Below are 72,089 nucleotides of genomic sequence, written 5' to 3' on the forward strand. Positions count from 1 at the left end.
TGTCCAGGCTTGTCCTTTGCTATAGAAAGGATTGGGCCATCTTGCTGCACCTTATTTACTTTTATTACTTGTTACCCGTTACAAATTATCTTATCACAAAACTATCTGTTAAGGTTCAAAAAAAACTATCTGTTACCGATAATTTCAGTGCTTGCAGAGAATACCTTACTGAAAACTGCTTATCATTTCCTTCTGCTCCTTGTTGGGTTCGACACTCTTACTTATCGAAAGGACTACGATAGATCCCCTAACTTTTGGGTCATCAAGACTCTTTTCTAGCGCCGTTGCCGACGAGTGAAGCGCCTTTGGTAGGTGGAATTTGGTAAGGAAAAATTTATATAGTGTGCTGAAATTTACTGTCACTTGTTACTATGGAACATAATCCTTTGAGGGGCTTGTTCGGGGTATCTTCACCCCGACCAGTAGAGCCAAGTGTTGCTCCTCCACCTGCTGAACCTACTGAAAATGTTTACTCTGAAATTCCTTCGGGTATGATAGAGAAACTTCTAGCTAATCCTTTTACAGGAGATGGAACATTGCATCCCGATTTACACCTAATCTATGTGGATGAAGTCTGTGGATTATTTAAGCTTGCAGGTATGCCCGATGATGTTATCAAGAAGAAGGTCTTCCCTTTATCTTTGAAGGGAGAGGCATTGACATGGTATAGGCTATGTGATGATATGGGATCATGGAACTACAACCGATTGAAATTGGAATTTCATCAGAAGTTTTATCCTATGCATCTTGTTCATCGTGATTGTAATTATATATATAATTTTTGGCCTCACGAAGGAGAAAGCATCGCTCAAGCTTGGGGGAGGCTTAAGTCAATGTTATATTCATGCCCCAATCATGAGCTCTCAAGAGAAATGATTATTCAAATTTTTTATGCTCAGCTTTCTCTCCATAATCGCTCCATGCTCGATACTTCTTGTACTGGCTCTTTTATGATGAAGACTATTGAATTCAAATGGGATTTATTGGAAAGAATTAAACGTAACTCTGACGATTGGGACCCCGACGAAGGTAAGGAGTCAGGTATAACACCTAAGTTTGATTGTGTTAAATCTTTTATGGATACCGATGCTTTTCGTGAATTTAGCACTAAATATGGACTTGACTCTGAGATAGTAGCTTCTTTCTGTGCAGGGCCGGTTCTGAGTTTTCGGGGGCCCGGGGCGAACCTAGAACCCGGGGCCCTTCATTAGTATAAACAACATAATAATAATCAATGTATATATATATATATATATATATATATGAGATGTCAACTGCATTCAAAAGCAATACTCATATCAAATCACCTATGCATATATCTTAGTAATTTCTTGTTATATTCCCCGTTGTATCATTATAAATCTGACCCAGTAATTTTAGTTGCAGGATGAATGCCTTTTACAAGGTGACATGAGGTGCCAAAATTTAAAGAAATAATTGGTAATTCAAAAACTAGCTGGAATCTACAAAAAATACTAAGTCAATTAATAAAATCTTACCAGTTATAAAGTCAAACTCACAAACTAAAATTGCATGGAGCCAAATAATATGTCACTACTTAACAGCGTCCAATTAGTTGATGATCATCAATGTCCTGTTGCAATAAGGAAGAAACAATCGTGATCTATAAACTAGAAATCGTTAAGGTTGCAGGATACCTTCTCTGTTGGATTCATGCTATGGCCGCGCCGGCAGCGGGAGACTGCCGACTGCCACTGGGCGTCCCTGTGGCCTCCTGGATGTTGTTCGCCTGGCCTGTTGATAGTGGCTGCATCGGCTGTAGGCACTACGAGGCGCGAGGTGATGGCGTCGTGGGTAGGGTAAAGTCGATGCGGTTAGCCAAGGCGATGGCGTCGCGAGGCAATCGAGGGATTAGGGAAAACAGAAGGCAATCACACTAATCACGCGAAAAGGCATCCACATGCCATCTATGAGCGTCATGCACGCATGATTGGGGTGGATTGCTGGAATCCCGGACGTTCAGCTATGGTAACCAGCTGTTATTTCGGCCTGGCCTAACACGGCAGCACACACAACATTTCATTTCCCCCCTCTAAATGTAGGCTTATAATCACATAAGTGCACGTACTTGGGGGCCCCTCTGTTCTGGGGGCCCGGGGCGGCCGCCCCCCTGCCCCCCCATCAGGGCCGGGCCTGTTTCTGTGAATCATTTGGTACTCATGTTGATCTCCCTAAGGAGAAGTGGTTTAAATATAATCCTCCCATTGAAGTAAAAGTAGTTGCACCTATTAAAGTTGAAGAAAAGACTATCACTTATAATGATCCTATTGTTCCTAATGCTTACGTTGAGAAACCACCTTTCCCTGTTAGAATAAAGGATCATGCTAAAGCTTCAATTGTAGTCAACAAAAGTAATATTAGGACACCCAAACCCCCTGAACAAATTAAAGTTGAAGCTAATATTGCTATGGTTAAAGATCTCTTGGCTGATAATATTGATGGGCATGTTATTTACTTCTGTGATGAAGCTGCTAGAATTGCTAAACCTGGTGCTAAGGATAAACATAGACCTGTTGTGGGCATGCCTGTTATTTCTGTTAAAATAGGAGATCATTGTTATCATGGCTTATGTGATATGGGTGCTAGTGCCAGTGCAATACCTCATTCTTTATATGAAGAAATTATGCATGATATTGCACCTGCTGAGATAGAAGAAATTGATGTTACCATTAAGCTTGCTAATAGGGATACTATTTTACCAGTTGGAATTGTTAGAGATGTTGAAGTCTTGTGTGGGAAAGTTAAATATCCTGCTGATTTTCTTGTTCTTGGTTCCCCACAAGATAGCTTTTGTCCCATCATATTTGGTAGACCCTTCTTGAATACTGTTAATGCTAGGATAGACTGCGAAAATGATGTTGTTACTATTGGTTTAGAGGATATGTCCCATGAGTTTAATTTTGCTAAATTCCGTAGACAACACCGTGATGAGGAATTGCCTAGTAAAGATGAAATTATTGGTCTTGCTTCTATTGCCGTGCCTCCTAATGATCCTTTAGAACAATATTTGCTCGACCATGAAAATGATATGTTTATGAATGAAAGAAGGGAAATAGATGAAGTATTCTTTAAACAGGGACCTATTTTGAAACACAACTTGCCTTTTGAAATTCTAGGGGATCCTCCTCCACCCAAGGGTGATCCCGTGTTTGAGCTTAAACCATTACCTGATACTCTTAAATATGCTTATCTTGATGAAAAGAAGATATATCCTGTTATTATTAGTGCTAACCTTTTAGAGAAGGAGGAAGAGAAATTATTGAAAACTCTGAAGAAGCACCGTGCTGCTATTGGATATACTCTTGATGATCTTAAGGGCATTAGTCCCACTCTATGTCAACACAAAATAAATTTGGAGAAAGACGCCAAACCAGTTATTGATCACCAACGACGGCTAAATCCTAAGATGAAAGAAGTGGTAAGAAAGGAAATATTAAAGCTCCTTGAGGCAGGTATAATTTATCCCGTTGCTGATAGTCAGTGGGTAAGTCCTGTCCATTGTGTCCCTAAGAAGGGAGGTATTACTGTCGTTCCTAATGATAAAGATGAATTGATCCCGCAAAGAATTATTACAGTTTATAGGATGGTAATTGATTTCCGCAAATTAAATAAAGCTACTAAAAAGATCATTACCCTTTTCCTTTTATTGATCAAATGCTAGAAAGATTATCCAAACATACACATTTTTGCTTTCTAGATGGTTACTCTGGTTTCTCTCAAATACCTGTGTCAGCTGAGGATCAAGAAAAGACCACTTTTACTTGCCCTTTCGGTACTTTTGCTTATAGACGTATGCCTTTTGGTTTATGTAATGCACCTGCTACCTTTCAAAGATGCATGATGGCTATATTCTCTGACTTTTGTGAAAAGATTTGCGAGGTTTTCATGGATGATTTCTCATTTATGGATCCTCTTTTGATGATTGCTTGAGCAACCTTGATCGAGTTTTGCAGAGATGTGAAGAAACTAATCTTGTCTTGAATTGGGAGAAGTGCCACTTTATGGTTAATGAAGGCATTGTCTTGGGGCATAAAATTTCTGAAAGAGGTATTGAAGTTGATAAAGCTAAAGTTGATGCTATTGAAAAGATGCCGTGTCCTAAGGACATCAAAGGTATAAGAAGTTTTCTTGGTCATGCCGGTTTTTATAGGAGGTTCATTAAGGACTTCTCAAAAAATTTCGGCCTCTGACTAATCTATTACAAAAAGATATACCTTTTGTCTTTGATGATGATTGTGTAGAAGCATTTGAAATACTTAAGAAAGCATTGATTTCTGCACCTATTGTCCAGCCACCTGATTGGAGTTTACCCTTTGAAATTATGTGTGATGCTAGCGATTATGCTGTAGGTGCTGTTCTAGGACAAAGAGTTGATAAGAAGCTAAATGTTACCCAATATGCTAGTAAAACTCTAGATAGTGCCTAGAGAAATTATGCTACTAGTGAAAAAGAATTTTTAGCGGTTGTATTTGCTTGTGATAAGTTCAGACCTTATATTGTTGATTCCAAAGTAACTATTCACACTGATCATGCTGCTATTAAATATCTTATGGAAAAGAAAGATGCTAAACCTAGACTTATTAGATGGGTTCTCTTGCTACAAGAGTTTAATTTGCATATTATTGATAGAAAGGGAGCTGAGAACCCCGTTGCAGACAACTTGTCTAGGTTAGAGAATGTTCTTGATGACCCACTACCTATTGATGATAGCTTTCCTGATGAACAATTAGCTGTCATAAATGCTTCTCGTACTACTCCATGGTATGCTGATGATGCTAATTACATTGTTGCTAAATTTATACCACCTAGTTTCACATACCAGCAAAAGAAAAAGTTTTTCTATGATTTGAGACATTACTTCTGGGATGACCCACATCTTTATAAAGAAGGAGTAGATGGTGTTATTAGACGTTGTGTACCTGAGCATGAACAGGAACAGATCCTACGCAAGTGTCACTCCGAAGCTTATGGAGGAGACCACGCTGGAGACAGAACTGCACATAAGGTATTGCAATCTAGTTTTTATTGGCCTACTCTCTTCAAAGATGCCCGTAAGTTTGTCTTGTCTTGTGATGAATGTCAAAGAATTGGTAATATTAGTAGACGTCAAGAAATGCCTATGAATTATTCACTTGTTATTGAACCATTTCATGTTTGGGGCTTTGATTATATGGGACCGTTTCCTTCCTCTAATGGATATACACATATTTTAGTTGTTGTTGATTACGTTACTAAGTGGGTAGAAGCTATTCCAACTAGTAGTGCTGATCATAAAACCTCTATTAAGATGCTTAAAGAAGTTAATTTTTCCGAGGTTTGGAGTCCCTAGATATTTGATGACTGATGGTGGTTCACATTTTATTCATGGTGCTTTTCGTAAAATGCTTGCTAAGTATGATGTTAATCATAGAATTGCATCTCCGTATCACCCGCAGTCTAGTGGTCAAGTAGAATTGAGTAATAGAGAGATCAAATTAATTTTGCAAAAGACTGTTAATAGATCTAGAAAGAATTGGTCCAAGAAACTTGATGATGCATTATGGGCCTATAGAACTGCATATAAAAATCCTATGGGCATGTCTCCGTATAAAATGGTTTATGGAAAGGCATGTCACTTACCTCTCAAAGTAGGACATAAGGCATATTGGGCTATTAAAGAGCTCAATTATGATTTCAAACTTGCCGGTGAGAAGAGGCTTTTTGACATTAGCTCACTTGATGAATGGAGAACCCAAGCCTATGAGCATGCCAAATTGTTTAAGGAAAAAGTTAAAAGATGGCATGGCAAAAGGATACAAAAGCGTGAGTTTAATGTAGGTGATTATGTGTTGCTATTCAACTCTTGTTTAAGATTTTTTGCAGGAAAACTTCTCTCTAAATGGGAAGGTCCTTATGTTATCGAGGAGGTCTATCGTTCCGGTGCCATGAAAATCAATAACTTCGAAGGCACAAATCCGAAGGTGGTAAACGATCAAAGAATCAAACATTATATCTCAGGTAATCCCATAAATGTTGAAACTAATGTTATTGAAACCGTAACCCCGGAGGAATACATAAGGGACACTTTCCAGACGTTTCAGACTCCGAAAGGAATAGGTAAGTGGTACGGTAAGTAAACCGACTCCAAAACAGTTCTAATGGCAATTTTTCTCCGTTTTGGAATATTTAAGAAAATAGGAAAATAAGAAGTAGTCCGGGAAGGACACGAGGCTTCCACGAGGGTGGGAGGAGCGCCCTACCCCTGGGCGCGCCCCCTGCCTCATGGGCACCTCGTGTGCTCTCCGGACTCCATTTTCTTGCACGATACTTCTTTTGGTCGGTAAACATTCATTATATAATCTCCCGAAGGTTTTGACCACCGTACCACGCAAATATCCTCTGTTCTTGTTTCGAGCTGTTTTCTGACAGATCTAGATCACCATGACGTCTCCAAGTGCCCCCAAGGACAAGTTCTTCGAGAAGGTCATCAACCCCTACCTCGCGGAAGTGCTGCAACATCCTCAAACCATTGAGATGCGTGAGGGGTTGCTGCACATCCGTGATGTTGAGGGACCAAGGAGGACCGGAAGCGTGGAGACAAGGCTCGAGGCAATGGAGCAACCAGTTTTCAAGTGTTAGGAGATGGTGGAGCATGGACTCGACTCCAATCACATAATGATCACGGAGTTCACCAACAACCACAAGCTGGACGCCAAGGACATTGGGGAGGCCATCTTCAAGCTTCATGAGAAAATCGAGCACCTCCAAGCCCAGATCTATGACCTGCAAAACCAAAACTATGAGTATGAATATAGATTCAAGAGGATGAGTTTGGTTGCAGATTTAAGGATCCCGGAGACTCGATCATCCTTCTATGATGGCGAGCCTATGCCTTGGAAGAGAGACGACAAGCCTACATCATCAACAACTCCATCATCACCACCCCCGAGGAAAGAGATATAATCACATGGGTATGGGCACTCCCCTTGGCAACTGCCAAGCTTGGGGGAGTTGCCCCGGTATCGTATCACCATCACACTCCTATCTTTACCGTTTTTCTTAATTCGATCCTTTTGGTAATATCTTGATCTAGTAGAATAAAGTTTAGTATGATCTAGTTTTGAGTTTTGCTTTATGATCTTTCTATGTAATCGAGTCCGTGAGTTATATAATAAAGATTAGTGTTGAGTCAAGGGCTTGATTACTTTGCTTTGATCTTGAGGGAATAAAAGAAAAATAAAGAATAAAAAGAAATAAAGAGATCATATTGATCTTATGAAGAGTAATGACTTCACATATAAAGAGTATGATGCATAAAAGTTGTTGAAAGTTGACAAACATAGCTTTGGTCATCGTTGCAATTAATAGGAAGTAATAAAGAAAGAGAGGTTCCACATATAAATATACTATCTTGGACATCTTTTATGATTGTGAGCACTCATTAAAATATGACATGCTTAAGAGTTGATGTTGGACAAGGAAGACAACGTAATGGGTTATGTTTTCTTATATCCGAAATAAAGTATATTGTCATGGATCATCCAACATGTTGAGCTTGCCTTTCTCCCTCATGCAAGCAAATTCTTTGCACCAAGTAGAGATACTACTTGTGCTTCCAAATATCCCTTAAACTTGTTTTGCCATGAGAGTCCACCGTACCTACCTATGGATTGAGTAAGATCCTTCAAGTAAGTTGTCATCGGTGCATGCAATAAAAATTGCTCTCTAAATATGTATGCTTTATTAGTGTGGAGAAAATAAGTTTTATACGATCTTATGATGTGGAAGAAATAAAAGCGACGGACTGCATAATAAAGGTCCATATCACAAGTGGCAATATAAAGTGACGTTTTTTTGCATTAAGATTTCGTGCATCCAACCAAAAGTGCATGACAACCTCTGCTTCCCTCTGCGAAGGGCCTATCTTTTACTTTTACCTTCTACCCTTATGCAAGAGTCATGGTGATTTTCACCTTTCCTTTTTACATTTTATCCTTTGGCAAGAACATTGTGTTGGAAAGATCCTGATATATATATATATATATATATATATATATATATATATATATATATATCCAATTGGATATAAGTTAGTATGAACCATTATTGTTGACATTACCCTTGAGGTAAAAGGTTGGGAGGCGAAACTGGAAGCCCATATCTTTCTCTGTGTCCGATTAAAACTCCGTAACCACAAGTATTGCATGAGTGTTAGCAATTGTGAAAGACTAAATGATAGTTGAGTATGTGGACTTGCTGAAAAGCTCTTACATAGAATCTTTCCGATGTTATGATAAATTGCAATTGCTCCAGTGATTGAGATTACAGTTTGTTGGTTCTCAATGAAGTCTCTGATTCATACTTGACCTTGTGAATAGATTATTACTTGAGCATAATAAATCATATGACAATATATATATATATATATATATATATATATATATATATATATATTGCTGTTATAAGAATAATCATGATGCCCTCATGTCCGTATTTTATTTTATCGACACCTCTATCTCTAAACATGTGGACATATTTATCGTTATCGGCTTCTGCTCGAGGACAAGCGAGGTCTAAACTTGGGGGAGTTGATACGTCCATTTTGCATCATGCTTTTATATCGGTATTTATTGCATTATGGGCTGTTATTACACGTTTACATGAAGAGGGAGAATGCCGGCAGCTGGAATTCTGGGCTAGAAAAGGAGCAAATATTAGAGACCTATTCTGCACAACTCCAAAAGTCCTGAAACTCCACGGAAGTCATTTTTGGGATTAATAAAAAATACTGAGCGAAGAAAATACCAGAGGGGGCCCACACCCTGGCCACAAGGGTGGGGGGGGGCGCCCTAACCCCTGGGCGCACCCCCTGCCTCGTGGGCCCCCTGGCAGGCCTCCGGTGCCCATTTTCCGCTATATGAAGTCTCTTACCCTGGAAAAAATCATAAGCAAGCTTTCGGGAAGAAACTCCGCCGCCACGAGGCGGAACCTTGGCAGAACCAATCTAGGGCTCCGACGGAGCTGTTCTGCCGGGGAAACTTCCCTCTGGGAGGGGGAAATCATCGCCATCGTCGTCGCCAACGATCCTCTCATCGGGAGGGGGTCAATCTCCATCAACATCTTCACCAGCACCATCTCCTCTAAAACCCTAGTTCATCTCTTGTATCCAATCTTTGTCCCAAAGCCTCAGATTGGTACCTGTGGGTTGCTAGTAGTGTTGATTACTCCTTGTAGTTGATGCTAGTTGGTTTATTTGGTGGAAGATCATATGTTTAGATCCTATATGCATATTAATACCCCTTTGATTATGAACATGAATATGATTTGTGAGTAATTACGTTTGTTCCTGAGGACATGGGAGAAGTCTTGATATAAGTAGTCATGTGAATTTGGTATTCGTTCGATATTTTGATGAGATGTATGTTGTCTCTCCTCTAGTGGTGTTATGTGAACGTCGACTACATGACACTTCACCATTGTTTGGGCCTAGAGGAAGGCATTGAGAAGTAATAAGTAGATGATGGGTTGTTAGAGTGTCAGAAGCTTAAAGCCTAGTTTACGCGTTGCTTCCTAAGGGGCTGATTTGGATCCATATGTTTCATGCTATGGTTAGGTTTACCTTAATACTTCTTTTGTAGTTGCGGATGCTTGCAATAGGAGTTAATCATAAGTGGGATGCTTGTCCAAGTAAGGGAAGCGTCCAAGCACCGGTCCACCCACATATCAAATTATCAAAGTTCCGAACGCGAATCATATGAGCGTGATGAAAATTAGCTTGACGATAATTCCCATGTGTCCTCGGGAGCGTTTTCCTTTATATAAGAGTTTGTCCAGGCTTATCCTTTGCTATAAAAAGGATTGGGCCATCTTGTTGCACCTTATTTACTTTTATTACTTGTTACCCGTTACAAATTATCTTATCACAAAACTATCTGTTACTGATAATTTCAGTGCTTGTAGAGAATACCTTACTGAAAACTGCTTATCATTTCCTTCTGCTCCTTGTTGGGTTCGACACTCTTAGTTATCGAAAGGACTACGATAGATCCCCTACACTTGTGGGTCATCAGTAGGACAAAAAATGTTATGCAGATTCTTATTATAAGGACGTATGACTGCATACGAAATACATGCCTACATTGAGTTGATGAATTGGAACTATTATGTATCGCTCTAGGTTGTGAATTTTATATGATGAATGTCATCCACACTCAATATCCATTGCTGATCCAATGCCTACGTTTTGATCATATTGTCTTTACTAAGTTACTACTATTGCTGCTGCTGTTACGATCACTACAAAACTGTTACGATCACTGTTACTACTATTTTTGTTACTATCAAACTACTGTGCTACTAAATACTTTGCTGCATAGAATTAGTTTTTCATGTGTGGTTGAATTGACAACTCTACTGCTAAGACTCATAAGTATTTTTGGCTTCCCTTGTGTCGAATCAATAAATTTGGGTGAAATACTACCCTCAAAGACTGTTGGGATCCCCTATACTTGTGGGTCATCAGAGCGCCGTCATCGCCCAATCCACATGATCATGATTTTCACACGGAGCGTCTCGGGGGGCAAGGAGCAGCCGTGACGGTGCCTTTAATTCATCAACTTCTTGAAGGTTAAAAGTTACCGTGTTGCAGTTTGTACGAAGTTGTTCATGCTAAAGTTGTCGGGTACATAATTTAAACTCTTTTGTATCATTTCAATTATTTTTTCTAGGTCGGGCATTATCACCCGGTATTGAAAGGGTTACGGGTATTTGTTCATATGCTACCATTAGCATATAGTATGTGGGTTGCCGGTCTACTCATCTGTATCAGTTTCAAAACTAAATCTCGTCACAACTATCCATATAACTACATCACTCTCAGGGAGTACGACCTAGCATGTGATCGAAAGTATATCTATGTTGAGAGAGATGGTGGACTAAACCGAAGATTATGTTTGTCATCAAGTGTGTGAGTGTGACATTGTGAGTTTATAATTTTGTGAGAATCAGTGATGCATATATATGTACCTATAAATAGCAATTTTATTTACTCGTATTATAGCATCAAACGGATACAAAGCATGGTGATCGGCACCTAACCTCTGCAAAGCTAAGCTTAGGATGTACACATTCAAGACAAATAGTCTAACAAATGAAAAAAACTATATGCTATCAACAGTAAAGTCACATGGGATCAAAACTATGTCTTGTTGAGGGAGATGGTGGACCAAACCAGATATTATGTTGCCACCCATGTTGGATAAAAATCTCCCGACCACTCGAACCAACCGCGTACACACCATTTTGAACAAGAGTGGTACTTTGTTCGATGCAGCGTAGACCACATACAAAGGCAATACGTACATCCAACATGAGATCCACTTTCGAAGGTCTCGCCGCAATGAATTTAATGGTGAAAATGGATTTTATATCAGACTGACGGTTTGAGTTACAAAATATTTTGAATTTTAAATTTTGATGAAACTTTAACATCAGCATTTTCATCTCATATGCATCCATGCACACTTAAAATCAGCTGGAGACATCCCATGCAAGCTTGCTCGGCCGTGTCGAAGTAACAGTTCGATAACGTCACTAAAAGTGCAACATTTTTGTGTCCTGCTCAGAGAGGTGAGGCGGTGACGTCTCTCTGAAGACAGAATGTGGGGTGCTGTTCCACATAATGTCCTCCCCACCTAGCCCCGCCTTGGTGGTTTTTCCAGCATCGCTGATGGGCGTGCGAAGGTTTGTCTCCGGCGGATCTCACACAACTCGGTTGTATTTGTCTTCGATGGATCATTCGTCGATTATTACCGTCCATGAAGGAAAGGAAAAGATGCATCGAAAGAACAGAAAACGTACCAGATAAATTACGCCTTCATCACCGTTCTGCGTAAAGCGCGCAAGACGCGAACACAGGGGGGGAGCGATCAGCTTGAAATAGCCATCGGATTAGAGGCCACTTTTCCAAAACGGCCCCTAATCTTTCCCCTCCCTCCCCCAAATCTCCAGCCCCTCCTCCCCTCCTCCCCCTTCGCAAATCCCAGTCCCCTTCTCCACTCTCCCTCCATTTCGCGGGGTCTAAACATAGGCGCGAGCTCGGCGCACGCGTCGCACGCCCGCACGCACACTCCCGTCGGAGAAAATTTCCGCCCCTCGCTCGCGGTCTCCCCCGCCCCCCGCATTGAGATCGCGCCTCGCCCGGATTCGAATCGAGTTCGCCGGCCGGTGGTGGTGATGCGCCGGTGCTGGTAGCCGCAGGCTCGGGTCGGTCGGCCGGACGCGAACGATGAACCTCGTGCGGGGCGTCGCCGATCTGCTCCGCAAGTCGCCGCAGCCAGGGCCGCCCGCGCCCCCCTCCCCCTCCGTCCGCGGCGGCTCCTTCCGCGGCGCCGACATCGACGACGCCCCCGCGCCCCGCGTCGTCTTCAGGTACATCACATCGTCCCGCATTGGGACATGCGGCTTGCTCGCGCGGCGCGATGGCTCGATTCGCGCGCGTGTCCCCGCTTGCCCGTACGTGACCTAGCCTCTAGTGATGGGAGCTGGTGCGTGTCCTGTTCGCAAAAATGTGGGTGCGATTTTCATCTGTCTCTGTTGTCACAGTAATGTCCACGGGTTCATGAACTGTGGGAAATGCATGTTATAGGAGAACGATGCCGACGCGATGGGGGTAACTCAGTGTGGATTCTGAGTAGTGCTGGGGCTTTTGTTTTAGTGTCCAGCTATGAATTTTTCCTAGAGAAGAGCTATGAAATTTATTCACTGAGTTGAGCCTGAACTTGTACTGTAAGCTCATATCCTGAGCTGCACTACTTGCATTTGCTGTTCCAGTTTTGTGCTTTATAAGCCAGGCGAAAGCATTCCGTTCCACCTAAGGAAAACCACATTTATTCACTTGCTGCTGTCTGGTTACTAGTATTAGGGCCTTTTTAACTTGCCTGCATTCCCTGTATAATACATCCACCGCTTCCGAGTTGTTTTAAAATGGTTATACATATGGTTTACATTGAGCGTGCAACCATGGCTACCATGGACCGTGGAGCAGGTGTTCATGTTACAAAAGCATTAAAGACAGTAATGCATTGACTGATTTTAACTCCATGAACTCCTTTCTTATTTAATGATTGGGATATGTTGGTGCAACACAATACCTGCCTTCCATGACATTACGTGGAACAGCACACCATATGCTTGCCAGTTAGGAAATTGTTTAATATTCTGGTACATTTGACACTGTATCATATAGTCTGTAATGGTTCATACAGAAAATATATCATCAAACGACTTGATTGTTATGTGCACATCATCATGATTGGTTCTCATTATTTTTCATCTCGTTCTAGTGATAGCACTGAGGAGGGAGTCTTAAGTACACTTTGGCAGAAGTACGAGAATGCCCATGATAAGGTATTTCCCTGAAGCTTGCTAGTTTGTTGTATTGTCTCTATACTTTGATGTAACGTATGAGGAGGGAGTCTTGAACAACCCTTTTCATAATTAGGAATGTACACCTGACAAAGATGTCCAGTCTACTTTTGTTAGATGTATTGTCTCTATACTTTGATGTAACGTACGAGGATAAAGGACTAGTCATGTTTACTTAATGTTTGTGTTTCGGCTCTTATCCATTTCATTACTGAGTAATTTCCTGTCTTAGTGCAACACGTGAGAAGTATCAAATAGACATAATATCTATAGACAAAACTTATATTTTAAAGCCAAACGTGAAGTTTAATACTTCCATTTGGCTGTGTCTACTTGTTTGTCCATTGGGCTTAGAGTTGGTTTGTGTTGTAACAAGGTTGAATGCTTAACTTTCAAGTCGATTTGCACTTCGAATTAGAACTACTCCCAGTATGATGATAATTGTATTCACACATGTTGTTTGAAGCTACAATGTACAACTTTGTTTTTCAAGAAATATAACATTCAAAGCCTTAAGTGTTGTAACTGTTGAAGTGTATATGTGGATTGCCTAGCCCTTTCCATCAGTTTGGACTTTTGGTTGCATTGGCTAGTGCATGAAGCTTAATATGCTATTGGGGCCTAAGGTCTTGAGTTCAAGTCCTGGCTTTCGCAATTTATTCAAAAATTGTTGCTGTCCCCCATCTGTGTCGGTATATAAGCCTCTTGAGCCATACCTCTGAGTCTATTCACGTGTTGACTTCCGCGTCACACGTGAGAGGGGTGTTAAATGTATATGTGGATTGCCTAGCTCTTTTCATCGGTTCGGACTTTTGGTTGCATTGGCTAGTGCATGAAGCTTAAAATGGTATCAAGGTCCAAGGTCTTGAGTTCAAGTCCTGGCTTCACAATTTATCCAAAATTCTTGTCCCCCCCCTTTGTGTCCATGTATAGGCCTCTCGAGCCAGCGTTGCTTAGTGCATGAAGCTTAGCAGTAACAACAGTGATTGATAAATATGATTCGATTTCTGTTAAGTACTCCCTCCGTCCCAAAATTCTTGTCTTAGATTTGTCTAGATACGGATGTATCTAACACTAAAACGTAACTAGATACATCCGCATTTAGACAAATCTAAGACAAGAATTTTGGGACGGAGGGAGTATTAGACATAGCTGTATGTACTTGTGCTTTATGATAAACTAATTAGTGTATTTATTAGCAATTCAGTCAGTACTATATCTTGTATCTCTTTGCAATAATTTTTACAGGAGGAAAAGGAGAAATCACTGCAAATTTTTGTCTTACAATTCGTACAAACATTCAGAGACTGGGGTCCATACCATATTGAAGAATTGGTTATGCAAGAATTGGGATCTGATGAAACAGTCGTTGGATGCTCTTATGGGCATCCTTCTGAGGTCATTCTTATTCTGATCCAGGAAATTTCTCTAATAACTTCAACTATCACTGAAAGTAAGTGCCTCTACTATATGGCGAGTCTATAGTGGGATACCGCTCCACTTCTCAAGTCGCGCTATACAAGGGCCCACCTACTATTTATGTTCATAGTATATATAAATGTTCTATTATACATGGGACTTGAGAAGTTTGGAATTAGGTGTTGAGAAAAGATCGTAACGGTAACATGCTAGCCCAAATTTCTTAATGCTTACTCCACCTGTAGGGCTGGACCATGTATGCGTAGCACCCCTCTTACACTCTCATCCTGTCTTAATGGAAAAGGCTTAACCCAGAGGTCGTAAGTTTGGAACACAATGACATATATGTTGGTCCAATTGTATCTAAACTCTCCATGTTAGACTAATTCCACCATACAACTATACTTGGACCACATGGGCCTCCACTAATGGGATGGGGTATCACAGTAACTTCTTTGACGCTTTTGCTACAAAGCGCAGCTTTGCTGTTTTTCTAGCCACTAAAAGATGCACTCTTGTGGTTTTATTGTTTTTTCATTATTAGGGCTAGGGCATTTCCAACACCGACCTGCAAATTTCGTCCCGCATCCATCCGCAGACACACATGCCGGAGCCGGCCATCCAATGCTATCCGCGTACATCCGGCCCCATTTTTTTTAAAGTCCGCACGCTGAAATAGCCGCATATAAAATTTCAGTTTAGCTTCAAATGCAGCGGTTGTTCAAATATTACACTCCAACATCATTCTCCCCTTTGACCACCCATAGATGCTCAATCAGATCTTCCTTCAGTTGCTTGTGAGTTGCTTGATGCCGAATTTGTTGATGCATTTGAACAAACTCTTCAAATGTGGTCGGATTCTTGTCTGGAAATTCCATAAGATCACCCATGTTCTCAAATTCAAGACCTGCAGCAGCATGGCCACCCTCATCTTGCACGATCATGTTTATGCAATATCACAAAACATGTCATCACCTCCCACAAGGTCTCTGGATCCCATTGTTTAGCATGTCCACGAACAACTACAAAACGTGCTTGCAGAACTCCAAATGCCCTCTCAACCTCCTTTCTAGGTGCTTCTTGTCTTTGAGCAAAGTGAGACTTCTTCTGACCAACTGAGTTAGAGATGGTGTTCAAAAGGTAGCCCACGAAGGATAGATGTCGTAACCAGATAGTAGCCCATGTTGTACTCATGCCCATTGACAGTATAGTGGCAAGAGAAGCTTCTCCTACAGTCAGCCTAGCAAACAGTGGTGCTAGCCAAATCCAAAGATCATTTAATGCAACTGCATCAAGAATGATGGTGGGCTTCTTAACATGACCCTGATATTGCCCTAGTAAAGCTTTTGGGCAGTTCTTCCATTTCCAATGCATGCAGTCAAGAGATTTGCGGAAACCTGACCACCCTCCTGCTTTCGAAATTGCCAAGAGCCTCTTGGTGTCTGTCACAGTTGGTTATCTAAGGTATTGGGGTCCAAACACCTCGACCACGGCATTGCAAACCTGACCATGACATCTCTGCATGTGCTCTCAGACTTTTGTAGGTATTTGTCCCGCGAATCACCGGTCATGCCATATGCAAGCATCCACAATGCGGCCGTGCACTTCTGGTAACCAGAGAACCCAATCCTTCCCACAGCGTCCTTCAGGATGGTGTAGTCATGAAAGGATCGGACGCAATGGTATAGACGATCGAAGACATTTTTGCGCATCCGGAAGCGCCGGTCATGCCATATGCAAGCATCCACAATGCGGCCGTGCACTTCTGGTAACCAGAGAACCCAATCCTTCCCACAGCGTCCTTCAGGATGGTGTAGTCATCAAAGGATCGGACGCAATGGTAGAGACGATCGAAGACATTTTTGCGCATCCGGAAGCGCCTGTGAAAATTGTCAGCAAAGAGGGCATCGAAGGCAAAGTAGTCGTCCATCAGCGTCAAATGGCCGCGTGCCCTATTGCGGTTGAGCACTCGATGACCCTTGATCGATCCCTTGAAATTGAGAACATGCTCTTCCACACACTCCGTGTCTGCAAGGACCGCCTGCATCATCACCGTTTCATCCTTGTAGTCCTCGTCGGACGAGCCGTCGGATGACTCAACATAGTGCTCGTATATGTACTCCATATCCGAATCCATTGCTTCAAAGAAGAAGGGATAAATTTTTTAGCACGGGCATTTCACTGAACAAATGGCAGGCATGGTGAGTATCGTACAAGCGGATGGTACCTGTGCGGCGGTCGGAGGAGAAGTGTGGAACACGGTAGAGGAGAAGCGGTGTTGAGCCCGGGGTGTACCATCGGAGGTGACGGACCTGTCGACTTCCAGCAGGGGTGTGGTGGGGCGGCCGGGGTGGTGGAGCGGCGGCGATGGCAAGAGAGGAAACGGATGCAGACAAAGAAGGGAGGATGGAGGCGTGGGGTCCGAGAGCGGTTTTGGTGGGGGTTTCGGGCCTACGTGGCTGCCGTCTGGACTCCCACAAAGCCCCCCCCCCCCCCACACGTTTGTCTTGGGTTTGCGGGAAAAAGTGCGTCCGGACCGGTCGGCGGACGGATACAGGACATTGTTGGATGGAAAAACATGTCAGAACCGCGTATGCGGGCGGTTTGAGGATCCGCTTTGGAGATGCCCTTAGGTCACATGTAGTTTGACTCATTTAAGTAAAAGCAAAGCAGTAGAATGGTCTTGCCAGCAATAATGCTAGTAGGCAGGGCTAACTTCTCCTTTTTTGATCTTTAAATTTTCAGAGCAAATGTAAGAGAGGTAGCATGGTCCTTTGATGCCGTTAGTGGACATAATATAGTGACCAAAGAGAAGAGAGTGTGCATTGTCCGACAACAAAAAGTAATCATAGAGCTTCACTTAGAGACAATAACAAAAGTTCCGTAGTTTTAATCCTATTGCTGTAAGTAACCTACTTAAGTTAGGTGTCAGCTAGCAACTAGTGCTTCCGTCAGTCCAACACCTTTTGCTTCTTTTGTTGAGTCAGTGTGCTTAAGGACTACTTTTCTATTGTTGTGCAGTTGGGCTGTGGTGTGTTGTCCTCCGATGTGGAATCTATTTCGGTGTGGAAATCCTGACCAATTTTTATAGGATTTCATTGTTATGTTTGTGTGCAAGATGGTCTTATGTAGCTAGTATATCGAAAAGAGAAAAGTTCTCTTTCCAAATGCCGCTAACATACCAAATTTAGCATTAACCAATGTTACCCCAACATCCATGTCATACCGGATCACCACTCATGCTAAATTATTACTGCAGTATTCAGGCATTTGTCTGCAGGCAGTGCTGTACATGATAAATTCGAGTTCTAGTGAGGTTATACGAGCAAATGCCTTAACCAAAATACATCAATGCTATGGGAGCATGTACTATTACATGGGAATGTGTTGCTGATTTTTTATGATACTGTTTGTGATTTTGGCTCTTACTGTGATAAATGGATTCACATCTGCTCCTGTATTGCATTATTAGGTGGCACCAGTCCAGAATCTTCTCCAAAGCATTCGGACCAACTAGAACCCCTGGAATTAAGCGCTGAAAGATTGCATGTCCTGGAGTGCCTGACTATTCTGACTCGCTCCGTGCATAATTGTAGAGTATTTAGCTATTATGGTGGCGTGCAGAAGGTTACTTCTCTATTAAAAGGTAGCATTTCTCTTCAGATGTTGGTACATTCCGAGAATTATCTCTGGGTGCTGGATATGTGTTCGATTACTTGTTCTATGTTCAACTATAATTTCTTATTTTCGTTACTAAATGTTCCAGTTGTACCATTATTTCTTGTTAGCTTACCTATACTTTCCTGCATCTGATTTTGATGGGTCACTATGCAAAATTTTAAATAACTCTTTCGTCTTTGGTATATTCAGCCGCTGTTGATCAGCTGAAAGCCTTGAACAGTTTGCATGCTGTAGATGACCAATCTTCAGATCAAGCAGTAGAAAATACAAGGATGATGCTAAAGATACTCATATGCATAATCACAATAATTTCAAATTTCATGAAGTTGGAACCAACTGCTACAAGGGACCCCTATTTTGTCGATACTACTAAATATGTCCGATCGAGCAGTTATTTGGCTACGGTTTCTCCAAGTATTCCAGAAAACACCATTCCTGATGCACTTCAACATTGGCAGCAAAAGGCTATTATTCTTGTGCTGGAAGCTGGTTGTGTCAATCGGTTAGTAGGTAAAGTTGCCCTTTAGCTGTTTATCAAAATTGAAATTCTGCAAGTTTTTTCTCAAACATACATTAGTGCAGTAGTATCTGTTGTTTACTTTACTGGATTGTCATATAAAGCCTTCGTTCTTCCTTGACAATAGATTCTAGAAGTTTCAAATGTCGATGATTGAAGGTTTGCTGTTAGGAGCCTTATGTTAAGTACTCCTCATTGATGATTTATACTTGGTATTTTTTAAACTAAGAGAGGACTTAGGGAGAATCCTGATGTGTAAAGGGATACCAATTACAGAAAAGGGCATAGACATTGTCTGCACAGTTCACTGATTAAAGTTAGCTTTTTATTGATAGATGGAAAATCATACTTCTACTTCAATCTTTTGTGTTTAAGAACGAAAGTAGTGAAGAACAAAATAGCACTACTCCCTCCGATCGAAATTAATTGACACTGCTCTAGTATAACTTTAGTACAAAGTTGTAAGCACCATGGACCACAAGCAGTGAATGCCTATAGATGTTTGCCGGTGGATCCATCTGTAATTTACAATGTCATCATATGTCTCTTATTGAATTTCTATCATTTTTATTATTTGATAAAACATAGAAATGTTACTGCAGAACTGTTACGGGTCATTCAGAGGCTGAATTTGAAAGAGCAGTGGACTGATCTCTCACTTCATTTTACCACTTTGTGCACCCTTAGATCAACTATATCTGGTACCCATGCACAGAATCATTTCAGAAGCATTGGTGGGCTGGAAATTCTACTAGATGGATTAGGACTTCCTTCAAATAAATTTTCAGTTTCAAAGCATTCATCTATATCAAGAGATGAAAGGTGTACCTACAATACTTCTGTTTTTCATTTCATATTTCCTTACCTTATGCTCTCGTATTATACCCATAATGGCAAACATTCTGGTTAAGATGCAAACTACATATACCTAAGAGTTTTCTAGTTCCCAGTTAAAATTATATTGCAAAAGTCAAAATGCAACATTGCTTTGCAAAAAATCGTATCAAAATTCACTATTAAGTTAAAGATGCCATTTTATTTAATTTTAGCACATATATAATGTGAATGCGGAATTTCTATATCCATTCCATATTCAAATTGAAACTAAAATTTACTTGAAATCGTTAAGTTTGGCATTTTCGTTTTTGAGTGTCAGTTTCAAAATATAAATGTTATCTATGATATTAGTTTTCAAATTTGATATCTATTTTTTTCCGACAAATTTATGGGGCAGAGTGGTTGACAATGTGGAACATACAGTTGCAGTTCTTTAAATCATATACACTCATACATCAGACTTAGTGTTTAGACTGTTATTTACATCCTCTGTAAAGAAATGTAAGACATTTTAGGTCACTATTTTAGTGACCTAAAACGTCTTACATTTGTTTACTACTTTTTCATTAAATTTTCTCCAATTGCTTGTACAACTTGTAGAAAATTTGCAAGCTCTATTACGGGTGATAACAGGAAAGTTCTGCAATGAACAATTTGTTTCTGAAAAATCTGCTGTGAAATATTAGGATGAGAACCTGCTAGGTTAAGAGTTCAGCTCTACTGTGCTAGCTCACCTTATATATTTCATCCCCACTTTTATGTTCTGACATTACCATGCTTTTATAGGGGTGAAATTCTTCTTCTGCAGCTACTATATCTGGAAATTCTGAGTGAGGCAGTGTATCCTGTGCTCTAAACTACTTTTAATTGGTGATCACAATATTTTCAGAATATTAATACGCTTCTCTAAACATAAAGAACATCAATATGCTGTGCTAATCTTTATCATTGGACAGATTAATGTACGTTTTGACTATGCTCTACCAAGAAAAAAAAGAGTGTTGTTTATGCATTTTCTTGACAAATTCTATTCCTTCTATCAATGCGTCGAGGCGCAAGGCCTGTTGTGTTTTCTTTGAAAGAAAAGACTTACAATAATATTGAAGAATTTAATAGTGCATTTAAACTTCGATATTATACTGTTTTAGTATTTTCCCCATATTTGGTCCTTGACTGCTGTTCAGATTTGGCAATGTCAACAACTTGGAATTTTTATGCGAAAATGGATTGGTGCATAAATTTGCAAATAGCATCAGTTGGCCTGCATTTATGATTCAGGAGTCTCACCGGCAAAAGGATACTACAAAAACTCTTCTTGCATTAAATTCTATCTCTGGTCCAGTTCATTTTCTTAAAATAACAGAATGGAATGACTATTCTCTAAAGTTGAGCATTGCCCTTTGCTCTTTTATTCTCCCCTCAAATGTCGTAAAATGCTGTTCTGATGAAACTGCTATCAACCAAATTTCGGCATCCATCCCATCAGCTTATCAGGAGCAATCTGTTAGATGGATGATAAGGGTTCTCCTAACAGTCTTTCTTTGCATCAAAGCTTGTGCTTGTGAATCGGAATTACCAAGCCATATAAAGTAAGTTTTAAATGTACTGGCATGAATATTCTCTTCAGCTAGAATAGTTAACTACAGTGTTCTGTTACTTCGTTCAATGCTACCTAGCTGCTTCATTTGCTCCATGGAAGATATCTGAAGCTAATGCATTTTAGCAACCATGGAGTTTAGCTGATATTTTCTGAAGCTAAATTCTACTCCCTCCGTCCCATAATGTAAGAGCCTTTTTTACACTAGTGTAGTGTCAAAAACACTCTTATATTATGGGACGGAGGGAGTAACATGCAATGATCAATATGTCAGTCAAACCCGACTTCAATCTATTAGTTATTGGGCAAGTGACTAACAATATTCTGTAGTACACCCCATAAAAACTGTTCTAGTTTATACTGCAACTGTTACCTATGCAGTGGATTAGTTTGACGCTACAGAAACTGCTGTACATTGTAGATTGTTTTTTTTAAGTTGAATTCATTGAAGATCTGTATGTTTGAAGCTTTGAAGATTACCTTTTCCCAACTCATTTAATGACAAAATGCTCCCTGTATGATGTGACTCACACTACAGGATATTAGCCAAAACCATTCAAATTTACACGATCCGTACATTCAGAAGGGTTCTTGTTTCAGCGCCAGCTCTACTCACAGCTTTTCGAGAGGAAGGTGTATGGGACTTGATATTCTCCGAAGACTGTTTCTATGTTGGGTCATCTGTGGAAGACATCCAATTTCATATTGGTACAGAGAACCAAAATGACAATGTCAGAAATAATAGGACAGCAACTGATTCTCAAAGCTCATATCGGACTGATGTTAACATTCTTCAAGTGGAAGCTATTTCCTTTCTGGAATTTGCTGCGACACTTAATGAAAACACATATAATCTGGTACAGTCTTTTCACTTCTGTTACCTTATATTTTATATTATTCTGTAATAATGATATTTCTATTATTTTGAGTTCTTTTTCTTATTATATTATTTTCGTTGTTTGTAGCCAGAATGCTCAGCACTAGTGGATGCACTTGAGCATTGCGTTTCAGATGCGGTGGTGGCCAGCATTCTTCTTAAATGCTTTCGTGTTATTCTACAACTTGCCACAGAACAAACTTTAGATTCATTCATATCCTTGGATGCAATCACTAGAGTCCTTAAGGTCGCATGCCTTCAAGCACAGGGACTACGAAACTCCAGGAATTTGCCTCGTCCTGAAATTACCATCGATAGAGATGGTTCTCGGACAGAAAATATTGAGATGACTTCACCTGAGGACAGAACTGATCACACTCTTACATGCCTAAAATTAGGTGTAAACCTCCTTAAGGATTATGTAACTATATCTAGTGATGGAAGAATTCTAGTTTTGCACAATGCTGAATGTATTGAGTGTTTATTCAACTTATTTGAAGAAGAGAGCCTACGGAAACTAGTACTGGAGCAAGTTCTTGCCTTATTTAGGGTAAAACTGTGTTTTATCTCAAATTTCCCTCTGTTAATATTGTTATAACTTTTGGAGCTAAATTATTCTTATAATTTATTGTAATCAGTTGCCTCCATCCTCAGCACGAGATCATGCTGCAAAGTTGCATCTATGCTCCAAATATTTAGAGAACTTCACACAAGCAAATGAAAATGAAAAGGTCAATTCGGAATTGTTAATTGATCTACTGGTCAGCATGAGAGAGATCATTATGATGGACCGCATGGTAGGTTCTCGTATATTTCTTGGCATATAGCAATTGAAATAGCAGTAGTGTTTGTTTTCTACTATAAGTGACATAATATGTTGACAAATACACTTTTACACTCCATTTTTGCCTAGTACTATCAAAATCTATTTCGCAACGAAGGGTGCTTTCTGCATATTATCTCTTTGTTAAATGGAACTTTCAATGAGGCAACTGGTGAGCGCTTGGTACTTAATGTCCTTGAGACGTTAACCTTACTGCTTGAAGGAAATAATGCCTCAAAGGTAATCATATCGTTGTACGTTGTTTTAAGCTTTTTTTTGTCTGTTGTGCTAATTAGTCTTGGTTTGTCTTGTCAGGCCGCATTCAGAGTGCTAGTTGGTGTGGGTTATCAAACATTACAGAGCTTGCTATTGGATTATTACAAAATGTTGCCAAGTGAGAGGCTCTTGGATGCATTGCTTAATATGCTAGTTGATGGGAAATTTGAGATAAATGAGAAAACAACTATAAAGGCTAGTATCTTTGAACCAATTTAACATGATGTTATCATTGCTGGGCCCAGTTAATTATTGTGCTTCATTCTTGTATCATTCTCATAAATGTTTTCTTAACTTATTTCTCAGAACGAAGACGTTGTTGTATTACTTTTGAACATTTTACAGAAGGTCTGTTCTCTCGCACACAGAGATGTGATTACCATCCTTTGATAAAATTTAATTTATGTTTTACATTTTTTGTAACATCAGCAATTTCTGATTGGCAGAGCAGCACATCACTTCAGCATTATGGGCTTGTTGTATTGCAGCAGTTGCTGAAGCAATCCATTACAAATAGAACTTATAGTTTCAGAGCAGGGTTGCTTAGTATTCTTCTTGATTGGTTTTCAATAGAAGAGAAGGATGATACAGTGAATGTAATTGCAGAGTTGATTCAGATTATTGGCGCACACAGCATATGTGGGAAAGATATTCGGAAAATCTTTGCCCTCTTACGCAGCGAGAAGATTAGTGCCAAGCAGAAGCACACTTCTTTGCTTTTGAGAAGTCTCAGCCACATGCTCAAAGAAAAGGGCCCAGAAGCTTTTTTTGAGTTCAGTGGCCATGATTCTGTGCGTTCTGTCATATTTATTTATCACTTATAATATTTTTGTTTTGTTATCCATGTTAATAGTGACAGGCTGTGAAGTTTTGAACTCTCAGTGTTTCCTGGGTGAAAATTAGTTTTTTTTTTTGCACTGAAAATGGGTTTGTAGAGAGTTTGACACCACTAAGGTGTGGCTATGCAACCACGGTAGCAAGTTGTGTGAGTGTTCCTAATGATTTCCTAGCCTTTTGGGGATGAATTTCTGCCATCTTAGTACTTGTACATGTCTTCTGTTGTATGTTTCTAGACATATGTTACCTTGTGTGGAGTTAATTATGGTTGCATATAACATTTGACCATGATGTTCTGCCACTAACATCAATTTATCTCTTTCATTTTCATGTGTCTTTTGAACATTTTATAAGTCACAGATACTACACGCATACAATACATAATGTGGTGATGGTCTGACATATTCCTTTTCTTTGATAGGGTATAGAAATAAAATCTCCATTTCAATGGCCTTATAATAGAGGACTATCTTTTTCTTGCTGGTTGAGGGTAGAAAACTTCCCAGAAAATGGTATGATGGGCCTTTTCTCCTTTTCCACAGAAGATGGAAGGGGGTGCTCAGCCATGCTTAGCAAAAGTGCTCTAGTATATGAGGTAATTGTGTTTTTCTACCTCATTTTTAGTCAAATCAGGTACTTGAATTGTAGTTATTGTTGTGAAACAGTTTATCAGATTAATGGCTTCTGTTAGCTAGCTAGCATATAGATAGAACCATATCTTTCTTTGCCCTATCAAATAATCAAAAATCACCATTTTGACTACATCACTTGATAATTTTCTCAACACAGTTTATCTAACTTCCAGATTTTAACACAAATACATGGAAACTGGCACAATAACAGCCTCAATGGGGATTCATGGAAATTGGCACGATAATTTCAATGCAATGAAACGAAAAAGTCTTTTGCGTTTTCTCGAAAAAATACAACTTCACTGAACATATTTACTAATTTCATAAAAGTTCAGAGAAAACCCCAGTTCCTTTATGCCATAAATTTTAATACGCGTTGCTAATGTTGGCTAAATTGAGCAATTTTGGTGTGATTACACTGATTCTTCTTGCTTATAACTCCATACGATGTTTATGAGTTGTGACTAGTTATTTATAGAGGTAGATCTGTTGCATCCAAAAAAATTCTTTAACTACATTCTACAATGTGTGGATGCAGAATACCGTTGAGTTTACAAAGGAATTGGTCATATTTACTCTAAACCTGCAGAGATTTCCATACCTCTCCAAAATAGAAAACCAAATATCCCATCCCCCTAAACTAAAAACACCAAATAAATTAACCCTGTAGCATTGGCTCCAGAGCAGTTTTGCCATTGTGGACACTCCCTTCCCCTCTAACTCTATCCCTACTAGTGTAGAATAAGGCAGTGAGAATTTGATATATTGACGGGTTACTGTGATGTGCCCATGCTCGACGTGGGTGGCAGTCTGGCAGAGGAAGAACTTTTTATTCGTGTAACTCATGACATGCCAGCCCATGTGGTAATAATAGATCACATTGCCTTTAACCATGAAAGAACAACATCTAGTTTTGGTCTAAATCTTGGGCCACAGGCATTTCAGATGATGACGGTCTTCATGTTTGCTTCCACCATGGTAGCCGTATGATTGGTTTGTAGGCTATTTATTTTTGTATCCTATGCTAAAGTCTGGTTCTTCTCTGCTTTGGCAGTCTATCAATAAAAAACATCAGTGTGTTTTGTTACAACTCAAGCTCCCACCAAAGGAGTGGAAGTTCCTTTCTGTTACTCATACAATAGGAAGGGCTTTTTCCGGAGGAAGCCAGCTGAGATGCTATGTTGATGGGGAGCTAGTATCGTGTGAGAAGTGTAGGTGAGCAAATCATTCTTCATCCGTAATTTACAATGATGTTGGCATCATCTATTTTGCATTGGGGCCTAATATGTGGCTACATTAATGTATTCTAATCATATTTTCCAATTAAAACTAATTACATAATATTGTTTACAAGTAATTATTTATTCATCTTGTTACATCGATGAAAGATAGGTTTGGGGTTCTTCAACATGTACTTTCATATGTTAAAGTATTCACTCATGTATAGTTCTAATTGGTAGACCCATAGTGTAGTCTGGCTCAAAGCACCCATGTAACATAGGGAACTTCCAAGACTTTGCAATAGGGTGAATTTATCTGGATATCTTCCTAGTTTAGACAATGCCATGTTGCCATGATATTATTATTTTTTCTGGAAAAAAAGAGATACTGTTAGTTTTGTTTCCCCTGATTTTAAGCTTGTAAAATCAGAAGTTATTGTTGCTATTTTTAGGTATGCAAAAGTCAACGAGGTAATGACCCGCTGCACCATCGGTACAGAATTGATGCCTCTTGGCGATGAACCTAATTCTATTGGTTTTGAAAGGACTTTCGCCTTTACTGGTCAAATGGGCCCAGTTTATGTGTTTTCTGATGCTCTCTCCTCAGAGCAAATAAAAGGCATATATAATCTGGGACCAAGTTATATGTACTCCTTCCATGGCGACGATTCATTGTACAGGGGAATTTTGGACGCACGAGACGGCATCTCATCAAAGATTATTTTTGGTCTTAATGCACAGGTTCCAATCTCTTTCTGATAAGCATGACGTTGTACTTATTTCATCAAGTGTAACACTCCAGTCCAGGTAGTGTTTGCCCATGTGTGCAGTAGATAGTGTAACTGGAAATGGGATTGGCCCAGCAAAAGTTTCAGAAAGTTTGGACCGCATATGAAGTTATAAACTTAAGGGAATCAAACATAGCAACTCTGCACAAACTGTAGTTTGGGAAAAAAACATGTAGTTTGCTATATGTGTCCAAATCGCTCCATGTTGGGCAACCTTGAGCAGATTTTGGGCTCTTTGGAGTTACAAAGAATTCAGACTAACTTAATGTTTTTCTTTCCCACATATTCTCAGGCTAGTGACAGCAAGACTTTGTTCAGTGTGTCATCCGCACTTGATAGTGCTGACAAAAGCACAGTTGAAGCAACAATCATCGGCGGGACAAAGTTATGTTCACGACGCTTGCCACAGGATATTATTTATTGTGTTGGAGGAGTCTCTGTATTTTTTCCTCTCTTCACTCAATTTTGTGACGCTGTAACTAATGGTGGGCAATATTGTGATACATCTGTCATCAATGATAAATTGGCAGCTGAAGTTATTGAGCTTGTCGCGTCTGTTCTGGATGGAAATGTATCAAATCAACAACAGATGTATCTTCTTTCTGGGTTATCCATTCTGGGTTTCTTGCTTCAAGCTGCTCCACCTCAGCTGTTAAATATGAAAACACTTCCTGCAGTGAAGTATATGTTCGATGTGTTACGGAACTGCGGTACTCTCTCTCTGTGTGTGTGTGTGTGTGTGTTATAATATATTTTCCTGTGTGTCTGACGAAGCTACATATTATTAATATTTTTTCTGCATATTCAGGTATGTCTAAAGTTCTTCTGAAAGATGCTATTTCACGAGTTTATTTGAATCCAGAAATATGGGTATATTCAAACTATGAAGTGCAGAGAGATCTTTATATCTTACTGATACAATATTTTGAAACGGATGGAAGATTTTTACCACTACTATGTGGACTTCCTAGGATTATTGACATTGTGCGCCAATATTATTGGGAAAAGATAGATTCTAAGTGTGTTATTGGTTCAAAGCTGCTGCATCCAATTACTAAACAAGTTATTGGAGAGAGACCTAAGATAGAAGAAATCCGCAAGCTTCGGCTTCTGCTTCTGAGTTTAGCAGAAATGAGCATAAAGTAAGCACGTCTAACTTTAAAAGAATCCTTTAAAGATGTTTAGATGTTTTCTCCTCTCTACCCCCCCCCCCCCCCCCTCCCCCTTTCCTTTGATTTCTTATGTAGATATCTTATAGTTGTACTTATTTCACAGGCTCAAAATTTCTCCAGCTGATATAGGAGCTCTTATATCATTTGTTGAGAGGAGCCAAGACATAGCATGCATCGAGGACATACTGAACATGATACTTCGCGCTCTTTCACATGATTCACTTTTGTCATCTTTCTTGGAACACGTAAATGTCCTCGGTGGCTGTTGTATTTTCTTAAATCTTCTTAAGAGGTAATATATTTTCATTGATCACTATCCAGAGCTAATTTCTTCATGTACATTAGTTTGTGCTAACTAATACACAACATATAAATCGAGATATTGCTTATCACGCAAATCAGACCCGATGGTACTTCACCATGGTTAAAAATTTAGTTGCTTGCTTGTGTAAAGTAATTGGATGCTTGATAAACTGCAAAACAACACAGAAAATTCCCAGAGATTGTGATTTTCTTTGACTCAGTTATTTGGTTGTGATGATTTCCCTCAAGGAATTTTGTAAACTACAAAAAATGAACAACGAAATGGACCACATGAATATTGGAGCAGATTGAATGGTGAGGATAGTGCACCATTATAAGGCTCTAGAGCTCATTTTCTGCCTATCTCAGCATCTTGAACCATATAGAAGGGCCTAGCTGAACATGGGGTGTCATGACTGTCACTGATGCCCCTGAATTCTTTGTTGTCGATGCTCTGCAAGAGTGCTGTCACTACTGTATTTTGACCTGCTTCTTGCAGTATTGAATGACTCATGTTTCAGAAATGTCTGTCCATTTGGTCAGAAAAAAAGGGAGTTCACTTTACCACAATTTCAGTTCACTGATGTGTAATATATTCAGCGACGCCCACATTTTCCATGTACTAGTTTTTGTAACATAGACATCCATCTCCATTAGGGCGACACCTCTAGGGCGACACGGGGGCGATCTCGCGCCACCGCCGCTAGGCTTCCCCGCGTCCCCTCCATTCCTCGCCGCTGCCAGAGGCTGGCGCCGGGCAAGCCTTGGACGCAGCCAAGGAAGGTGGCGGCAGGGAGCTTCTCGCGCTCGGGCAGGCGCCTGGATCAGATCCGCCTGATCCGTCCGGCTGTTCGGAGGAGCTTGCCTCTGCGTGGTCAGCCGGTGCGGCGATCCGGGCTAAGCCCATGGATCGGACCTGGCTGTTCCGTCTGATCCTTCCGGCCATTCGGGACACCGGCGGTTGGGCTCACCCGGAGATGCCTGATCTGGATCGGGACGCCTTGTAGCCTTCGTCCCCTTCTAGGTGTGCTTCTCCGTACGGATCTGGGTCACAAGACTTGCCGATCCTCGATGCGGACGGAGCCGGAGGTGAGGATTCAGATCGGGAGAAATCCCTAGTCGACCTTTCGGCGGCGGCGGTGACGCCCGAGGGCGCCGCTTTCTTCTCCATGGAGATGCTCGTCAGATCTGCTTCTACTTCCACCGCGTCATTTGTCTCCCGGGTGAAAGCCCTAACTGCGGTGGGTGGCGACGGCGCCTTCGGCGTCGTTCCCTTCTTGAAGGCGCCGCCTTGGGAGCTGTGTGACTATGGACACCGTTGGGTGGGCGGGTGGGCGTTGGCGGCGATCTGTATTAGGAGGTGGAGCGGTGTTTCATCATACGCATCAACGCCGACGGATCTCGGCAGCGTGGCGCAGTGGAGTCCCGGCGTCCGATGTGGGTTGGCGGACTCGTGCAGGAGGACGACACTGTCTGGCATCGATGGCAGAGATGCCTGGCAAGGTCGGTGCATCAGTTCTGCTCTAAGGATGAATAGATGGAAGATGGAGGTGACGGCCCTTGCAGCGTGCGGTGCTCACTGGGAGTGTGCCGGACCGGTGTATGACCCAGTCCAAGTAGTGGCTTGGATGGGGCATCCGGCTTTAGATGTTAGGTTTTGGTGCGATGTCTGTTTGGTATTAGGCCCGGACATTCGGCACACCTTCATCAAGGGGATAGGAGTAGCAACAGGCGTTGCCAAGATGGTGGCTTCAGGCTTATTGATTATCACCTTGTATGGTCTTTGTGAATAATTAATAAAATGGCTGCATGCATCGTCCAGATGCAGAGGCCAGGGGTACATCCTCCTTTTCTAAAAAAAAAGACATCCATCTCCATATTTTAGTCTTCAACCGCGAACTCCAGAAAAGACTGATTTTGAACCCTGAACAAGGAAATTGTTTATTTACAACCCTGAACTAGGAGAACAGTTCAATTTACCTCTCGCTTGGTCTGGCAGGTGGTTTTGGTTGAGATTTGTGCCACACGTGTGTTTTGAATGATGTGGCATCGATGTGAACAATTTTTCTCCCTTGAGCTCTTTGTCATTCTTAAAAATTCTTAATAAGGTGTCCAAGGTTCAGTGACAGAACTCATTAAATGGAACAGGGTGTGATGTTCCCTACATATAGACTGATTCATTTTGGGGAAGAAGAAAGAGAGAGGCAAAGAGGATGTCAATCTCTTCTTGGACCCGCATAGACTTGTCTACTGGGTCCACATCAGATTTAAACCACTTCAAATTAGGTCGAGAGGGTAAAGTAAACTATTTTCATAGTTCATGGTCGTAATATAGATGCTTCCGTAGTTCGTTGTTGTTAATTGGATTTCTGCCAAAGTTCTGGGCTGAAAACTAGAGTTTTGTTTGCAAGAACCTTTTTGTTTCTGCGGTGATCTGTCTACCTTCCATCTTCTGTGCATTGCATCACTGGATTTTGTATGTTACTACAAAAAACATGATTGTGAGAACCCATAATATCTAGGTATGTCATACTTGTTTAACGTAGGTAGTATGTTTCTTTTGGTATATCTGACTTGGTTCATTTCTCAGGGAATTTGAGCCAATCAGATTGTTGGGGCTTCAGCTCCTTGGAAAGCTTTTGGTCGGGATTCCATCAGAGAAAAAAGGAGCAATATTATTTACCTTACCCACAGGAAAATATAGAAAAGAAATGACATCAGCACCTCAGTTGTTTTTCCATGTAATATCTGAAAGGCTCTTGAGATTTCCACCCTCAGATAATTCAAGTGCAACTTTTTTCGATGTTCTTCTTGGTAGAACCAGTCCAAAACAGGTCATAATGACAATTTTGTGTCATGTCACTGTTTCATTTTATTATTTTACCATAACTTTTAGTAATTAACTGAAACTGTAAATGTGGTCTGCTATTTTCCCTGTATAGGTCCTACAAGAACATTCTCAGTCTGATCCATCAAAAGATACAAATTCCAACGCTTCAAGCTTGGATCACTTTTTCCTTCCTCGGATTTTGGTTTGCATCTTCAAATATATGCAGTCTTGTCAAGATTCTTCAGCTCGCACGAGAATCTTAACTAAGCTTCTTGGTTTACTCTGTTCAAACCCTACGAACATCGAGGCATTAATGGTACTGATTATTTTCTTAGCTCTATATAAATTACTCCCTGTGTGTTAATCCTGGGATGATTTTATCAGGAGCATGGTTGGAACTCTTGGCTTGAGACATCGACAGATCTCGATGTAATTAAGGAATACAAACCAGCTCCTAAAGCTGAGCTGGACAATGTGGAGATCAATGAACTAATTCTTGTGAGGAAGTTGTACTCGTTGGTCCTTTCATACTACCTGAGCTCTGTAAAAGGTGGCTGGCACCAGCTTGAAGATACAGTTCATTTTTTCCTTCTGAAATTTGACCAGGTTTGGTGTTATCTCCTTTTATATGAACAGCTTGGTACCATATATCTTTTGTTCGATTCTGATGACATTACTGGGATTAATGAATCTGCAGGGACAACTATCAAGTTCTTATTTGCTGCGGGACATACTCGATGATATAGTTGGGAGCCTGCTTCAGACATCTTCGGAAGAAAATATTTTCCTTTCACAGCCTGGCTGTGATAATGTCTTACATCTTTTGAAGCTTATCCAGGAGTTGCTTGTCAATCAAATAGGAATTAAACTCTTGGTAAACTTCAAAGCATACTTCTATGAAACAGAAAATAATTTATTCTATACACACATTTCAATACTGTTCTTTTTCATTTACAGTTTCCATCTCCTAGCACTACAGACGAATCTTCATCCGATGACAAATGGAAAGAAGATATTAAGCTTACAGTAAATGAAATTTTAGATGCTGAGACCAATGGCCAGTGTAGAAGGTACTAGTTCTTTCCCTATGTTTTCCTGCATAAAATGCTTTGTTAGAGCATCTCCAGCCGTTGGCCCCCCAGGAGGCGCTAAAAATCGCCCCCTGGGGCCGCACCGGCGCAAAACGCGCGCTGGGGATGTGATGCCACCCAGTCGGGGCGCCCACGTTTTTTTTGAAAATTAAAGTGCGGCACAAACACGGCGCAAATTCAACCATTTTCGGCGAGTTCATACATATTTCGGCGAGTTCAAACCAAATTCAACCAAACACGGCACAAACACGCCCACTCATACATATTTAAAATATTTTACAAAAAAGAAAAAAAACACACTACTAGGCCCGCCCGCCGTCTCCCTCGCCTCGCCGCCCGCCGCCCTTGCAGCTCTACATGCCGAGGAGGCTGTAGAACTGCGTGTAGTCGCCGCCGCCGTCATCGTCGTTGTCGTCGCCTCCTCCGCGGCTGCCGTCCCTGCTGCAACCCTCCCCAGGTTGGCGCGGCGGGTTGGATGGTCCAGGGGCGTCGTCGTCCTCGTCGCTGTTGAGGATCACCACGCCGTGCTTGTCCTCGCCCCCACGCTTGCGGGCGGCTATCTCCTCCAGGGCCCGGCGCTGCCAGACCATCTCGTCGCGGAGGTAGTCGTCCCGCGCCCACTGTAGGGCGTCCTCGTCGGAGAAGCCGCGCCGGGCTATCTCCTCGTACTCCGTGGGGAGGCCGGGCTCTGGCTTCGGCCTGACAAGGACGAGGCGGCCAGAGGGAGGGGTGGACTCGTCGATGCGGACGCCGGAGCTGCGGGTGCGCCGGCTGACCGGCGTGTCCTGGGGCTCTGGCTTGACGGGGCGGAGGCAGGGAGAGCCGGACGAGCGGCCGAACGAGGAGGAGGACGCCCCGTGGTCCATGCGCCTCGGCGTCCACGAGCTCCCACGTCGGCGAGAGAAGGACGGGGCGGTGTACTCCAGCCTCGGCGTGTTGCCGCCCTCGATGTACTCGAGGACGGCCTCCAGCGTGCGGCCGGGCACGCCCCACCATTGGCGCCGCCCCTCGGAGTTGAGCCTTCCGGAGGGCACGACGCCGTTGGTGGCCTCGAGCTGCTCGGCATGGCGGCGGCGGAAGTAAGGCTCCCAGAGCGGGCTGTCCGGGACGTACCGTGGCCCTTCCCTCGCCGCCCGCGGCAGGGAGGCGCGGATACGCGCGATCTCCGCATGCCGCGCCGCACCGGTGGGCGGTGGTGGCACCGGGACCCCGCCGGCGCTGATTCTCCACGCCCCCGGTACCCGCATGTCCGGTGGGACTGGGTACTTGGCCTCGAAGAGGAGCCGAGCTTCGTCCTCGTGAAGGTGGCGGCGGCCGAAGCCGTTCGCCGCCGCGCCGTCGCCTGGAAAGCGCTCGGCCATGCTTTGAGCTGGAGACGGCGAGAGGAGAGGGAGGAAAGGGGAGAAATGGCGCGTCGGCGGTGGAGACTCTGTGCGTGTCACCGGCGCGCTGGGGTCGGCTTATATAGGCGGAGGCGCCGCGCGTACGCGTGGCCGCGGCGTGTACGCGTGGCGGGCGAGGGGACGCGCGTCGTCCGGTCTTCACTGCGCCTCCCGTGAGGCATCAATGGAGGAGGCTGACCGGCGCAGCAGCTTTGGCATTGATTCGCCGCAGGAAACGAGGCGACGAGGACGACGAAGCGGCGAGAAGAGAGACGAGTCGCTGACGCGGCGGGCCCGCGGCTCTTTCGCGCCAAAAACGATTCGCCCGGCGCCCCCGAGCGCCCCCCAGCGAGCCGGGTTCGGGTTGGGTCTGCCGGCGCCAATTTCGGCCCGAGCCGGCGAAAAATGGGCCCTTGGGGGCGTGACTGGGCCGATTTTTCTGCGCCGGCGGCCGAAAAGTCGCCTGGGGGGTGGCTTGTTGGGGGCGCGGCTGGAGATGCTCTTACTATTGCTAAATATGCGAGTCTTGTGTAGCTAGATGTGGAGTACTGCTTATACCTGCATTCTCACTCCTTGTATTGTTGTACATGCATTTGCTTTACCTGTCCATTTTACCCCTTTTCATTCCGAGGTGCATATTGCAGTATTGTGCCAGGAGCCCAGGTTATGGTCAGGGGTTACCACCATTTGACCACTGGTTGCCAGCCCCGTTGTGTTTCTACTGTCCCCGCCCTAGGCGACATATCTCCACTCCTTTCCCAGTGCATCCACTCCTTGCACAGATGCCTCAGTCGTACCCTGTTGTGGCTGCACTGCTTCAGGCCTCCACACTACTTGCGGTAAAGCAAGGCACACCGCAGACGGATCACAAGAATGGCCGTCCTCCGAAGGGCTCTGATGGCATACACTAGGTGATCGAACCCAGGTGCTGAGATAGGTGCTAAGGCAGCAAAGGGGAGGGAGCAAAGGACCGAGCATCAAACCCATTTTGCTGAGGTACCATTGCCTGACCTAAACAAGCCATGCATCTTATGTCAGGCAGTCAGATCATCAAGATCACCATGGCATTGTTTCAGGATCGATACACAGGGCTTTCTGTGTCATGTTAGGGTTTCCTCCCGCCTTCAGAATTAACACTGGATTACCTTTTATATCAATGTTTTCTTTGGTGCCCTTGTAAGATATTCTCTTATCCTGTAATGAGTGCCTCTTCAACAGCAAGCATCTTGGTTTCATCAGCCTGTTTAAAGGGCAGCCCGGTGCACGTAGCTCCCGCTTGCAAAGGGTCCGGGGAAGGGTCTGACCACTTTGGGTCTATAGTATGCAGCCTTTCCCTACATTTCTGCAAGAGGCTGTTTCCAGGACTCGAACCCGTGACCTCATGGTCACAAGGCAACAGCTTTACCGCTGCGCCAAGGCTCCCCTTCTTTCATCAGCTTGTTTGGACAAGACAAATCGGAGGCGACAGCTTGTGCTGCTTGCCAACAGCATTTATTCTTTTGGGTGTGTCTAGGGTTTCCTGGTCTTAGGCTTGTATACAGACCCATTGTTTTTTCTATCTATGCATCGAGAGGCCAAGCTTTGGTGTTATCTCCAAGGAAAAATAAAGATGCATTTACATGAATGAGCTCAGACCGGTAGTTAAACAATTTAATATTTATATTCGAGTCATACACAACCTGAAGCTGATATGTTAAACTGCTATTATTCCCAAGCTGAACAATGCCTTTCCATAGATTTTGATTTGTTTCGGATTTCTTAAATTTCTAAACTTGAGGAGCTGCACATCGATATTCTAACGAAGATATCAATTATCAGGTTTCCTTGGAGCTCGTGCCAATTTGCTGCTGGGGATGAAGTAAGTGATGATTGGTGGAGCTTCTTTGACAAGGTATGGAGTATTATATGTAATTTGAATGGGAAAGGACCAAGCAAATTGATCCCGAAGAGTCCCCAAAATGTTGTAGCCCCGTCCCTAGGGCAAAGGGCACGTGGATTGGTCGAGTCTCTGAATGTCCCTGGTGCAGAAATGGCGGCTGTTGTTGTATCCAGTGGTATTGCAAAAATGAATATATTTGCTGACAGAGCAACGATATTGAGGGGAGAGATATTCCCGAGAATTTTCTTTCACCTTGTTATTCTGTACCTCTGCAAAGCTGGATTGGAAAATGCATCCAAGTGTGTTCTGCAGTTCATGTCATTGCTTCCCTTGCTCATTGCAGACGATGACCAAAGCAAAAACAAGCTGCATTTTCTAATATGGTATGCTGAAAACATTGAGCTTTGTTATAAGCTTGTGTAAAATATTATTCTAACTCCTTTCTTGGTACAGGTCTTTACTCGTTGTGCGATCTCAGTATGGGCAACTTGATGATGGTGCACGCTTCCATGTTTTATCACACTTGATTCTCGAAACTATCATATATGGCAAGGCCATGCTTGTTACTAATATCTTGGGCAGAGATGATTCTATTGAAGTCAACAGCAATAAAGAGGCTGGGTTCATTCTTAGTTTTATACAGAAGGATCGTGTTCTTGCCACGGTTTGTTCCTTGGTCCTTATGTTTATATTTGTTCAGAACCTTTTGTTGCCGTCTTAGAAATTTGTAGCAGTTCATTGAGTAGGACATGTTTCAAGCGGCACAACTTCAACTAATGGTGTTGACCGCGTGCTGTATGGCTGTTTGTCTTTTCCTTTTCATTTTATTAGTGTGGTGGGCTGGGAAGGGGGATGAACCGTTCTTTATATGTTTATTCTTTTTTTGGATGTACGAACGATGTTAGAACACATATTTGTTTCTAAGTGGTGACAAAGTCATATTTGTTTTTCAGGCTGCTTATGAGGTTAAGCATATGCATGCTGTTCAGGCTGATCGCTTGAGGAATCTACAAAAACTAAACTCTAAACTTAACGAGCGTTTTACTAAAGAGACACAACTAGTGCAGATCGTTGATGATCAGATACATCTCTCCATCAGTTCTGCACTTTCCTCAGATGACAGTAGAAAAGCAGCTTTTCAACTTGCTTTTGATGAGGATCAGCAAATTGTTGCAGTAAGTGAAATACTGCCAAATTTCCAATGCCTTTTTGAGTTTTGGAAGACATATACTACCTCCGTTCGGAAATAAGTGACGTGGTTTTAGTTCAAATTTGAACTAAAACCACTTATTTCTGAGCGGAGGGAGTAGTTGTTAAGTTTCATGCACAAACCAGTAGAGCCAACTGTCCAAACTGATATGTTTAAAATAAATAAATTCCAAACTGATAGAGAAGGTTGGTCAATCCAAACCCTCTCTCACGTATGGCTCAATTAGGTCTAAACGTGAACAGAAAGAGGGCAAGCAATTTTTTGTTTAAATTGTGAAGCCGAGACTTGAACCCAAGGCCTCTTGACTTTGATACCATCTTATGTTCCATGCACCAACCAGTAGAACTAAAAGTCCGACCTGATGGAGAAGGTTGGGCAATTCATATATACTTCAAAAATAGTCATATAGTAATTATGGTAATATGTAGTTATTTGGAGGACATATAGTCATATACTCCCTCGGTCCCAAAGGGAGTATATGACTATATGTCCTCCAAATAATTATAGTACAAGTCAGCGACACTTATTTTGGGACCGCAGGAGTAGTAATTATTTTTGTGTTCTGGAGGACATAGTTATATAGTAATTATTTGCCTCTTGCATCAGGATAAGTGGATACATATTTTCCGTGCTTTGATTGATGAGAGGGGACCATGGTCTGCAAACCCTTTTCCGAATGATGCTCTGACTCACTGGAAACTTGACAAAACAGAAGATAAATGGCGGCGGAGGTTCAAGCTCAAGCGGAATTACATGTTTGATGAACGTCTTTGCCAACCTTCATCCTCTAGGAATGAAATTACAGAGCCATTTTTTGACCAACCTTCTTTTAGCACCAAAGTTCCTGAGAAAATGAAGCGATTCCTTCTGAAAGGCGTGCGAGGAATCACAGATGATAGTGGTTATGGACTATTTGAGGACACTAATGATACAAGTGAATCTTCCCACAGTCCTTCAGAGAACCAAAACCAGAATAATGCTGCAGATTCCTCAGATCATCGCACTACTGTTCAGAATAAGAAAGACACATCATCTGCTAATGGAGATAGTGATTATACCAAGGTAAAAAAAATTAGCATAAAATTTACCTGAAGGTACCGGACAGATGTTGATTGCTGTTTGCTTTCTATTTTCCAGGTGCTATGTTCAGTTCATTGTGTTCTTGTAACCCCAAAGAGAAAACTGGCAGGGCAGTTAAATATCACACGAACTGTTCTACATTTTTCTTTTGATTTTTTGGTTGAAGGGACTGGAGGATCATCTGTTTTCAGCAAATTCAAAGATAAGAAAGATTCTGATAGGAAGAACGAGCTGGGCTGTGCGGAGAGACTTTATGGTTGTCGAGACAGTTTGATTAGAATCAATGGCGGTTTGATGCAAAACCAATCTAATAAAATCAAACATCACAGGAGGTGGAATATAGCCAAGGTATGTCCACCCCTCTCTCTGTCACTCTATTTTTCTTGCTCACTCTTTTCATCTTCTTTCTTCCTTGTTTGTTTCAGATAAAAGGAGTTCACTGGATACGCTACCTACTACAGTATACTGCAATGGAGATATTCTTTGATGATTCAAATGCACCTATATTTTTAAACTTCTCCTCCCAAAAGGATGTTAAAAGGGCCGGGTCTCTCTTAGTTTCCCTCAGGAATGATGCCTTGTTTCCTAAAGGAAGTATTAAAGACAAAAATAGTGTCATTTCATTTGTTGACAGGCGAGTTGCACTTGAAATAGCTGAGAATGCCAAGGAAAGATGGAAAAGGAGGGAAATCAGTAATTTTGAGTATCTAATGATTCTTAATACCCTTGCTGGACGATCTTACAATGATTTAACTCAGTACCCTATATTTCCATGGGTTCTGGCTGATTATGCCTCAGAAAATCTAGATTTCAACAAGTCATCTACTTTTAGGGATCTCTCAAAGCCGGTTGGTGCTTTGGACGAGAAACGATTTAAGGTCTGGTAACTGTTGAGTACTTATTTTCATGTACTAGGTTAGCATCCCTTATGAGAACCTCATAAACAATGTGCTATTGTCAGGATTTTGAAGATAGATATCTTAATTTCTGCGATCCTGATATACCGAGGTTAGATCTTGACTCTTAAAAAACAGTTCCTTTGGTTTCCCTTTTGTTGTTGTTTGAGTTCACATCAATTGTACTAAGAACTGTGAATCTTTTTGCTGCAGTTTTTATTATGGATCTCACTACTCTAGCATGGGAATCGTTCTTCATTACCTTCTCAGGCTTGAACCTTTTACAACCCTGCATCGTAGCCTTCAGGTTGTTAATGTGCTTGTCATAGAATATTTTTCAAAACTGAGCATTGTGTTCTCTTATCACAATGTCATTCATCTTCTGTTGATACTTAATACAGCACTTGTCATGCCACATTTTCACCATAATTCATAAAGCAGTAGCTTTAATATGTGATAATTGTTCAGCATTTGTGCCTGTCTGACACTTCCTTGTACAGGGTGGCAAGTTTGACCATGCAGATCGTCTTTTCCAGAGCATTGACAGCGCTTACAGAAACAGCTTATCAAATTCAAGTGATGTCAAAGAGCTTATTCCTGAATTCTTCTATATGCCTGAGTTTCTTGAAAATTCAAATTCATATCATCTTGGTATTAAGCAGGATGGTGAACCTTTAGGTGATGTTGCTCTCCCTCCATGGGCGAAGGTAATGGATACTTCTTTTTGTCAGTTATCTATATGATTTTCATATTTGTTATCTTGATGAATTACTTGTCCACTAGGATAGCTTTATTTTTATTCTAATGACAATTAGTTTGGTCTTTTGTAATATTCACATGCTGTGTACAGTACCATCTCAGTTATGAGATTTGAGAGTTGAGCCAGCTTTCTAAATAGAAGATGGATTTTCTTATGTGGAAGCTGCTAGACTAGTCTTCCCTAGAAAATATCCTTTTGATTTGATCATCACTACTAACAAGATCAACTCCATAAACTTGTAATGTTGCAAAGAGCAATTTGTTGAATAATTATGTCAGTTCATGTTCTGATGTTCATGTAGCTCTCTATTTAGCATGCTTGTTATAAGTGAGAGTCTACTGGTTTGCACGCGCATCTTCAATTTCTTTGGTGTTCAACCGCATCCTATTTTAGTAATTTGGTACTTTTCCTGATATAATTTACTTCATACAAACATTTAGGGTTCTCCAGAAGAATTCATTCACATCAACAGAGAAGCACTTGAAAGTGAATATGTGAGCTCTAATCTCCATCACTGGATTGATCTCATATTTGGGTACAAGCAGCGGGGACAGCCTGCCGTTGAGGTGCAATTAGGTTATTTTTGCCAGCGTCTTTGAAACTCTAGCAATGGAATATTATTTGATCTATATATTTTTACCTTTTATAGGCAGCAAACATATTTTACTATGTGACATACGAAGGCGCAGTTGATCTGGAAAACATGGATGACATGATACAGAAATATGCTATTGAGGATCAGATTGCGAATTTTGGACAGACACCTATCCAGATTTTTCGTGTGAAACATCCAAGAAGAGGGCCTCCTATCCCAATTGCCCATCCACTGTATTTTGCACCACAGTCAATAACATTAACTTCAAGTGTTTCTAGCACAATCAGCCATATGTCGGCTGTACTATTTATTGGCTTGTTGGATAACACAATTATACTGATGAATGAGGGACTCATATTATCAGTGAAGCTGTGGTTGACAACACGGACGCAGTTAGGTGGAAATTTCACCTTTTCTGGACCACAGGTTTTTCCTGACTACAACACCATAAAATGATATAAATATTGACATGTTAGTATATACTTTTGTTGGTAACATCTATTTATTTTTGTAGGAAAATTTCTTTGGGGTTGGTTCAGATGTTATCTCCCCTCGTAAAATTGGCACTTTCCTGGCTGAGAACGTCAAATTTGGAAGACAGCTCTTAGCAACTATGCAAATTAACAGTGACAAGTATTTGATTTTATGTGGAAATTGGGAAAACAGTTTCCAGATAATTTCTCTCAGTGATGGAAGAATTGTGCAGAGCATCAGGCAGCATAAGGATGTTGTTGGCTGTGTTGCAGGTACAGACATTTTAACGGGTTTATGTTATCCATTTTATTTTCAAGTTTCCAGATTATTTTGGAGTCCGTAGCTCTCGCTTTGACCAAGATATGGGTACCCAAGCCGGTCCTAGGAGTGTGGAGATTAAACAACTCGACTTCCTTACCCCCAGGGCACTAGCCTACTTCTGTAGTTCCCTAGCTGGAATTGTAACAGAATTTGCAATCATTTGCTCATGCACACCCAAATATGGGCCGTTTTATATTAGAAGGAGAACACAAACATGTCACAAAAGGTTACAAGGGTTAACCGGCAAAACCAGAAAGAACCAAAATAACTATAGTAAACAGCCAAAGAAGAAGCCTAAAAGCTACTCCCTCCATCCATAATATAAACATTGTTGTAATAACATCTTATATTATGAGACGGAGGGAATAAGAAAGAAGAAGACCAAAACCCTACTGCAACCGTTGCAGGTCTGGAGGCTCTGCATGCAAGAACTCGCAATCCTAAAAAAATATGCCTCGTGTGCTAACAAATCTTGCTCTTGAGCCCCTCGAAATAAGCCATGTTCTCCGTCTCTCTCGATTGCATTTCCACAATGGATGTGAAGTAGTTTGTGGTGAGGAATAAAGTCTGTTGACCACTTCATATCCTTGTTTCATGCATGGTAATTTGGATAGTAAAACGGAGCAGCAAATTTTAAATTAATGATCTGGTTATCTCATTTTATTAGACATTTTCTGGGTCCTTGTGTGACCATTCGATTGTTTGTTTTATGTCTTTTGTACGTTGACTGGATTTTTAAAATGTAAATGGTTCTTGTCGTTCCATATTGCTTATGAAATTTCTCGTCCTAGTTGTCATTGTTCTTGTTTCCCCTTTTCATCGTTAGAAACTTTTGTTATGCAGTTTCATCCGATGGAAATGTGGTTGCAACTGGAAGTTATGACACAACTGTTATGATCTGGCATGCGTTTCGAGGCAGACCAAGTGAGAAAAAAATGAGGACTGCAAATTTTGAAATTTCAGAAAATGATCATATTATAATGGAAAGGCCTGTTCATATCTTGTGCGGTCATGATGACATCATAACATGTTTATTTGTTAGCACAGAACTGGACATTGTTGTCAGTGGATCGAAAGATGGAACTTGTATTTTCCATACACTGCGTGAAGGGAGATATGTCAGATCCATTCGGCATCCATCTGGCTTTGGTTTATCAAAGTTGGTGGCAACAAGGCATGGAAGGGTGGTACTGTATTCTGAAATTGACCTATCCTTGCACATGCATTCTATCAATGGAAAACATATTGCTTCGGCAACATCCATTGGACGTCTCAATTGCATGGAACTTAGTTGTTGTGGAGAGTTCATGGCTTGTGCTGGTGAGCATGGGCAAATAGTTCTGCGTTCTATGCATTCTCTTGATATTGTTTGGAAGTATCCTGGAGCTGGGAAGGGAATTACTTCTCTAGCTATGACCCGTGAGGAGTGCTTCATAGCAGGAACCAAGGACGGTAGCTTGCTTGTATTTTCAGTAGAAACTGCTCTAATTCGACGAGGGAGCATGCCACAAACAAGTGTAAAGCCTTCGGGAGCTGGTTGAGTTGTGGTAACTTGTAGCGAGAGAAATCCACTCACAAGAACCCTTGCTCGGAAGTTTGAAGCACAAGGTACACCAAGTTTGAATTGATAAGTCTTTTCTCACGCTCGTCTCACTCAATTGCCCTTTATCATTTTTGTCTTTATTTTTCTCATGATTTTAAGTATGATGTGTATTTTACACCATCTCTTTATATTTTAGTACTTCCTTCTATTTTCATCTCTTAAACCAGCAAAACGAACTGAACCTTGAGTTACCCCAGCTTAGTACTGCTTATAAGTTATAGTGCATACAAAAAGTGTACCGCAGCTAGGAAATAATGTCTCATTTAGCTATCCTAAGATTTCTCCAGCCATGACTGTTAGATTGCGTTAATCTCAGGTTTAGTTCTAAGGGTTTCCGTCAATTTTGAGTAGTTCAGTACTTCTGACTGCTATTTGAACTGCCAAGTTCAGAAGTTAAGATTTGGAAATGTTAGCTTTAGCTCAACTATGCGCAGAATTCGTCATGAAAGTATTGACTGCTGAATTCTGTTGGTACTCTCTGCAGGTTATTAGCAGAAAAATACACCAGTTCTCACGCTCATGCATAATGTACATAACATGGAGCGAGATTCAGAGAACAAAGGATTCTCAAGATGCTGTGCTGACGACGATCCATGAGCAACCAAGCTGACAGTAGTGAAAACTAACATGCATGAAGAACACCGACTAGCGGAGTACCAAATTGATTTTCAGGGTAGACAATAGCAATTGACATCCGTCTCACAGCGGTACGGCACACTGCCACTCCTGTTGTTGTGTAGTGGAGGGGTGGTGCCAGGGTTAGCCTAGCCCCAGCATGGTTTGCCTGTATGTATTAGACGTCAGTGCTCTGTAATCACCAAACTCCTCACTGTGGTAGAGAGGGTATTCTACGTTCCTAGCAATTGGGAAGTGTACAAATCATCTAAGACCAGCAGTTGTTCTCATGGTTCTTGAAACTTCTAGAACATATTATTGATGTCAGCCTTTTAAAAAACGATACTGAAACTTGAAAGTGCTCTTGAACAGTGTCTAGATCGATTCCTCAGAAAAATAATAATTAGATTCCTCAAAATCAAAAAGATTCCAGGAAAAAAAAGTGTCTAGATCAGAATCCATTTTCACTATTGCATTAGTTCTTATGAGATCTTCAAAACCGGGCCCCAATTGTATTCGTCTCAGCCACATTCGTCTTCTACTGCATTTTGCACTAGTGTATGCACTGCTACTGCATTTTGCACTAGTGTATGCACTGCAAATTTTGTGTTTTTATACAAATTTGTATTCTATTTCTACACTAATGTGTACTACATTTATGGACAGTAGGTACTACTACGATGGTCTATAGCACTTTTGCAAGAGTTTCCTTTTGAGTTGTATTCCATGTGGATGTGTAAGAAAATTGTGTGTGAACTATAATACTATAAAAACATTGGGAAATGATTCTAATCACCCAAGAACTTTAAAAACAAGCCAGCTCCACCTCCACATTCTCCCTTTCCGTCTACCAATCCAAGACCTTGCTCGCTCCCTCTCCCTCTTTCCTCTCCACCCAGATCCTTGCCGGCCAGGTTCACGAACCTACCAAGCCTCGTGGTTCTGGAGAAGGTTGTTGCCGCCGGCGTCGAGGAAGGAGAAACTCTCGGTACTTGGGGTCGGGAGGAGCAGGCGAGGGCGCTCGTACGCTGGGCCAAGAGGTCTCGAGAGGTGGAGGAGGCTGCCGCCAGAGGGGAGGATCCGTCGTTCCTGAAGCCGCTCGATCAGACGTCGATCATGGTGGGCCTGGCACCGGACGTGAAACTAAAACGTGATGGCGAGCATACCTCCATCTCCTCTCCAGGTCCTTGCAAGAGCTAGCGATTAACTAGGCTAGGCCATCGGCTCGTGGAATTATCTATTGCGAATTGTGTTGTCGCAGATTTACTTCATCTTGTTTTCCTGAGTAATTTGCAAAAAACCACCACAATTGCGTCGCTTGGTGCGAAAAACCACCGTTTTCATAAAAGTTTGCAGAAACCACCGTTTTTGAGTAATTTTGTTGCACAAAGCACTAACTGGTCGATTGACCGCGTTTTGGCAGAAAACGTGACGGGTCGGGCCCAACCGTCAGGCCACGTGGCATGGGGCAGACGGCGCGCGCCTGACGCCCGTTAGCGGTGCTCCCTTGACCTGGTTCGACCGGACCAGCTCGTGCCCGCCTCTTCCTCTCTTCCCGTCCCCCCCCCCTCTTCCTCTCTTCCCAGGGACCTAGTTCATCTTCCCCGCCGCCGCCGCCGTTGCCAGCTGAAATCAGTTGCCGACAACCACCGCAGTCATGGTGTCGTGGAATGACGGCGAGACGAGCTCGGAGTCGATGAGGAACCATATGTGAGTATCATTACCTCTCTGCCTAGGGTTAGGGTTTGCTATTTTTGATTTTCAGATGAGAGATTGCATTTGTTTTGATTTTCTCCCCTTTGCTCTGCTTAGCGCCCAGCAACAATAGAGGACAGGGATTGGTCAGGCATTGATGCCACTGGAAAGCACCTTTGCAAGCATGGGAATGCTCTTGTCGGTGTGGAACGACACCTATGGGATCACAAGAATCCCTACTACGGTTGCCGGGGCGCGGGGTTGCAAGAAGAGCAGGGCTAGTAGACAGCACAAGGATCGTTTACCCAGGTTCGGGCCGCGAGGATGCGTAAAACCCTAGTCCTGCTTTGGTGGGTGTATTTCAGAGAGTTCCTGAGCTCTTGAACTAGCTGTGGTCAGTGCGTGGTTCAAAAGAGCCGAATCCTTCTCCGGTATGCCATGGGCCTCCTTTTATAGTCAGAAGGGGCTGCCACAGTGGCACACAGGAGGTGGAAAGGCGTACAGTGCCCTGAGCCTATCGCTCGTATTACAGGACAATACGCATTTAATGCGTAGCTTAGGTGTCCCCTTGCTTTATCGGGGACGGGGGCGAGGCCCGTCCCGTCCGTCGCCGCTCCTCCTCGCTTCGACACGCGCCTTAGCCAGCGATGCGTGCGGCGCCATGTAGGCAGGCAGCTGAGGTGGCGCGGTGGTGGAGCCTTCACGAAGATCTGCATGCTGCCACGCAGGCGCTCGATGAGTTGGCCTGGGGGCTGCATGTTGCCACGCAGGTGCCCGCCCAGCTGGTTGGGCTGACAGCTGCATGTGAACGGTGGTGGAAGCTTGGTCGGCGTGGGCCTGGCGGTGGCCCTGCTGGCGTCCTTGGTGATGGCCTTGTCGGGTGGCCCGGCAAGGGCCTTGCCGGGTGGCCCGGCAAGGGTCTTGCCGTGGCGCGCTGTCCTCCCCGGCAAGGGCCTTGCTGGGGGTCTGGTGGCCTTCCTCAGCAAGGATCTTGCCGAGGATCGTCGTCTTCTAATCTTAATCTGATCTCGAATATGTCTTTACAAAGATCTGCATGCCACCACAGAGGTGCCTTCCCGAGCCCTGGCCTCACGTGGATGATGGCATTGGGGACCGTGGGCTCAAGGGTGGCTCACTCTGTTGGTGTGGGGCGAGCTGCCCCGGCAAGGGTCTTGCCGGGGCTGCTGAGGCTGCCCAAGCAAGGGTCTTGCCGGGGGAACCTGCTTCGTCCCTCTGCTTTTTGTGGTCTTGGCCTTGGCGTTGCTTCTTATTATCTTGGGCTTTGGTCTTACCTTGGCTCACCTCCCCTGTTCTGCTTGGCGTGACCATATGCGCGGCTCCGACTGCCCGTGCACAGGTATAGGGGTACAAAAACGCACCCCTCTTTTTGTACACCGACAGAAGCCCCCGGGCCTGGGCCACACATAAGCGCGACACGTTGTTGGGCCAGGCCCAAAACGGTGCGCGGGCAGGCGGGGCGTTTTTACCGCGGTAAAACTTTTCGCGCGTTGCGCTTCCCATGACCCGCGCGCGCGGCGCGGCGTGGAGGGGTGTGCGTGACGTGGGCGGCATGCGTGGGGCGGTTTCCGCACGCATACGTCACATCGCAGTAAATGGGTAGCGCGCCCCGCGGCTTCCCCATAAAAAGGGATAACCGCGGGCGCACTGTTCCTTTTACCCTTCGCGCAACTCCAATCTCGGAAACCTCCGCCTGCCTTCCTCTTCTTCTCCAAGCTTCGTTCCTGCTCGCCGCCGTTGCGCTTCCGCCGCCCTCTGTCCTGCCCTCCTCCCCCAGCCGCTATGGCGCCAAAATCCACCAAGGGCAAGGGAGTGGCCAAGTACGCCGGAGCCGCCGGAGAGTGCGCTGGCGGTGCAGCGGATGCAGTCCGCCTTCTTCCCCTCGACAGTTGACGTGTTCGAGCTTCGGGACTCCTTCAGGCCCCTGTGGGGAGTGAAGACGGGGTGGTGGGGGGAGAACTCGGGGCATCCAACCACGCGCGTCATCCCCGCCGACTGTGCCGAGGCTGCCCCAAATCGGTACCCCTTCTTTGTCGATTATTTTTCCTGCGGGCTCTGTCCTCCCTTCTCCGATTTCTTCAGTGACGTCATGCATACCTTTGGCTTCCGCCTCCTGGATTTTACTCCGAATGCGGTGGCGTGCATGGCCCTTTTCGCGCATCTCTGCGAGGGCTTCGCCGGGGTGCACCCCAACACGGCTCTCTTCCGCCATTACTTCTCCCCTCGGATCCAACCAGGGGGCGCCTTCTCCGGTTGCATTGCCTGGGTCTCAAGATCCAAGGGGGCGTATCCGGAGGGCGCCATGAAGGAGAGGTGGGAAGAATGGCGGGGCCGGTGGTGCTGGATCGAGGAGGAGGACCCGCCGGCGTTCTGCGAAGTTCGCCGGGCGCCGCCGGTCCGCAGAAGTGATTGGAGCGACGTCGACGCTGACGACGAGAAGCTCACGGTCGCCACCACCAGGATCCTCCGGCTCACCGAGGCCGGCCTCACCCTTGAGATGATCGGGGCGGACTTCATCCGCCGCCGGATCGCTCCACTGCATAACAAGGGGAGGCCAGCCTGGCTCTGCACGAACCCCGCCGACATCATGCGGCTTCGTCCCGGCCTCGACCACAATTTCACAGTGATGGGGCACGCTCATTTCTGCCAGCGGCTCTTCCAGCTTGACGTGGGCCGCGACGGCGAGGTCGATCGGACCGGCAAGGTCGCGAGGGCCACCGCGAAGGCCGGCAAGGTCCTCAAGGGGCCTCTGTTCAAGCTGCCGACGGGGGTGGTCCCGTTGTGCAACAACTCACGCCGGTCCGATATCATTGCCATGATGCCAGACTGCAATGCACATGGCCCCGACCCGAGCTGGAAGGAGCCGGGGGACGCCGAGGTGCAGCAGTTCTTTGACACTTTGCACGAGGGGTACGTCAACGCCGACGCCGAGCGGCTGCTCGTCCAGGACACCACCCAGGCGGAGCTGGACTACATCGCCACCAGGGCGAGGGAGGCACAGCTCGCCAAGGAGGCCGGCAGCGCCGGCGGTGTGGAGGACAAGGTCGCGACGGCCGCGGAGGAGGAGGAGCTCACCCGGTGGGCGGCGGCCGCCGGGGAAGCCAGCAGCGCCGGCACCGAGGCTCCTCTGGTTGAAGATGTGACCGGCGAGTCGTCGTCGGAGGAGGCCGAGACCGCAGGCCCGACGCCGGCTATGGGGAGAGGGCGAGTCCTGCGGCGGGCCAGTTCTGGCGAGCCGGTCCGGCCCGGCAGGGCTGCGCGGCCACAGCTGACCTTGGAGGGGTCCGGGCGCCACACGAGGGCCGCGGCGACAAAGAAGCCGGCGAAGGCCGCGGTGAAGAAGAAGACAACCGCCCCTTCTTCGTCCACGCATGTCCAGACACCACCTCCTTCTCCTCCTTCGGCGGATGTTGATACGGAGGTTACTTTCGATTATGGATCCCTCAGCCCGAGGAGGAAGAGGAAAACAGCAGAGGAGGAGGCGGACGATAAGTAAGTATCTGGTTCCTTTTCGTTATCTCTGCCTCCTCAATCTGTGTTGCTCGTCTTGACTTGTCTTCATCTTTGCAGGGACGTGGAGACGCTGGCCCAGAGAGTGAAGAGGGCCAAGGTCTCGGCGGGTGGCCAGCCCCCAGCTGGTACTTCGGGGGCGCCACTGGTGGTGTTGAGCAGCCCGGACAGCAGCCCCCGGCATAGCCCCCAGCATAAGTTCATCACTCTTCCCCCGTCGACATGTGTCAGGAGCACGACACTTTCATGCTGACCTTGCTAGGTATGCAGGAGGAGAGCAGCAGCAGCAGGAGGAGCCACAGAGGGCTACTCCCAACACGTCGCCCCCACAGGGGCGTTCCCGGCAAGGGCGCCAGGCACCGGGCCCACGCACATGGAGGAGGAGGAGGAGAACTTGGGCGCCGGCAACTTTGCCTCGACGCCAAATGTTGGCGGGGAGGGGACTTCCGTTTCCCAGCCGGGTGCTGGCAGGTAAGTCGTTCGCCGTTCGTCCCTGCTTCTTTTTCTTTCCGGCTCTTGGTCCTGGCCTTGCCTTACCCCTTTCTTCGGCGTACAGATTCCTCCTCGGTGAACCCAGAGGACGTGGACGCCGTCATCGAGGACGTCGCCAAGGCCGCTGAGGCGGACGCCGAGAAGATCGCTGCCGAGGAGGCCGCCAAGGGTGCTGCCGAGGACGCCGCCGAGGGGCCTACCGGGGAGGCCGGCAAGGCTACCGCTGAGGAGACCGGCAAGGGGCCTGCCGGGGAGGCCGGTGGGGCCGCTGCCGAGGAGGAGGAGGAGGTGGCTGATGACCAGCCTTCCTCTTCTGCTGCTTCCGGCTCCGGCAAGCACCTGAGGGTGAGCGACGACTTGTTCGTCCACCTCCCTGGCGCGTCGAGCACCAGGACACCCGTTGAGGGAGAGGTGTTCGATGACAAAGTGCTTGCCGCTGCCGTGCTTGAAGTCGTCGACAAGCCGATCGTTGGCGGCGACGGTTCGCAGGAAGAGCGGCTCCTCCACGCCATGGGCGCCAGCTTCCGGAAGCTCCAGGCGCTCCATCGCGCCCGCCTGGAAAAGGCTAAGTCCAGGACGGCGGTGGTGGAGAAGGCGGAGGCGGACCTCCAGAAGCGCGTCGCCGAGGCGAAGGACTGGTTCCACGAGGCCCACAAGGAGATCAAGGCTGCCCAGGGCGAGCAGGCCAAGCGCGACATGGAGCTCACCATGAAGCTCGCCGACGTCGAGAAAGCTCAAGAGATGGCGAGGAACTTGGTCGCGGCCGCCGAAGCCGCTCGGACCCAGCGGGAGGCCGCGCTGAACTCCCAGGAGGAGGACCTCGCTGCACGCGAGGAGAAGCTTGCCACCATGCTTCGCGGCAAGGATGCAGAGGTGGAGAAGCTTGTATCGCAGCGGACCAGTGAGCTGGAGCAGAGGCACAAAGAGGCACTCAATGCCCAGGCCCAGGTTCACGCCGGCAAGGTGGAGGAGTTGGAGGCGGAGCGCGACGGGCTGAAGGAGCAGGCCCTGAAGCTGTCCCAGGAGAAGGACACGCTTAACAGTGCCCTGACTGAGGCGCAGGGCGCGGTCGTCAGCAAGGCTGGGGAGCTCTCCGAGGCCAACAACTCCATCAAAGACCTCAAGCTGAAGCTGGAGGGTCTCGAGAAGGTGCTGTCAGATGCCAAAACCCGAGAGGGGACCCTGGCCAAGGAGCTGGAGGCCGAGAAGCAGTTGCAGACGAACGAGGGCCTCAACTTCGCGGATCACGTGGCGGGCGAGAACCGTTGGCTCGATCGCCTCACCACCGTCGCCAACCAGGCCACCGCGCAGCTGGCCATCATGGGGATGCCGGATGTGAGGTATGTCCCGGAGCGGAGCGTGAGCGCCAATTGCAGCCTGACCATGTTCTTTGAGAAGGTCGTCGGCGCTCTGGAGCGGCTCCACGCCAACCGGGCGGCCTCACTGGCCGACGAGTCCCGGAGGCTTTGCCAGGGTGCCATGACCAAGGTTCTCACCAAGGTGCCGCACTGGTACCCCGACCTCGACTTTGACGCCGCGCTGGAGAGCTTGCCGGAGGGTACTGACCTCGCGCCGCTCAGGGAGCGCATCAAGCCCATCATCAGCCGAGTCGGCGAAATCCAGAGGGTGGAGGGCCAGCGCCGGGATTAGGTATCCCGTTCTTTATCGCCGCTGCAGGTTCACAACCAAGACAATCGCTATCTCTAGTTAGAACCGCAAGAACAATTCGATGTAATATAACTCTGCAACACTTTCAATATTATGCATGTTATTTTCCTGTTCGATTTTCCTTTGTATGTCCCCCCTACATTACTGGGTAGGCTCGCCGACGCGTAAACCCAAGGCGGCGTCTTGGGGACGGATCCCCATTGGCCTGCCGGGTGTGCTTGCTACCGGGCGAACCACCTTGCCGCCCTTAGCGTGGCCGCCCGAACTGTCGAGCTTGACTCGAGTCAGAGTCGGGAGCGTTGCCAAGTGCGGAAGGCTACCCCACCACTCTCGACGCGGCCGCTTTGAGCTGTTGAGCGGACTCGAAACAGAACAAGGGCGTTCCCAATTGCGGGAGGGCCCCTTTGCGTGCAGGTTTCTCATACATAGGCGAGATCTCCGAGGACGATAACCTTATGTATAGGAGGAAATAACTCAAAGTTCTGAATGACTTAGCTTTTCTGTTGCCGAGCCGGCGTTGTTCCTCCGGCCGCCTTCTTCTCAGGAGCCAAAGGCGATGAAGAACTGCTAGGCTAACTACTAGACCATATTCTCACAATTGCACCATCCCCTACCTGGCGCGCCAAAGATGTCGGTGTCGAACGACACCTATGGGATCATAAGAATCCCTACTATGGCGGGGTTGCAAGAAGAGCAGGGCTAGTAGACAGCACAAGGATCGTTTACCCAGGTTCGGGCCGCGAGGATGCATAAAACCCTAGTCCTGCTTTGGTGGGTGTATTTCAGAGAGTTCTTGAGCTCTCGAACTAGCTGTGGTCAGTGCATGGTTCGAAAGAGTCGAATCCTTCTCCGGTATGCCATGGGCCTCCTTTTATAGTCAGAAGGGGCTGCCACAGTGGCACACAGGAGGTGGAAAGGCGTACAGTGCCCTGAGCTTATCGCTCGTATTACAGGACAAGACACATTTAATGCGTAGCTTAGGTGTCCCCTTGCTTTATCGGGGACGGGGGCGAGGCCCGTCCTGTCCGTCGCCGCTCCTCCTCGCTTCGACACGCGCCTTGGCCAGCGATGCGTGCGGCGCCATGTAGGCAGGCAGGCAGCTGAGGTGGCGCGGTGGTGGAGCCTTCACGAAGATCTGCATGCCGCCACGCAGGCGCTCGATGAGTTGGCCTGGGGGCTGCATGTTGCCACGCAGGTGCCCGCCCAGCTGGTTGGGCTGGCAGCTGCATGTGAACGGCGGTGGAAGCTTGGTCGGCGTGGGCTTGGCGGTGGCCCTGCTGGCGTCCTTGGTGATGGCCTTGCCGGGTGGCCCGGCAAGGGCCTTGCCGTGTGGCCCGGCAAGGGTCTTGCCGTGGCGCGCTGTCGTCCCCGGCAAGGGCCTTGTCGGGGGTCTGGTGGCCTTCCTCGGCAAGGATCTTGCCGAGGATCGTCGTCTTCTAATCTTCATCTGATCTTGAAATATGTCTTCACAAAGATCTGCATGCCACCACAGAGGTGCCTTCCCGAGCCCTGGCCCCACGTGGATGATGGTGTTGGGGACCGTGGGCTCAAGGGTGGCTCGCTCTGTTGGTGTGGGGCGAGCTGCCCCGGCAAGGGTCTTGCCGGGGGAACCTGCTTCGTCCCTCTGCTTTTTGTGGCCTTGGCCTTGGCGTTGCTTCTTATTATCTTGGGCTTTGGTCTTACCTTGGCTCACCTCCCCTGTTCTGCTTGGCGTGACCATAGGCGCGGCTCCGACTGCCCGTGCACGGGTATAGGGGTACAAAAACGCACCCCTCTTTTTGTACACCGACAACTCCTGAGAGGCTTGTTGTGTTCGATGGGCTGAACACTGGCAGTAGATTTTATGGTTGCGCTGAGAAGGTTAGTAGCAAATAAGATTTAGAGATAAATATAGCTCTATTATTTTGTTGGAATTCTTAGACATAGCTATTGTTTTTAGATTAGAATTAATTGATTTAGATATAGGTAATGTAATGGCTCTGTTTTAGGAATGATGTAGATATTAACTTTATAGAACTGAGAGATGCTCTGTTTTATTGTATTGAAATATGTATAAATGATTGACATATAGGTAATGCAATTCAATGATCTGTTTTTTGTACTGAATTAACCAAAAAAAATCTGCACTTCTTTATAATTCACTTCTCTATTTATTGTATTGTTAACTAAAAGGAAAAAAATGGTTGCAGGAGGGTAACAATTGTGGTGTTGTGGAATGGGTGGACAATGAATGGCCTTATGCACTAAAGAATTCATTGACAAAACTCTTGTTCTTGGGTGCTCTTTCACAACTCTAGTAGTAACTATACATCTGGATCCAGGGTTTGTGTCAAGGACTGTCTGAAGGTAGTCCCTGATTCTTGTGTACTACCTTTCCTGATCACCCTGGACCACTGCCAAAGCTAGTTTTCTTGCCCTGTATGCCTTGTTCTTGCCTACCTCCACACCAAACTTTTCCTTGGTGTTCTCTATCACAGTATCAACACATGTGCTAGGATCTGTCCTTAAGCTGCTCTCAATTGACTTTGCCACATACTTAATGGGCACTTTGCAGTTCTCACCAATTACAGGACATGTGTGCTGCAGTTGAAGTTTCTTTATGCAGAAGGTTTTCTCTTTTCCCACTTGTGAGGCAGTCATATGAAAGTTGCAACCCTCTTGACTGTAGTCAACTATTATCCTGTCCTTGCAATTCCTATGATAGTGGAAATTCCTCCTCTGAGTTACACGCAAGTTCACCAGAGCCCTTCTGAACTAATACACATCATCAAAACACATCTGCCAACAAATTTGATCTTCAGGTTGTTGCATTTCCTCCTTATACCACTTCCTCACTGCTCTCTTCTTAGCTCTTGATCTCTTGCCAGTATTTGGCACATATCTTATCTCCTCCTCATCTGATAATTCACACTTAACATCTACCATGTTCTCATGAGAGGAGGGCACATAATCTGTTTCTATTGTTGCTGCAGAACTGCTGTGAGATCTGTCAGTTGGCCCTCTTCTAACTGGTAGTTTTTGTGCTGGAGCTTGCTGTACTAAAACCTCATCCTCATCTGAACTATCCTCCTCATAGAAGATCTTCTGGATCTGTATCACCTTCCATGTGGTACCTAGGATCTTTTTTCTTCCTCTTTAGTTCACAAATCTTTTGCTTCAGTTCTGGATCATCAAGTTCTTCTCCTTCTGAACTATCATCAAGTTCTTCTCCTTCTGCAAACTCATACTTCTCTTGTCCTTCTTGTTCTGCATTGGCTGCTTCCTCTTCCATAGGCTGTCCATCATCAATAGGATCCGCATATTGCTCCATAAATGCATTGAGAATGTCATCTACATTGTCATTTACAATGACAATCTCCTTCTCTTTCTCATTCTGCAAATTGCAACTCTGCTGAGTTATCATATACTCTGCTTGAGAGTCATCTGGCTGCATTGGAGTACAGTCATGTGCATTAGCTTCAGAACTGCCTTGTGATTGAAACAACACACCATCATCATTTATCTCATAAACAATTGGATTACCAATCTCAGAAATGGGCACTTGATCTTCACATGCAGCCCCTTTGTCAAGGTCTTGTAATGACAACAAGTCAGGTTTGCTGGCACTGATCATAGTTATGTTCACTACTTTTGTCTCTGCATTCAAATCAAGCATCTCCTCGACATTGTCATCTGACATAATCTGGTCCATCCCTGCATTCCCAGCACCTACCACCTTTGGATATTACATTGAATAACTTCCATCTTAACCTTGTTCCTCTTTAACAGCTACCAAATGACTGAATGTTATGTCAGACTCCTCTATCTGCCTCTCATAATTGTCTTCTCTAATGAAATTAAACCTGACATCCCAAATTTCATCATCAAAGCTACAAAAGAATAAGAAAATAACAATGGTTAGGACTACAACCTTTTCCAGTTATAATTTACATCACACATGTACAAATTCTTCAGTTGTCCTCCACTAATTTAAAATCTACAGAGAGCACATATTTAAACAGACTTCATCCATATTTAACAATTCTAAATGCAACACAATTGTAAAAGTCACTATATATTATTTACAGCACAAATGTTTACAGAACTAAACAAAAAGAGCTCATTATTTACAATACCAATGAATTTGACAGCAAATAATAATTAAGAACAACCATGTACAACACATTTTTTTTACAACATCTCAGAAGTATTTAAATGCCTAAAACCTATATAGAGCATATAACAGAATTATTTACAACATTCAGAAGTATTTAAATTACTACAAACCTACTCAGAGCATATAAAATAATTATTTACAGGATTTCAGAACTAGGATTTTGCACAACCAAACAATTGCTACATCTTTGACAACAATAATTACATCTAACACATTCAACAACACTACTAAGTAAACAAGCTAGCTAACCCTAATTCTACATTTCACAGAGGTGGCAGATGCATAGAGGTAGGAGAAGGAAATCTTACTCGACACCGCCAAGACCAGAGGTATAATGGTGGCTCTGGCTAGGGTTGGCCTTCCAGACCTTAGCCAATGCCGCCGCCGACCTAGCTCCCACGTCGTACGACGCCAACGACTGGCTAGATGCGGCAGGAACTTCACCGCCGCCGCCCGTCATCTTCACCGCGTTGTCGCCCTCCGGCCTCAGGTGCTCCTTCTCTCCTTCGTCCTCTCATTCGCCGCAGCCGCCGCCGCGTGTCGCCATGGAGGGAGAGGAGGGGGAATGGTGGCGCGGGCACGAGCTGGTCCGGTCGAACCATGTCAAGGAAGCGCCGCTAACGGGCGTCAGGCGCGCGCCGTCTGCCCCATGCCACATGGCCTGACGACTGGGCCCGACCTGTCAGTTTTTCTGTCAGAACGCGGTCAATCGACCAGTTAGTGCTTTGTGCAACAAAATTACTGAAAAACGGTGGTTTCTGCAAACTTTTATGAAAACGGTGGTTTTTGCACCAAGCGACGCAATTGTGGTGGTTTTTTTGCAATTTACTCAGTTTTCCTCTGTTTGCAATATCGTTGTAGAACAATTATGTTGTACTCCTACTTTCTTTTTCTATCATGGATCCGATGAAGATCGACCCGGAAACTGGTCAGAAATCTTGCCAATTTATTGTTGTTCCCGTGCCTAACTAGTTTTGTGAGTGTGATGTCTTGTGTCCCTCTGGGTGACTAGATGCTGATTAGGCTCGTAAATGACTTCTTTTTGTTTCGATCGATGCATCATGTCCAAACAAAACCTTTTCTTGTATATGCACACGGATACCCAACACAGTTACTCAAAATCTAACCAATAGATCTACCGATGGGGCACAAGCATATCATGCTTTCACTACCAGAACAGGGCTCGATGCCGACGGCCAAATGTATGCCGACGGCCCCCATCGGCCTACTCCACGCTATGCCGACAGCTGGGTCCAGGCCGTCGGTGTATAATGGCCGTCGGGCTATCCCCGGCTACGCCGACGGCCCCCGTCGGCAAAGAACGGCCGTCGGCTTATCCCAGACTACACCTACAGCTGCCGTCGGCATAGACGGGCCGTCGGCATAGCTGTGGGCCCATTGACCACGCAAGTGACGGGCGGCTAATGGAGTCGGATCTATGCCGACGGCGGAGATGGGCGGCCGTTGGCATAGATACGGGTGCCACGTCATCGATCCAAAGCGCACCGACCAAAACCTATGCCGACGGCTGCCGTCGGCATAGATGGCACGTCATCGATCCGCGGCGCGCCGTCCATCTGCCCTGGCCGCAGCTATCCGTCGGCATAGTTTTTTTCCTTTTCATATAGAATTTACGTATTATTATTTAATTAACTTACAAGTAGCATGTGTTAATATAATCATAAATACTTCAACTCTTCAATTATATACGGAGGCCGACATGTGGAGGGGGGAAACAGCCACATCGGGGCCATACGGAGGGACGTTGCTCCCAAGTGTTTATATGGGATGGCCTACCACAACCGGGTGGTGTGGTGGCATGTCTGAAGAGGCGGCACGTGTCTCCGGGGGGTGGCCCCCCTCACGGACAGCGTCGCCGCCGGCTCCTGGAGGGGGAAAATGGACGCGTTGGGTCTACACGGAGGGGATGTTGCTGTGGGTTTGGCCCGGATGTTGCTCCCAGGTGTCCCTATGGGCTGACCTAACACAAACGGGTGGAGAGGTCCACTGGTCAAAGCCCGTCCGTGGGAAATCAAAGGGGCTAGGTCTCGTGGTCAACCACTCCAGGGTTAGGCGGGACGGGGGCCCTGGGGGTAGCAATGCCACCGGAGCATCGCACCGGGCCCTCATACATGCGCGCGGGGGGGGGGGGGGGGGTGGCATGTCTCAAGAGGCGGCACGCGTCTCCGGGGTGTGGCCCCCCTCACAGACGGCATCGCCGCCGGCACGTGGAGGGGAGAAACGGACGCGTTGGGTCTACACGGAGGGGATGTTGCTGTGGGTTTGGCCCGGATGTTGCTCCCAGGTGTCCCTATGGGCTGACCTAACACAACCGGGTGGAGAGGTCCACTGGTCAAAGCCCGTCCGTGGGAAGTCAAAGGGGCTAGATCTCGTCCTCAACCGCTCCAGGGTTAGGCAGGACGGGGGCCCTGGGGGGGGGGGGGGTAGCAATGCCACCGGAGCATCGCACCGGGCCCTCATACATGCGCGCGCGCGGGGGGGGGGGGGGGGTGGCATGTCTGAAGAGGCGGCACACATCTCCGGGGTGTGGCCCCCCTCATGGAAGGCGCCGCCGCCGGCACATGGAGGGGGGAAACGGACGCGTCGGGTCTACACGAAGGGGATGTTGCTGTGGGTTTGACCCGGATGTTGCTCCTAGGTGTCCCTATGGGCTGACCCTAACACAACCGAGTGGAGAGGTCCACTAGTCAAAGCCCGTCCGTGGGAAGTCACAGGGGCTAGATCTCGTGGTCAACCGCTCCAGGGTTAGGCAGGACGGGGGCCCTGGGGGGGGAGGGTAGCAATGCCACCGGAGTATCGCACCGGGCCCTCATACATGCGGGGGGGGGGGGGGTGGCATGTCTGAAGAGGCGGCACGCGTCTCTGGGGTGTGGCCCCCCTCACGGACGGCGCCGCCGCCGACACGTGAAGGGGGGAAACGGACGCGTCGGGTCTGCACGGAGGGGATGTTGCTATGGGTTTGGCCCGGATGTTGCTCCCAGGTGTCCCTATGGGATGACCTAACACACTCGAGTGGAGAGGTCCACTGGTCAAAGCCCGTCCGTGGGAAGTCAAAGGGTTAGATCTCGTGGTCAACCGCTCCAGGGTTAGGCGGGACGGGGGCCCTAGGGGGGTAGCAATGCCACCGGAGCGTCGCACCGGCCCCTCATACATGCGCGCGGGGGGGGGGGGGGTGTGGTGGCATGTCTGAAGAGGCGGCACGCGTGTCCGGGGTGTGGCCCCCCCTCACGGACGGCGATGACACAGTAGTAGACGTTCTTCGGCAACGGTGCGGCGTGAATATTATTAAATACACGGAGCGCGATAAAATCATGAGTTTTTTACATGACGTGGGCACATGTGCTATAGGACTGATGGTAATTTTCCATAATTTTTGGTGATCGAGAATTATCTGAACACTTCACTCTACGTGGATTTCCCTTCGCATGTCTATGACTGTGGCCGGCGGCCTCCGGGGGCTAGCATGCCGCCAATTTTGCGTACGCGGCCGCTCACAAGTCTGCAAGTGTTGTGGCGGTTGCAAACAACCGGCACGCGTCTCCGGGGGGTGGCCCCCCTCACGGACGGCGCCGCCATCGGCACGTGGAGGGGGAAATGGACGCGTCGGGTCTACACGGAGGGGATCTTGTTGTGGGTTTGGCCCGGATGTTGCTCCCAGGTGTCCCTATGGGCTGACCTAACACAACCGGGTGGAGAGGTCCACTAGTCAAAGCCCGTCCGTGGGAAGTCAAAGGGGTTAGATCTTGTGGTCAACCGCTCCAGGGTTAGGCGGCACGGGGGCCCTGGGGGGGGAGGGTAGCAATGCCATCGGAGCATCGCACCGGGCCCTCATACATGCAGGGGGTGTTGTGGCATGTCTGAAGAGGCGACACGCGTCTCCGGGGTGTGGGCCCCCTCACGGACAGCGCTGCCGCCGGCATGTGGAGGGGGGAAACGGACGCGTCGGGTCTACACGGAGGGGATGTTGCTTTGGGTTTGGCCCGGATGTTGCTCCCAGGTGTCCCTATGGGCTGACCTAACACACTCGGGTGGAGAGGTCCACTGGTCAAAGCCCGTCCGTGGGAAGTCAAAGGGCTAGATCTCATGGTCAACCGCTCCAGGGTTAGGCGGGACGGGGCCCTGGGGGGGTGTGGTGGCATGTCTGAAGAGGCGGCACGCGTGTCCGGGGTGTGCCCCCCCTCACGGACGGCGATGACACAGTAGTAGACGTTCTGCGGTAACGGTGCGGCGTGAATATTATTAAATACTCGGAGCGCGATAAAATCACGGACGGCGCCGCCGCCGGCACCTGGAGGGGGGAAACATCGGCATCCATCATGAAAAAAAACTATCGATGCTATCTATGCTGCTGCAAAAAAGAGCATCTATGCCGCTGCAAAAAAAAACTATCTATGCCGATGGCATAGCAGTCGGCATAGGTTGCCACATGGCGTCTTTACCTATGCCGACGGCTATGCCGATAGCTGTCGGCATATATCCCCTTATCCACTCGGGGGCGATCCGCGGCCACTCATTCTCCTTCCCCCGTGCCTCTCCACACCCGCCTCCACCCGCGCCGCTCCCCGCCGCCGCCGCTCCACCGGCGCCCCTCCCCTTCCCTCGCCCCTCGCCGCCTCCACCCCGACCCTCTCCCCCCTCCTCGCGTCACCGTCATCGCCACCTCGACTACACGGCGCCGCGGCCACCACTCGACCTACCCGAGCTCGCCGCTGCCGACCACTCCACCTCGTCCCCTGCCGTCGCCGCCGCCCCACCCCACCACCACCCACCCCTCCGTTACCCCCGTCCGCCCTGCACCGGCACCAGCCCCGTCCACGCCGCCCCGCCCCCGGCCGCCCCTCCCTCTCCTGATCAGGCCTCCGCCGGCCTTCGCCGCGCCGACCCGGGCTCGGAGACCCCTCCGCCGACGCCCTGCAGCCGCCCCGACCCCGCCCCCTCGCGCATCCGCCCCGACCCCGGTGAGCCTTCTCTTTTTTTCATTTTTTTCATTTGTTAGATGAATGCCACTGTTAGATGCATGAATGGATGTTAGATGAATGGATATTAGATGCATATGCTAGATAGATGGATAATTTGTTTTGTTTTGTGTAGTTTTATTAGGTTTTTAGATACATAGTAGAAAGTTTTTATTAAATTTGTCAATGGATGTTAGTCAAGTTAGCAAATGTTTTGGTTTCTAAAATATAGATGAATAGATGTTGCTTAAGTTTGTGATAGAGGGATGGATATTGGTCAAGTTAGTGTTAGGTCATGTTGATTCATAAGAAGCAATTCAAGACACTTAGTTTCTAAAAAAGATAACGAAGCATTTTTGCAATTTGACACGTTGTTTCATGTTGATGCATAATGTTGTGCCAGTGCTTAATGTGAGGTGAAGACCTAATTTTTTTCACTCGGTGGAATTAACAGGATTTGTGGTGTTCCATCTTCCTGGAGTGATCGTCGACGTTGGAGGTGTTGGTCCACGATCATCCCTCTCCTTTGATCGACTACATCGTCTACATCGGAGGGTGAGCAACATTTTCATGACCTCGTCCGCTTTTTTCCATGTCAGTAGATTAAATTTTCATATCAAGTCACATAACCTAGGCGTCTCCCGTCCAAAAGGGTTGCATCGATAAATATGCATTCAGTTGCATATTTATCACCGCAGCTCTTTCGGATTGTCCAGCGTTTTCCACGGACAGCCCGAGGATGTGTAGATTGGGTATGTTGTCCATGCTCTACCCCATTCCGAGACAGGATTTCGGCGATGCCTCCCCGTTGTTCTCCGGACGCACATTCTCCCGGCATTTTGCCGAGACGTGTATTTGGAGAACAACGGGGAGGTGCTACCGAAATTTTGTCTCAAAATGGGGTAGAGCATGGACAACGTACTCAATCTACACATTCTCGGGTGGGATTAGGACCCATCTTTACCTATTAGAGATGTAGGTGGATTAAATGTCGTTTCTCGTCAACCCTGAAAAAAATAAAATATTGATGTGAGTAATTTAAATTAATCCTTAATTTTTTTGTGTGGCTTCCAATAAAGCAGAGATGGCAGATAATTAGTGGATGTGTAGTGGGTTTTTCCGTCGGAATCAAGTAACAACAGAGTGGGTCGAGAAAACTGATGTGTTTTTGAAAGAGATATTCCGTAGTCCAATGAGGATTGTGCCAGAATGCCCGTGTGCCAAATGTAAGAGACGTATGCGCAAAGGTAAGACAGAGATGACTAAGCACCTTCGCACGCATGGATTTATACCCAACTTTAATATGCCGATAAACTTTGCCCAGCGGGACCGTGGTAGAGAAGAGGTGATACGACAACGCGTTGCTGGTTATGAGGACGATGGGGTTAGAGACATGCTAGATGATGTCTTTTCTGCACAGGCGACACCTCCGTCACATTCAGCGAATGAACTGGAGGAGCTGGAGGAAACCGCAAAGGCCTTCCTAGATATCTTGGCCTCATCAAAGAAACCTCTTTATGAGGGTGCCAAGCTCTTTGTGCTGGATGCCATCTTGCAACTGATGGCAGTTAAGGCCGAGTACGACTATAGCCGAGGTTGCTTCGAAGCATTTCTGGGAGTATGGGCTAACAGCCTGCCTGAGGGCCATGAACTGCCGAAAACCATGTACGCTACAAAGTAAATCATGAAGGCGCTCTCCATGGATTATGAGAAAATACATGTTTATCCAAAGAATTGCCTTTTGTTTAGGCATGAGTATGCGAATGACACTACTGTAGGAAGTGCGGTTCCTCTTGGTATATTGAGGTGGTCGATGAGCAGGGCCAGAAGCAGCAGCTAAAAATCCCTGTGAAGGTTCTTCGGTATCTTGATTTTATAAAAAGACTGTAGCGCCTTTTCATCACCGAGGAGTCTGCCAAAATGATGAAGTGGCACAAGGAAGGGAAAAGGTACAATCCAAATAAAATTGTACATCCATCAGAAGGTGAAGCATGGAAGTCATTCGATATAGAATACCCGGAGGAAGCAGCCGAGGCTGGGAATGTTAGAATTGCTATATCAGGTGATGGGTTCATCCGTATGGTATGTCGTCTAATCCATACAGCTGCTGGCCCGTATTTGATATTCCGCTCAATCTCCCTCCCGGCGCCATAACGCAACGGAAGACCATGTTGCTGTCGCTTATAATTCCGGGGCCTGAATATCCGGGGAAGAATTTGAGTGTGTTTTATGCAGCCGTTGGTGGATGATTTGCACCATTCTTGGTACTTCCCGAGGTTGACATACGACCGGCATCTGCAGAAAAATTTCTTGATGAAAGTTTGGCTACAGTATTGCATGCATGACTTTCCCGGCTATGCCCTATTCTGCGGATGGTGTACAAGTGGGAAGATGCCTTGCCCAGTGTGCATGTAGGCCTTGCTTTTCATTTGGCTGAAGAAGGGTGGCAAGTATGTTGCCTTTGACCTGCATCGACAGTTCCTCCCTCCAGACTATCCTGATAGGGAAGACAAGAATAACTTCACAAAAGGTCGTGTCGTCCATGAAGTAAACGAGATTCCAACGTTTTCTGGTGCGGATGTGCTTGCTCAGCTGAAAGCTCTTAAGCCTGCCAGCGAAGGGAAAGGCAAAGCCAAAGCCAAAGCCAAAGCCACAGGCGAAGACGAGGGCGAGGGCGAGGGCAAAGGAAAAGGCAAAGGGAAAAAATGTTTCGAAGGATATGGTGAGACGCACCACTGGACTCACATTACCCCCTTCACGCAGCTTCCCTATTTTAAGGACCTCAAACTTCCATACAACATCGACGTGATGCACACCGAAAAGAATGTCGCAGAGTCCCTTTTTCGCATGATCCTCAACATTCCTGATAAGACAAAGTATAATGTTAATGCTAGAGTCGATCAACAGAATATTTGCGATAGACCACGCCTACACATGCAGCCTCCCACAGGCAGTCGAAAATCTTGGTTCAAGCCAAATGCTGACTTCATACTTAAAAATGATCATAAGATGGAGGCATTCAAGTGGCTGAAACACGTCGTGAAGTTCACTGATGGTTATGCGTCGAATATAAGTAAGGGGGTCAATCTTTCAATGGGCAAAGTGACCGGGCTCAAGAGTCATGACTATCATGTATGGATTGAGCGGATTATGCCGGTGATGGTTTGGGGCTATGTTCCCGAGCGTGTCTGGCGTGTGCTTGCAGAGCTAAGCCATTTCTTCCGCACGCTTTGTGCTAAAGAAGTATTTCTTGAGATGATAAAAGAAATGCATAAGAAGGCGCCGGAGTTGATATGCAAGCTAGAGAAGATCTTCCCGCCAGGCTTCTTTACTCCGATGACACATCTCATTTTGCACCTCGCGAATGAGGTATTGTTGGGGGGCCCTGTGCAGAATCGTTGGCAGTACAACCCTGAGAGACAGAACAAGCATCTGCGACAGAAATGTGGAAACAAAGCTAAGATTGAAGTTTCCATAGCTGAGGCAGTTATCCTAGAGGAGGTGGCAGACCTCAGGACAACGTACTGATACGTCTCCAACGTATCTATAATTTAGGGATAATTGATTTTATGCCCCTAGTTGGGTCACACTCGGCAGGTTTACCCCTAGTTTCCGAAAACACTTGTTCCTGCCCAAACCACTTTGCTCCTCTTATGCTTTTGCCCTTTGACCGTTTGACCATCACTTTGAAAAATTCATAAAAAATTCATACTAACTCAGAAAAACTCAAATAAGATATCAAAATGTTCAGAAAAGCATCACCTATATGTGCATGCCATTTGCGTTCATGAAAAAAATGTTGGCCAGTCCCAATCTCGGTTTTAGCTCATATGATCTTAGCATGAACAATAAGATCTAAAAAATCCAAAAATTCTAAAAACAATTGGTGGCAAACTTTGACCAATGTTTTGAGTGCTTGCCAAGTTTCATAAGGGAATGACATTCGTGGAAGTCGTGGCAAAAAAATCAATGCACCAAAATTTCATTTTTTTACCACGACTTCCACAAATGACATTCCCTTATGAAACTTGGCAAGCACTCAAAACATTGGTCAAAGTTTTCCACCAAGAAAATTTAGAATTTTTTGATTTTTTTTAGATTTTACTGTTCATGCTAAGATCATATGAGCTAAAACTGAGATGGGGACTGGCCAACACTTTTTTCATGAATGCAAATGACATGCACATATAGGTGATGCTTTTCTGAACATTTTGATATCTTATTTGAATTTTTCTGAGTTTGTATGAATTTTTTATGAAGTTTTCAAAGTTATGGTCAAACGGTCAAAGGGCAAAAGCATAAGTGGAGAAAAGTGGTTTGGGCAGGAACAAGTGTTTTCGGAAACTAGGGGTAAACCTGCCGAGTGGGACACAACTAAGGGCACCAAATTAATTATCCCTATAATTTATGAAGTATTCATGCCATGTTTACAATAGTTTTATATAATTTTGGTATGATTTGGTTAGAACTAACCCGGACTGACGCTGTGCAAAACTACCGTGGTGTTGTTTTTGTGCAGAAATAAAAGTTCTCGGAACGCGATGAAAATCAACGGAGAATTTTTCTGGAAAATATGAAAAATACTAATCTACCCCTTGGTGCGCCCCCTGCCTCGTGGACTCCCCGAAGGCCCCCCTGACGTGAAATCAACGCCAACTTCTCCTATAAATACAGAAACCTCCAGACAATGGGCTTCCTCAAATGCCCTAGGTCTTCGTGAGCAAGCAAGTTGGATGCACACCCACTTAGTTTCTTTTATTGAGCTTTCATACATTCATAGCTCTCGTGCATCCATTGCATGGCAATCCCTACTCCTCGCATTGACATCAATTGATGGGCATCTCCCTAGCCCGTTGATTAGCCGCGTCAATGTGAGACTTTCTCCTTTTTTGTCTTCTCCACATAACCCCCATCATTATATTCTATTCCACCCATAGTGCTATATCCATGGCTCACGCTCATGTATTGCGTGAAAGTTGAAGAAGTTTGAGATTACTAAAGTATGAAACAATTGCTTGGCTTGTCATCGGGGTTGTGCATGATGAGAGCATTCTTGTGTGACGAAAATGGAGCATGACTAAACTATATGATTTTGAAGGGATGAACTTTCTTTGGCCATGTTATTTTGAGAAGACATAATTGCTTAGTTAGTATGCTTGAAGTATTATTATTTTTATGTCAATATTAAACTTTTGTCTTGAATCTTTCGGATCTGATCATTCATGCCACAATAAAGGGAATTACATTGAAGAATATGCTAGGTAGCATTCCACATCAAAAATTCTGTTTTTATCATTTACCTACTCGAGGACGAGCAGGAATTAAGCTTGGGGATGCTTGATACGTCTCCAACGTATCTATAATTTTTGATTGTTCCATGCTATTATATTATCTCTTTTGGATGTTTAATGGGCTTTATTATGCACTTCTATATTATTCTTGGGACTAACCTACTAACCCAAGGCCCAGTGCAAATTGCTGTTTTTTTGCCTATTTCAGTGTTCCGCAAAAAAGGAATATCAAACGGAATCCGAACGGAATGAAACCTTCGGGAGCATGATTTTTGGAACAAACATGATCCAGAGGACTTGGAGTGGTTGTCAAGAAATGAACAAGGAGGCCACGAGGCAGGGAGGCGCGCCTGCCCCCCGGGCCCCTTGTAGCTCCACCGACCTACTTCTGCCTCCTATATATATCCACGTACCTCGAAAACATCCGGGGGCACCACGAAACGCTATTTCCACCGTTGCAACCTTTTGTACCCGTGAGATCCCATCTTGGGGCCTTTTCCGGCGCTTCGTCGGAGGGGGAATCGATCCTGGAGGGCTTCTACATCAACACCATAGCCTCTCCGATGATGTGTGAGTAGTTTACCTCAGACCTTCGGGTCCATAATTATTAGCTAGATGGCTTCTTCTCTCTCTTTGGATCTCAGTACAAAGTTCTCCTCGATCTTCTTGGAGATCTATTCAATGTAACTCTTTTTGCGGTGTGTTTGTCGAGATCCGATGAATTGTGGGTTTATGATCAAGATTATCTATGAACAATATTTGAATCTCCTCTGAATTCTTTTATGTATGATTGGTTATCTTTGCAAGTCTCTTCGAATTATTAGTCTGGTTTGGCCTACTAGGTTGATCTTTCTTGCAATGGGAGAAGTGCTTAGCTTTGGGTTCAATCTTGCGTTGCTGGATCCCAGTGACAGAAGGGGAAACGACAGGTATTGTATTGCTGCCATCGAGGATAAAAAGATGGGGTTTATATCATATTGCTTGAGTTTATCGCTCTACATCATGTCATCTTGCCTAATGCGTTACTCTGTTCTTATGAACTTAATACTCTAGATGCATGCTAGATAGCGGTCGATGTTCGATGTGTGGAGTAATAGTAGTAGATGCAGGCAGGAGTCGGTCTACTTGTCACGGACGTGATGCCTATACACATGATCATGCCTAGATATTCTCATAACTATGCACTATTCTATCAATTGCTCGACAGTAATTTGTTCACCCACCGTAATACTTATGCTATCCTGAGAGAAGCCACTAGTGAAACCTATGGCCCCCGGGTCTATTTTCCATCATATAAGTTTCCAATCTATTTTTACTTTGCACTCTTTACTTTTAATCTTTATCATAAAAATACCAAAAATATTATCTTATCATCTCTATCAGATCTCAATTTTGCAAGTGGCCATGAAGGGATTGACAACCCCTTTATCGCGTTGGTTGCAAGGTTCTTATTTGTTTGTGTAGGTACGAGGGACTTGTGTGTGGCCTCCTACTGGATTGATACCTTGGTTCTCAAAAACTGAGGGAAATACTTACGCTACTTTGCTGCATGACCCTTTCCTCTTCAAGGGAAAACCAACACATGCTCAAGAGGTAGCAAGGGGCCATCATTTCCATGAAGGCCAAGGACCAGAGGGAGAACCTCTCCCCATCTAGGGGGAGGCCATGGAGGAGGAAGCACAAGGGGGAGAACCTCTCCTCCTCTCTCTCGGTGGCGCCGGAGTGCCATCGGGAGGGGAATCATCGCCGCGGTGATCGTCTTCATCAACATCACTACCATCATCACCATCCTCATCTCTTTTACGCGGTCCACTCTCCCACACCCCGCTATAATCCCTACTTGAACATGGTGCTTTATGCCACATATTATGATCCAATGATGTGTTGCCATCTATGATGTTTTGAGTAGATATCCTTTGTCTTTGGGTTGATTGATGATCTAGATTGGTGTGAGTTGTATGTTTTATTTTGGTGCTGTCCTATGGTGCCCTCCGTGTCGCACAAGCATGAGGGATCCCCGCTGTAGGGTGTTGCAATATGTCCATGGTTTGCTTATTGTCTGCGTTGCGTGAGTGACTGAAACACAAACACGGATAAGCGGGACATGGCGTATGGGAATAAAGAGGACTTGATACTTTAATGCTATGGTTGGGTTTTACCTTAATGATCTTTAGTAGTTGCAGATGCTTGCTAGAGTTCCAATCATAAGTGCATATGATCCAAGACGAGAAAGTATGTTAGCTTATGCCTCTCCCTCATATGAAATTGCAATAGTGATTACCGGTCTTGTTAACGATTGCCTAGGACAATTCCGCACACCGATCCATCATTATTCCACACTCGCTATTTATAATATTTAGTAATATATTCTAACTTTATGATAACAATACCTACTTTTATATTTTAGCTCTCCGATTTCATGCAAAGTTATCCTCTTCATACCCACAACGTAGTTTTATTTCTCGTTGCTAGTTGGAAGCAAACGTTCGGTGTACGTAGAGTTGTATCAGTGGCAGATAGGGCTTGAGAGAATATTGATCTTACCTTTAGCTCCTTGTGGGTTCGACACTCCATACTTATCACTTCCGCCTTTGGAAATTGCTACGATGATTCCCTTCACTTGGGTATTATCAAGCTCTTTTCTAGCGCCGTTGCCGGGGAGCAATAGGGTGGGGTTGATATTCTCGTGTGTGCTTGTTTGCTTTCTTCACTAAGTAGATTTTGTTTTTCCTTTTTGTTTCTGTTTATTTGTGGGTGAAACATACAATTTTTTTTAAAAATAATGAAAATACAAAAAGATTCACTTGCCTCTCATGCCTAAAAAGTTTTTCAAAAAGAGAAGTGATTGGAAAGTTATGCATTGAAGAAGTCAGGGTCGACCTTGAGCACTTGTGTTCATGCTCACGGAAACAATGTAGAATTTTTCATGGAATTTTCTCTGTAAATAATTATCCCCTTGTGTATATCCATTGTATTATAAAAATAATGTGCTAAGCTTTGGTTTTAGGATGATTAGATTGCTTGTTTACTATGTGCAGAACAAAAACAGAAACTTTGGCTGTAGCGCGTGATTTTACATTTTTTTACTGGAAGGTCAAATGGGTCTGAAACTTTTTGCACATTACTTCTGTACACATTTTTAAAATTTTAATATTTATTTCATAATTTTTGAAGTTACAGAAATTTACTAAACTTCCAGATTACTACAGACTGTCCTGTTTTTGACAGATTTTGTTTTCCGCGTGTTGTTTGCTTATTTTGATGAATCTATGGCTAGTATCGGGGGGGTATGAACCATAGAGAAGTTGGAATACAGTAGGTTTAACACCAATATAAATAAAGAATGAGTTCATTACAGTACCTTAAAGTGGTAGTTTGCTTTATTACACTAACGGATCTCACGAAGTTTTTGTTAAAGTTTTTTGTGGATGAAGTGTTCAAAGAACGAGGAGTTACCAATGTGAGAAGAATAAAGAGAGGCAAGAGTTCAAGCTTGAGGATGCCCAAGGCACCCCAATTAAATATTTCAAGCATACTCAAGCATCTAAGCTTGGGGATGCTCCGGTTGGCATCCCATCTTTCTTCTTCAACAATTATTGGTATACCTCGGTTTTTGTTTTGTTCACATGATTTGTGTCCCTTGTGTTTTTCTTTTTTCTTTCAGAACCAGGCTAGTATGAGATATCCCTTCATCGATTTATAGAATGATCCATGTGCTTCACTTATATCTTTTGAGTATGACCTTATAGAATGCTCTTTGCGCTTCACTTAAATCTTTTGAGTATGGTTTTATAGAATGCTTCGTGTGCTTCACTTATATATTTTGAGCTTGGATATTGGTTAGTCTATATTAATTGTAGAATGCTCCATGAACTTCACTTATATCTTTTGGAGTATGAATAATACTATCATCTAAAGCGGGTTTGGAAGAGTGTCAACTTTAGGAATTAGTGACCCCACTATTCCGAATGAGAAGAATTTTGCTTATGTGGAGAGTAGAAAATTCTCTATGCTTGTAGATCATGAAAATAATGCTTTAAGTGATGGTTATATTGTTGAATTCATTCATGATGCTACTGAAAATTATTATGAGGGAGGAATATATGCTTGTAGGAGTTGCAATAATATCAAGTTTCCTCTATATGTGCTTAAAGTTTTGAAGTTATACTTGTTTTGCCTTCCTATGCTAGTTGATTCTTGTTCCTATAAATTATGTGCTCAAAAAATCCCTAGGCATATGAAGTGGGCTAGATTCAAATGTGCTAGTCATATTCTTCATGATTCTCTCTTTATGTTTCAATTCTTTTCTTTTATGTGAGCATCATTGAAATCATCATGCCTAGCTAAAAGGCACTAAAGAAAAGCGCTTGTTGGGAGACAACCCAATATTTACCCTTACTGTTTTTGTCTGTTTACATGATTAAGCTACTGTAGTAAAAATGTTTTATAGCTTTTGTTTCAATAAAGTGCTAAGTAGGACCTTTGGGAAGACTTGGGTGAAAGTTAATGTGATCTTGCTGTAAAAAAACAGAAACTTTGCGCTCACGAGATTAGCTGCCATTTGTTTTACAGAAGAGTGCTTTTGAGTTGATTCTTTTTGTAGAATATTAATAGACAAATTCCTCACGTCCACCAATTTATTTCATAATTTTTGAAGTAGCATAAGTATGGTTGCTGTTCAGATCATTACAGACTGTTCTGTTTCTGACAGATTCTGTTTTCATTGCATAGTTTGCTTGTTTTCTAGTTTCTATGGCTTATATTTCTCAATATAAATTGTAGAAATGATATGTTACAGTAGGCATTGTGTGAGAACAATTATGAACCTTGTCTTTGACAGCACCAAAGTGAATGGTTTACTCTTTATCATAGTAACCTATCTCACGAAGTTCCGTTAAGTTTTGTGTGATTGAAGTTTTCAAGCTTTGGATGAGATATCGATATGAGGAGAATAAGGAGTGGAAAGACCCTAAGATTGGAGATGCCCAAGGCACCCCAAGGTAATATTCAAGGAAGACTCAAGCGCCTAAGCTTGGGGATGCCCCGGAAGGCATCCCCTCTTTCGTCTTCAGAACTATCGGTATACCTTACTCGGAGCTATATTTTTATTCGTCACATGATATGTGTTTTGCTTGGAGAATATTTTCAATTTTACTTGTTGTTTGAATAAAATCATTGGATCTGAAATCTTGAATGAAATAGATCCTCCCATGGCTAGTTAATTATTTGCCTACTCAGTGTTCTTCACTTATATCTTTTTGGAGTAGTTTGTCATTTACTCACGTGCTTCACGTATATCCTATGAGTAAATGGTTGAATGAATTGAATTTCATAAATCTGAATTTATATATGTTTCATATGCTTATAACATGGGAGTAATGAATTCACACATAATAAGTATAGGTAGTAAACTTATTGAAAGTTAGCAAACGTAGAATTGGTCACTTGAACAATTGATACGTCTCCAATGTATCTATAATTTTTAATTGTTCCATCCTATTATATATTCTGTTTTGGATGTTTAATGGGATTATTTATACACTTTTATATTATTTTTGGGACTAACCTATTAACCGGAGGCCCAACCCAAATTGCTGTTTTTTTGCCTATTTCAGTGTTTCGCAGAAAAAGAATATCAAACGGAGTCCAAACGGAATGAAACCTTTGGGAACGTGATTTTTGGAACAAACGTGATCCAGAGGACTTGGAGTGGACGTCAAGCAACCGACGAGGCGACCACGAGGCAGGGGGGCGCGCCCTCCACCCTCGTGGGCCCCTCGTGGCTCCACCGACCTACTTCTTCCTCCTATATATACCTACGTACCCCCAAACCATCGAGGAGCACCACGAAAACCTAATTCCACCGCCACAACCTTATGTACCCGTGAGATCCCATCTTGGGGCCTTTTCCGGCGCTCCGCCGAAGGGTGCATTGATCACGGAGGGCTTCTACATCAACACCATAGCCTCTCCAATGATGTGTGAGTAGTTTACCTCAGACCTTCGGGTCCATAGTTATTAGCTAGAGGCTTCTTCTCTCTCTTTGGATCTCAATACAAAGTTCTCCTCGATTCTCTTAGAGATCTATTTGATGTAACCCTTCTTTTTGCGGTGTGTTTGTCGAGATCCGATGAATTGTGGGTTTATTATCAAGATTATCTATGAACAATATTTGAATCTCCTCTGAATTCTTTTATGTATGGTTGGTTATCTTTGCAAGTCTCTTCGAATTATTAGTTTAGTTTGGCCTACTAGATTGATCTTTCTTGCAATGGGAGAAGTGCTTAGCTTTGGGTTCAATCTTGCGGTGTCCTTTCCTAAGACAGCAGTGGCAGCAAGGCACGTATTGTATTGTTGCCATCGAGAATAAAAAGATGGGGTTTATATCATATTACATGAGTTTATCCCTCTACATCATGTCATCTTGCTTAAAGCATAACTCTGTTCTTATGAACTTAATACTCTAGATGCATGCTGGATAGCGGTCGATGTGTGGAGTAATAGTAGTAGATGCAGAATCGTTTTGGTCTACTTGTCGCGGACGTGATGCCTATATACATGATCATACCTAGATATTCTCATAACTATGCTCAATTCTATCAATTGCTCGACAGTAATTCGTTTACCCACCGTAATACTTGTGCTCTTGAGAGAAGCCACTAGTGAAACCTATGGCCCCCGGGTCTATTTTCCATCATATTAATTTCCAAACAACAAGCTATTTCTGGCGCTGTTTATTTTACTTTGCAATCTTTATTTTCTCTTTATCATAAAATACCAAAAATATTATCTTATCATATCTATCAGATCTCACTCTCGTAAGTGACCGTGAAGGGATTGACAACCCCTTTATCGCGTTGGTTGCGAGGTTCTTGTTTGTTTGTGTAGGTGCGTGGGACTCGAGCATGGCCTCCTACTGGATTGATACCTTGGTTCTCAAAAACTGAGGGAAATACTTACGCTACTTTACTTCATCACCATTTCCTCTTCAAGGGAAAACCAACGCAGGGCTCAAGAGGTAGCAAGAAGGATTTCTGGCGCCGTTGCCGGGGAGTCTATGCACAAGTCAAGACATACCAAGTACCCATCACAAACTCATCTCCCTCGCATTACATTATTTGCCATTTGCCTCTCGTTTTCCTC

At 44.8% G+C, this 72,089-nt stretch overlaps 1 protein-coding gene across 1 annotated transcript; it reads left to right on the forward strand.

The window, feature by feature from the left end:
• Window positions 1-12,059: 12,059 nt before the first annotated feature.
• LOC109750536 (BEACH domain-containing protein B) lies at window positions 12,060-43,458 on the forward strand. Its single transcript, XM_020309495.4, has 40 exons — window positions 12,060-12,429; window positions 13,344-13,407; window positions 14,674-14,878; window positions 18,317-18,490; window positions 18,715-19,035; window positions 19,645-19,864; window positions 20,666-20,719; window positions 21,064-21,468; window positions 22,015-22,333; window positions 22,442-22,903; window positions 22,992-23,150; window positions 23,267-23,416; window positions 23,492-23,647; window positions 23,759-23,800; window positions 23,899-24,243; window positions 24,711-24,884; window positions 25,976-26,136; window positions 26,594-26,882; window positions 27,222-27,639; window positions 27,738-28,071; window positions 28,205-28,393; window positions 30,995-31,238; window positions 31,347-31,550; window positions 31,619-31,840; window positions 31,932-32,108; window positions 32,192-32,304; window positions 35,526-35,969; window positions 36,040-36,250; window positions 36,540-36,761; window positions 37,403-37,858; window positions 37,934-38,224; window positions 38,302-38,754; window positions 38,838-38,884; window positions 38,986-39,079; window positions 39,273-39,479; window positions 39,973-40,098; window positions 40,182-40,553; window positions 40,642-40,873; window positions 41,766-42,530; window positions 43,010-43,458. The coding sequence occupies exons 1-39, from the start codon at window positions 12,287-12,289 to the stop codon at window positions 42,461-42,463; spliced, it is 9,597 nt and encodes a 3,198-aa protein (XP_020165084.1). The 5' UTR covers window positions 12,060-12,286; the 3' UTR covers window positions 42,464-42,530; window positions 43,010-43,458.
• The last annotated feature ends 28,631 nt before the right edge of the window (window positions 43,459-72,089 follow it).

This window comes from Aegilops tauschii, chromosome 7 (assembly GCF_002575655.3).
Source record: "Aegilops tauschii subsp. strangulata cultivar AL8/78 chromosome 7, Aet v6.0, whole genome shotgun sequence".
In the NCBI taxonomy this organism is placed as follows: domain Eukaryota; kingdom Viridiplantae; phylum Streptophyta; class Magnoliopsida; order Poales; family Poaceae; genus Aegilops; species Aegilops tauschii.

What these genes read in the sequence shown, in the direction of transcription:
- LOC109750536 (XM_020309495.4), top strand. Translation starts at nt 12,287, where the DNA reads ATGAACCTCGTGCGGGGCGTCGCCGATCTGCTCCGCAAGTCGCCGCAG. An exon ending in AGGATCGTGTTCTTGCCACG is followed by an intron (nt 36,251 to 36,539) that starts GTTTGTTCCTTG and finishes TTTGTTTTTCAG; the next exon opens with GCTGCTTATGAGGTTAAGCA. An exon ending in CCCTGCATCGTAGCCTTCAG is followed by an intron (nt 39,080 to 39,272) that starts GTTGTTAATGTG and finishes TTCCTTGTACAG; the next exon opens with GGTGGCAAGTTTGACCATGC.